Below are 72089 nucleotides of genomic sequence, written 5' to 3'. Positions count from 1 at the left end.
ACATTTTTTTCCAAAGAAGACATACCAATGACCAAAAGGAATATGAAAATACGCTCAACATCGCTAATCATCAGAGCAATACAGATTGAAACTGCCATGAGATATTAACTCACACCTATTAGAATGGCTAATATATTTTAGGATCAATAAAAGTATTTTAATATAACTGATATTATACAGTAGGAAAGTAAACTACCACCACACAGCTACAGGAATGAAGAGTTAAAAATACAACATTGAGCAATATAGAAATAGCATAAGTTACCGATTACTATTTGACTCAATTAAGGTAATATTAAAATTAGACAAAACTATACTCTAACATATAGAGATGCATACCTAGGTCATTAAATATGTTAGGTAAAAGGAAGCATTTGAAGAAAAAATATCCAGGCTAGTGGTTAATTATTGAGTAAACGTAAGCATCGTACTTTATTAAGAGGCAGGAGGGTACTTGGAAATAGTCTATGCTTTTAACTTAGGGTATTACAGAGGTGTGCTATTAATAATTCATAAAAATTTACACTTCATATTGTATTCACTAATTTGCATTATATATACAGTATATATATTTATTTCAACATAAATATATATATGTATTTCAATATAAATATATATGTTTATTTCAATATAAATATATATATTTATTTCAATATAAATATATATGTTTATTTCAATATAAATATATATATTTATTTCAATATAAATATAATATTTATTGCAATATAAATATATATATTTATTGCAATATAAATATATATATTTATTGCAATATAAATATATATATTTATTGCAATATGAATATATATATTATTGCTATAAATATATATATTTCAATATAAATATATATATTTATTGCAATAAATATATATATTTATTGCAATATAAATATATGTTTATTTCAATATAAATATATATGTTTATTTCAATATAAATATATAGATTTATTTCAACAGCTTTTGGGGTACAAGTGGTTTCTGGTTATATGGATGAATTGTATAGTGCTGAAATCTGAGATTTTATTGCACCCATCACCTGAGTAGTGGACACTGCACCCCAAATTTAGTTTTTTATCCCTTACCCCCTTTCTTTCTCCCCCATTCTGAGTCCTCAAAGTCCATTACACTACTCTGTATGCCTTTGTGTACCCATAGCTTAGCTTCCACCTATAATTAAGAATATGTTGTATTTCGTTTTCCATTCCTGAGTTATTTCATTTAGAATAATGCCCTCAAGTTCCATCCAGGTGGCTGCAAAATACATTATTTCATTATTTTTATGGCTGAGTAGTATTTTATGGTGTATATACATCACATTTTCTTTATCCACTCATTAGTCAATGGCAGTTAGGTTGATTCCACATCTTTGCAATTGTGCGTTGTGCTGAAATAAACATACACAGGCAGGTACATACGGGCATGTATATATCAAAATTTGGTATAATGACTTGTCCTTCCTTTGGGTAGATACCCAGTAATAAAATTGATGAATCAAATGGTAGATCTACCTTTAGTTCTTTGAGAAATCTCCATACTGTTTTCCACAGAGGTTGTACTAATTTACTTAGAATGGCTATCATTGAAAAAAAAAAAGAAACAAGAGATAACAAGTGTTGGCAAGGGTATGGAGAAAAAGGAACCCTGTACACTGTTGGGAGAATGTAAATTGGTTCAATCGTTATGGAAATCATGGTTGTTTCTCAAAAAATTTAAAATAAAACTACTGTATGATCCACCAATCCCACTTCTGGGTATATATCCAGAGAAAATGAAATCAGCATTTCAAAGAGCTTTCAGTTCAATGTTCACAGCATTATTCTCTATAGTCAAGTTATAGGAAAAACATAAGTGTCCATCAACAGATGACTAGATGAAGAAAAAGTGATATGCATGCACATATGCACACACACACAAAGTGGAATATAATTTACCCGTAAAAAGGAAATCCTGCCATCTGTGATAACATTGACGAATCTGGAGGATATTATACTAAGTGAAATAACCCAGACACAGAAAGATGAATACCGCATGATTGTTCTTATACGTAGAATCTAAAAAAGAGAACTCATAAAAGCAGAGGATAAAATGACGGTCGCCTGGGGCTGGGGGCGGTGGGGGTAGAAGGATTGAGGAAATGTAGTTTAAAGGGTATAAGCTTTCAGCTATAAGGTGAATAAATTCTGAGTATCTAATGTACAACATGGTGGCTATAGTTAACGATACTGTATTGTTTACTTGAAATCTGATAAGAAAACAGATTTTAGGTGTTCTCACCACAGAGACACACACATACGCACTCACAAATGGTAACTATGAGTGGTGATGGGTATATTAATTTGACTACAGTTATCAGTAAAAAATGTATAGGTGTATCAAACCAATCATCATGTTGTATACCTTCAATATACATAATTTATATTTGTAAATTAAATATTTTAAAATGAAAACTAAAGATGTAAGCTCCTAAATAAACTGTAAGCTATTCTCTCATTCATTGAGAAAAACTATTCAGGTGGTCTCTACTGGACAAAGCATTAGTTTTGTGAAGGCTTACTTGCCCTCTAGGGTCTGATTCTGTTATTGGCTAACATGTGAATTCAAGTCAAAGGGCATTACTTACATGAACCAATAATCAACCTTATATTTGAAGATTAATGAAACAAATGTTCAAGAATGTTCTAGTTGTTCCTTCAAATACACATTCTCAAGTACGTATAATGTGTGGCAACACTATGGAATTTTAATAAGGTTGCTGTAATAAATATACCAAAATGTATATATATGAATACCATGTCATACTGAACATAGTCATTATAATAGACTTTAAATTTGCATAATATAGTATATGAGAGAGAAGTTTCTCTGTTATATCATGCCTATGAAACATTGTATCTGTATTATATAGGCATCATGTATTCACAAGTGTCAGACAAAGAGAATAATAAAAAAGACAGATGATCCAGATAATAAGAATTGTGCATACATAAATGTTGCTCCAGGCTAAGGAGTGAAGATTCTCTGTCACCCAATCCTTCTTCACATGCAAACAAGAAAAACTAAACTTTTAAAGAAGAGATTTGCAAATGACCTAATCTAAAATTATAACCCTCCATTCTTCGAGAGAAAATAAACACACACACACACACACACACACACACACACACACACAGAGACACATATCCGTTTATAAAATTCCTTTCCATCCTGCCTTCTCAGCATCAATCTCCTAATCTTTTCCATTTCTACTGTTGAAATCTAACCATCCTCAAAGATAAAACCTTTTGTTTAAAAAATGCACCACTAAACATAACCTCTTGCATCTTATTTCCACTTGAATTTTATTTCCTCTGTGCTCCTGCACCACCTTCATTATAGTTATTATGACAGCACTTATATGTATTTAAATCAAACTACCATAGAAAAGTTCTCAATGAAAATCCATCTTAAACAATGTGAAACTGAAGCTGATCATTTTCAGTGAAAGCTGACAAAAAGAGGAGGAAGTTCATGGTTCTTTTAGCCACTGAATTCAACACATAATTGTTTTCTCCTTTTCGAAGTATATGATTTCTCTTCTAGGTGTCAGGACTCTTGGATGATACTTGGCTTGCTTTTATTACTTTGTGAGGTTAAAGTGCCAATTGCAGTTCTGCGGTCTAGTCTGTTGATTTGAATAAAAGAAAAAAACATGTAGTAAAAGGAAGAAATCCCATGTGTATCTGGTGACTGCTAAGTGGGGTGGAACAAATATTAAATCATTCCTAACTTGGGTCCCAAATGGTAGCTTTCAAATGGCAAATATGGAAACTCTTCATTTCCTGAAGAGGAAATGAAGGTTGGGCAATTGGAATGGGGTCTTTATTTCCAACCAGCCTCCTCTCAAGGACACAGAAGACCCATAGATCAGGGTTTAATTATTTAGGCTGTCTTAACTTCAGTGATTACGACTTAGAAGGCCACAAAAATGAACAAATGGGATAAAATAGTCCAGATTCAGTCCAGTGTTTCTTTGCTGATTTCTTTTTGTGTAGAAGATCTGTCCAACGCTGAATGTGGATATGCTATTCTAGGGTAAATTGGTAAATTTTTTTCTGCCTTTAGCACTTTAAATATGTAATGCCACTTTTTCCTGGCCTGTATTGTTTCCACTGAAAAGTCTGCTGCTAGACATGTTGGAGCTCCATTGTATGATCATTGTTTCTTCTTTCTTGCAGGTTTTAGAGCCCTTTCTATATCCTTCATCTTTGGAAATTTGATTATTAAATGCCTTTGGGTTAAATCTGCTTGGTGTTCTATCACCTTCTTTAATTTACACATTAATATCCTTCCCTGGGTTTGAGAAGTTCTCTGTTATTATCTTTTTTATAATTTTTTTTCCTTCTCTTTCTCTACTTCCTCTTAAATGCCAGTAACTTAGATTTACCCTTTTGAGGCTATTTTCAAGATCTGGTAGGCATGCTTTATTGTTTTTCTTTTCTTTTTTTTTGTCACCTTTGACTGTGTACTTTTAAATACCCTGCCTTAAAGATTAAAAGTTCTTCATTCTGTTAGATCAACTCTGCTATTGCAAGACTGATATATTCTTCAGTATGTAAATTGCATTTTCAACTCCAGAATTTCTGCTTAATTTTTAAAAATTATTTCTATCCCTTTGTTAAATTTTTCTGATAGAATTCTGAATTAATTCTCTGTATTATCTTAAATTTCTTTGAGTTTCCTCAAAACAGCTACTTTTGAATTATTTGTCTGAAAAGTCACGTATTTTCATTTCTCCAGAGTTGGTCCCTGGTATCTTATTTAGTTTCTTTGGTGAGGTAGGGTTTTCCTGAATGGTCTTGGTGTTTGTGGATGTTTGTCAGTGTCTGGGCGTTGAAAAATTAGGCATTTATTGTAGTCTTCACAGTGTGGGCTTGTTCGTACCCATCCTTCTTGGAAAGGCTTTCCAGAGATTTTAAAGGACTTGTGTTTTGTGATCTAAGCCATATCTGAATTAAGGACCACCACAAGCCCGGTAATTCTGCGATTCTTGTAGACTTTTAGAGCTACCACCTTGGTGGTCTTGGATAAGATCTGGGAGAATTCTCTGGATTACCAGGAGGAGAGTCATCTGAGCCCCATGAGCTGGGGGTAGAGTAACACAAGCACCCCTGTGGCTACCACTGCTGGGACTGCACTGAGTCAGACCTGAATTTAGAACAGCACTGGGTCTCCCCAAAGTCCTGTTGTAATCACTCCCTGAGTACCACCCCTACCCCCTTGTTCTCTCGAGACCCTAGGGCTCTTCGATCTTCAGTGGGCAAAGCCAGCCAGACTTGTATCCTTCCCTTTATGTGGTGAATTCACTCAGGCTCAAGTGGGTACAGAGATGCCATACGGGAACCAGGGCTTGAAATCAAAAACCTTAGAAATCTACCCGGTTTCCTGTTGTACTTTGGCTAATCTGGCACTCTAACCAAAAGACATAGTCCTTCTCACTCTTCCCTCTCCTTTCCATAGGCAGAGCACTCTCACTTCATGGCCACCACCACCAGATCCCCACAGATAGTACTGCCAGGCTACTGCCAATGTTCCCTTAAAGCCCAAGGCCTCTTCAGTCAGCTTGTGGTGAATAATGCCAGGAGGGCAGTGGGCTCCTCTGTGCCCCATGGCAAGTCCAAAAATGTTGTCCAAGAGCCATGGCCTGGAATCAGGGACCCCAAGAGCCCACCTCGGTCTCTAGCCCCTGTGGCTGGCTGGCACCTAAGGTGCAAAACAAAATCCCCTTTTTCTTCTGCTTTTCTCAAGCAGAATGAGTCCTTCACCATAGCTGCCACAGCTAGGAATGTGATGGGCTTCATCTGAAGCCAGCATGCCTCTGAGTCTCCCCCAGGATCCACCGCATACTACCTAGATATTGTTAATGGTTATTCAGGGTATAAACACTGTTTCGTCAACAGGTGATGGTTCCTGCCAGGACTTGGTCCTTCCCATCAAGGCAACAGGTTCCCTTCTTCTCCAGGGTGTGTCTAGAAATTTCATCCAGGAGATAGCGTCTCATGATTCTGACTGGTACTCTATCCTACTGTGGATGAGCTGGTATCTAATATGTAAGGCAAAGTTCTCCTTACTCTTTCCCCTCCTCTCCCCAAGAGGACTAAAAGGTCTGTTTTGGAGCTGTTACCTGTGCTGCCTGAAGTCGGGGTAGGTGTGGTCCAAGCACTCCCTTAGCCACTCTGGCTGGTGTTTTAGTAGGTCGAATATCCCCCAGTTACACTGGCTCTGAGCCCAACTCAACACTAGGACTCAGCTAGGTTTGCAGCCCTTGTGCCTTAGACTGCTTTTCAAGTGTGTTTGGAACCTCAGAACACTTTAGCCCATGGTGGTGAGGCTGGCTGAATCTCAAGTCCCAACCACTGGGATGGGCCATTGTCCTCTGGCTAGGGCTCCTCTAAATGCTCCTTCCATGAATGGGTGTCAGCTGAGATCAGCCCAGTTTTGCTTTCTGCTGTGACAGGGCAGTACTGAGTTCAATGCAAAATCTCACAATTGGGGCACTCTCCCTCTCCGAAGAGCACAAATTCTCTCTGTGCCACATGGCTGCTGCCGGCGGATTTGTGTGTTGGAGGGTGTTGGTGAATCGTGACTGTCTTACCTATTCTCTTCAGTGCCTCTTCCAGTGATATGAGGTTAAAGTGAGGTACTGTGACTGCTCACCTGATTTTTGGTGAGGTCGTGATTTTTGGCTCTAATGAATGTACTCTTTTTGTAGATTGTTGCTAAATTTGGTATTCCTGCAGGGGGTAGGGGGAAATTGGTAGAGCCTTCTATTTCGCTATTTTGCTCTGTTACACCTACACTTTATTTTTTAAAGGTGAAGTAATTTTATCATATTTCTTCATGTTTTAAAAACATTAAGAAATGATGCTTTATCTTCAAACATTTACCGTCAACCTTCTGCTTCTCCCCATGGAATTACTGGGTTATAAAAATACCACTTCGCTTTTTTTACATATTTGTTTTCATGAAATTTCTTGAGTTTTTCTGTATAAGCATTTTTATTGCCCTCATATTTTGTTAATGTAATGTTTTGTAAATTTTTATGATACTTGATTGCTTTTAGAGGTGTTATACATCACTGCTATAAATGTTACAAAGATCTTCACTGAGACTATACATTTTTACTTTTATTTTAAATTCAAGGTGTACATGTGTTGGTTTGATTCCTGGGTATATTGCATGATCCTGAAGATTGATTATGATTGATCCCATTGCCAAGGTACTAAGCATAGTACCTAATAGTCTTTCAACCCTTGTCCCCCTTCCTCTGTCCCTCTTTCAGTAGTCCCCAGTTTCCATTGTTACCATCTTTATGTCCATGTGTATCCAATGATTAGCTCCCACTTAGAAGCAAGAACGTGCAGTATTTGGTGTTCTGTTCCTGAGTTAATTAGCTTAGGACTATGGCCTTCAGCTGCATCTGAGTTGCTACAAAGGACATGATTTCATTATTTTTATGGTTGTCTAGTATTCCGTGGTGTATATGTATCACATTTTCTTTATCCAATCCACTATTGATGCACACCTAGGTTGATTCCATGTCTTTGCTATTGTGAATAGTGTTGTGATGAACATGTAAGTGCACGTGAGTTTTTGGTGGAAATATTTGTTTTCTTTTGGATATGTTCCCAGTAATGGAATTGCTGGGTTGCATGATAGTTGTGTTTTAAGTTCCTTGAAAAATCTCCAAACTGCTTTCCACAGAGGCTGAACTACTTTACATTCCCACAAACAATGTATAAGCATTCCCTTTTCCCTGCAACCTTGCCAGCATCTGCTGTTTTTGACCTTTTTAATGATAGCCATTCTGACTGGTGTGAGATGGTATCTCAATGTAGTTTTGATTCGCATTTCTCTGATGATTACTGATGTTAAGCATTTTTCCATATGTTTGTTGGTCACTCATATGTCTTCTTTTGAGAAGTGTGTATTTATAACTTTTGCTTATTCTTTTTTTTTTTTTTTTTTTTTTTTTGAGACGGAGTCTCGCTCCGTCACCAGGCTGGAGTGCAGTGGCACGATCTTGGCTCACTGCAACCTCCGCTTCCCAGGTTCAAGCAATTCTCCTGCCTCAGCCACCGGAGTAGCTGGGATTACAGGCATGTGCCACCATTCCCAGCTAATTTTTCTATTTTTAGTAGAGATGGAGTTTCACCATGTTGGTCAGGCTGGTCTCGATCTCCTGACCTCGTGATCCACCTGCCTCGGCCTCCCAAAGTGCTGGGATTACAGGCATGAGCCACCGTGCCCGCCCTGCTCATTTTTAATGGGCTTGTTAGATTTTTGCTTGTTCGATTGTTTAAGTTCCTTATAGATTCTTGGTATTAGACCTTTGCCAGATGCATAGTTTGCAAATATTTTCTCCCATTCTGCAGGTTGTCTGTTTACCCTGTTGATAGTTTCTCTTGCTGTTCAGATGCTCTTTAGTTTAATTAGGTCTCACTTGTCAATTTTGGGGTTTGATGCAATTGCTTTTGAGGACTTGAGACTATACATTTCTAATACTCTTCCACTTAGATTTTTTAAGACCTATAAAAATTAGCATTTTAGCACCATTTTAGTATCAGTTTCCTATGAACTACTTGAATATAGTTTCACCATTTCTGCCATCTAGTATGTTTTGTAGTTACATTTGTCCAACCTTCCCTGTGAATGCAGCTTGAGTTTAGCATAGTTGCTACATGAATTTATCTCTTTTAAACATTCAACCTTTTCATCACATATTACTTGCAACTACTATAAAAGTTATAAAATTATAAAAGCTCTTAATAATAGAGAGTAAAAAATCATATATTTTAATATGATACAGGAGTCTTCACGAACTAGAAACTTAATATACTCAGCAAGCATTTTCATTTTTGGCCAGATGTGTAATTTTTTAAAATTTTATTGACTAAATTGATAAATTAAGACAAAATCTTCCATCTTTATACTCTTTGTTCAAGCAAACCTATATATAAAGCACTGGTTTAGAAGTTGTGAGTGACCATCACTGATATTTACTTCATTATATAAAAAATATATATATATTTTATATATATATATATATATCAGGCAATATATGCTATATTATGCTATAAGAACAATAATCACAAATTTTCAGTGGCTTAAAACAACCAAAGGTTTACTTTTGCTTATGCTGCATATTCATTTCTAATTGGAAGGGGCTTCTGATCATTACGTTTATTCAGGGACCCACACTGAGAGAGCAATCAGCATCCCAAGTGTTCTTGGTGTCTTTTCCTTTGGGCATAGTCTCATTGAGAGATTCGCTTTGGAAATTAAATTCCCCAGCTGGAAAAAAAAATAGCAATGAATGGGGCTGGAGAAAGTTTTGGGAGGTGATGAATATGTCTATGGCCTAGGCATACTCATTCTCAAATTCATTGACTTGTATACATTAAACGTATATAGCTTTTTACATGTAAGCCACAGGTCAGTAAGGAGGTTAAAAAAATCCTCCAGTTAGGAGTGATTATACATGAATTCTACTTATAATTTGTTGATCAAGCTTCATAAAGCCTAACTCGTCAGGCACAAATTTAATCCTACCACATGCCTAGCAGATAGAGACCTGGACATATTTGGTGAAGAACATTAATTGTTATATTATATATATATTTACACTATATGATCAATTACAGAAATCTGCTACTCAACCACAAGTTTATTCGTCTCATGTACCCAGAAGACAGAGATCTGGGCATATTTGGTAAAGAGGATTAATGGTTATTCCACACTATATAGTTTTCACACTATGTGATCAACTAAAAAAAAATCTTGATTAAATGCATAGGCCCAAATTTTAAAAATAGAAACCTGTGTAACTGATTAACATGTTTTATCTTCAAGTTGGATGACTCATATTCAAATTAAATGCCTCATGTTCAAGTTAGATGTTCTCTTAAAAACAGGAATTTCCTGGTCAAGTTAAGCTATCTCAAAACACAACCCAAACCAAAAATTATAGTAGAGCATTTACATAGTATATGAGATAGCTGCAGAAATTGTGACATTCGTATTTTAGATCAAAATTCCTCTACGTTAAAAATAATGTTTATATTCATAATTGAAAAAGGTCAATGTGAATTTTTATATTGGCTACACAGAACCTAATTACATGATGCGAATTGAATTTTCCCTCAAAATTATCTTTTGTCATAGTTATGAATATAAAGATCTTGTCCTTGTGTTTATTAATTTCTTAACTGAAAAATATCAAAGGAACATTACTCTTTTTCCATTTTGGACTACAACATGGGACTCTTTAAAAATAAACGGACACATTTCCCATATATCAGTTTATTTTTAAAGAGTCCCGTATCGTAGTCCAAAATGGAAAAAGAGTTGCTTTTGGTCATTTTTAGCAGAGGTTAGGATAAACCATATTAAATAGGGAAGAAGGAAGATTTTGCTGTCTTACTCTTAGCTCCTGTTTATTCTCTGCCACTCTTTTCCTGCAGTCTCTCTGAAAGGCCTTCCTAGTTTGCTGGAAAGAGTACTAAAACAAGGCATCATCTTTTAGGTTATACACACACACACATATGTATATATACATATGTATATATAAGAATACATACGTGTATTCTAAAACATATATGTAATATATATTCTAAAACAAAAGTATTAGGAAATAATAGTTATTCTTAGTATGTGACTTGTTTTCTAATATAGTGTGCTATTGTATTTTATTAAATTGCATTAAAAATAAGTGTTTCTTATGACCCAGTAAATTGAACTAAAGTTTGAAATAAGTTTTAGAGAACTTAATAATTTGATTATAAATGCCCTCCATGAATATGTAGAGTGCAATATATAAACACTGGAAATGAAATTTTAATATTAAAATTTATATTAATAATTGATCAAGGAGGACAGAGAACAGGTCTGATTTATCAGTATATCTCTTGTGCCTAGTACAGGATCTGAATAGCGTAAATGCTCACTCACTGCGGAAGGAAGAAAGAAAGGAAGGGAGGAGGAAGGGCTGGGGAGGGGAGGGGGAAGGGAAGAGAAGGGTAACGAAAGGAAGGAAAGGAAAGCAGGGAGGGAGAGAGAGAAAGGAATATTTCTTCATCATAGAATCTTATTTTTTGCATAATTCTGGGGAGATAAAAATAGAAATCATTGGTGGTTCTTCAAAATATCAAACATAGAATTATTATATGCTCCAGAAATTTTACTTCTATAAAGTGAAATATGATATATATAGTGGTATATACCTAAAAAAATTAAATCAGGGACTTGAACAGTTATTTGTATACCCATTTTCTTTTCTTTCCTTTTTTTTTTTTTTTTTTAGATGGAGCCTCCTTCTGTCGCCCAGGCTGGAGTGCAATGGCACCATCTCGGCTCACTGCAACCTCCACCTCCCGGGTTCAAGGGATTCTCCTGCCTCACCCTCCCAAGTAGCTGGGATTACAGGTGCACGCCACCACGCCCAGCTAATTTTTGTATTTTTAGTAGAGACAGGGTTTCAGCATGTTGGCCAGGCTGATCTCAAACTCCTGACCTCTGGGGATCTGCCCGCCTCAGCCCTGCAAAGTGCTGGGATTACAGGCGTGAGCCACCGCGCCCAGCCTGTATATCCATTTCCTTAGTGGCATTATTCACAATAGCCAAAAGCTTGAAATAATCAAAATGTCCATCAATAGAGGAATGGTTTAAAAATTTGGTAAATGCATACTGCGGAGCAGCATTCTGCTTTAAAAAGAAATGAAATTCGGAGGCATGCTACAACATGGATAAACTTTGAAAACATGATGCTGAGTTAAGTATTCCAGACACACAAAAAAACAAATATTGTAAGATGGCACTTTTATTAGGTAGCCAGACTAGTCATATTTATAAAGACAGAAAGTAGAACAGAGGTTACTAGGCAGAAGGTAAGGAAGAATGGGGAGTGTTTGCTTAATGAGTACAGAGTTTAAGTTAGCGATGATGAAAAAGTTCTGGAGATGGGTAGTATAGATGGTTCTAAATCAAGTGAATGGACTTAATGGCACTGAATTATACACTCAAAAAGTTTAAAGTGATATGTTTTATGTTATGCATATTTTACTACAATACAATAGAATATAAATTACGATTTTATACATATTTTACAATGTCTTATAATACCTCATATTTGTTGTACTTCTTTAGAGATTCTAAAGTGATTTAGTATAGTTTAAGTGACTTGTCTAAGGATACACAGTTAAATAAGTAGAGATATAGAACCTTAAATTCATTCCAGGTCTTCTGACTTAGGTTTAAAGCTCTTCTCTAATTGCTACTCTCTTCAAGAAACTAATAGTAATCTCAAATCTCTGTAGTGATCTAGTCCTTAGTTATAGATTAAACCCTTATCATAATGCATTCAGCTAACCTGACCTTTACAGTTTAAACCCCAGATCAGATAAAAATACTTGGAAGAGCATAATGACTCAATCCTATCACAACATAGAGCTGGATTAGATAACACCAAGGCAACTTTACGACTAATAAATATATGATTTAACACAGAGACTAATCCAATAAAGTCCCCAAGTAAACCTATGTAGAAACAGCCAATGTCTTTTAGTGCCAACACTCCGTTCCTTATCTGGACACAGATGCTTGTTTTTTGGCTAATAGTATTTGCTTCAGGTGGTTTGTTTGTTTTTCCCACAATGCAGTTGGAAATGAGAGAAATTCAATGCATTCAAACTGCATGTGGGTGTCAGGAAGCTCATTTATATTTGCAAGTAAAACTCACAGCAAGAAAACAAGTACTAAGGAACGAGACAGGAATATGATCATACTGTCTCCTTTATTCATATTCAACATATATTAAGCCTCTCTCTCTCTCATTCTCTCTCTCGTTCTCTCTGTCTTGCTCCCAAATGCAACCCTTTCAGAAATATAAAGTCAGCTTTTCCAAACTTGTTGAAATGCTACAAATACATTTGAGAGATCCTTTTGAGTTAATTCTGAAACATATAATTCACTGCTCACCTATCAGTTCCTCGGGAACATAGTGCAGTAGTAACACGGGTGAACAGCAGAATGGCTGCTGAAATCTGTCAAAATGATATCATCTTGCTTTTACTCTCTGACAGATTTGACAGGTACAATTTCTTGGAGCTTCTTTCATTATTTTAGAACAGAGATGGGCTGGAATGAAATCTTCCACCTGCCTGGCTGCCTGTGGCACATTCCAAAAATATCTAACCCACCTCTGGGTTCACAGGGAATTGAAAAGAAGAGTGAAAGCTCCATTGGACTTTCATAAAGATAGATGTCTTCTTATAGATGTTGCCTTACAAACTGCACCTGTCAATTGGCATGACCCCTCGGTGGGAATCAAGATGTCAGTAAGCCTCTCTTTGAAGGATTCCTTCAATGAACAACCCTGTCCATTGTTCTCAGACCTTCCTAGAGGAGATCAGAAAGCCACATCTTGCCACTGACCTTATTTTTTTTTGTTATATAGGACCCGTGAATAATAAAGCAACTGAGATGACAGACCCTATACGTTTACCCACAAACCATTCTTCAATTTGCGACATGACAATTTCCATTGGTTCACACTCCTAAATTCATCTCTTGGGGCATTCATAACACACTATGCTCCTAATTACATTTACCAATATCTGACCAGTAGTATAATTTTCTTTGTAGTATTATGTAGCCTACGAGAATATAAGTTCATCTTTATATTCCCGGAGCTTGGCCCATAGTAGGTGCTTAGAAAATGTTGGTTGAGTCAGGTTAAATGAAGTAAAATATAGGGTCCTAATACATTAAGTAAAAGATGTTAATAATATTCTCACACATTACTTATCAGTGGTTAACTAATACATGCTTTTTAAGTAAAATAGATAAGTTTAAATTAAATAAAGGTTGAGGCATCCCAAGGTATTGTTGACCATGGGAAAATATGACATCCCATCATTACTAAAAACTCAGTTGCAGTTGCTTCATTTCTTATTGTTGCTCTTCCCCAAGCCCAAGACTCTTGAATCAGAATTTACTGAAGGTTCACAAGCAATTATGCTTGTTGTACTTCCTGGGGTGACCACAGGGTCAAACAAGGAGAAAGCAGTGGGATGATCTAAAGGATGAGAAAGATAAAAAAAAATTGAAGTGGGTGAAAACTTTATGGCCCAGCTAATCCCAGCAGATGATGATTAAGATACCTAAGGCATACCTCAGCCTCACATGACTTGAGGTGAGACACAAGAGACATCTAATACCTGCCCGCTAAGCTTAAATAAACATAAGAAATAAGCCTTTTTAGTACAAAACTAAATACCAACTGTTTATCATCTCAGAGTTTCATTCAAATTGAATCAATATACTTGGAATCAAGTGTGCTACATAAAATAACTAAAATCTGATTATATTCCTTATTCTTGAGTACAATCTGCTTTGAAATGTATGAGGGTATATATGATGGCATTGAATGCCTATAACTATCAGATTGTCAGTTTACCTTTCTAGATCATTTTTTTACCAAATACAAGTGAAATATCAGTTTGTTCCTCTTAAACAAACAAACAAGCATGCTTTAATTTCAAATGTGATTACTTCTTGTGTCCTCTTCAAACACACACACACACAATAATATATTATTTGGTGTAGTCTGGACACATCAATACTTTCTCAGCTCTCCAACCATGCTAATTCTGTATCTTTCATTAAAATGCTTTTACATCTCCCAAATTTTCTGCCTTCTCTTCTAAGTTTCACATCAAATACTAATTCCTCTCTGAACACCTCTCTAAATGACCTCAGTAGCTTAGAGTACTTCCCTACTCTGTACCCTCAAACACGTTTTGTGTTTATCATATGAATTACAGCATTTTGGCCTCTAATAATATTTATATTTTAGTATATGTATATACCCAACCCCACTTTAAGTTCCACTGAAGTAGGTGCACAGTTAAATTACTTTTGCATTTCAATGGCAACTAGGACTGTATGCCACAAATAGTCATTATTTCATACATATAGTTTGAATAGCATTCGATAACCATTGTTTGAATAATTCTAAGTTCGCATTTCCCAGTCCTATCAACTGTGACAAACAGGTTTCTTTTTCATCACATCCTTATCTCCTCCTCTACATCCTTTATACCCAAAGAGAACTAACTAGTTCAGAAAACTCAGAGACCCTGTTATATGGATACTGTCCTCAATTCCCAACATCTGTGATATAAGCAACTACCCTGGGAATGACGCAGAGACCATTTATAAGAGATGCATCTGATCTTTGACAAACCTGACAAAAACAAGAAATGGGGAAAGGATTCCCTATTTAATAAACGGTGCTGGGAAAACTGGCTAGCCATATGTAGAAAGCTGAATCTGGATCCCTTCCTTACACCGTATACAAAAATTAATTCAAGATGGATTAAAGACTTAAATGTTAGACCTAAAACCATAAAAACCCCAGAAGAAAACCTAGGCAATACCATTCAGGACATAGGCATGGGCAAGGACTTCATGTCTAAAACACCAAAAGCAATGGCAACAAAAGCCAAAATTGACAAATGAGATCTAATTAAACTAAAGAGCTTCTGCACAGCAAAAGAAACTACCATCAGAGTGAACAGGCAACCTACAGAATGGGAGAAAATTTTTGCAATCTACCCATCTGACAAAAGGCTAATATCCAGAATCTACAAAGAACTCAAACAAATTTACAAGAAAAAAACAAACAACACCATCAAAATTGGGCTAAGGATATGAACAGACACTTCTCAAAAGAAGACATTTATGCAGCCAAAAGACACATGAAAAAATGCTCATCATCACTGGCCATCAGAGAAATGCAAATCAAAACCACAATGAGATACCATCACACACCAGTTAGAATGGCAATCATTAAAAAGTCAGGAAACAACAGATGCTGTCGAGGATGTGGAGAAATAGGAACACTTTTACATTGTTGGTGGGACTGTAAACTAGTTCAACCATTGTGGAAGACAGTGTGGCGATTCCTCAAGTATCTAGAACTAGAAATACCATTTGACCCAGCCATCCCATTACTGGGTATATACCCAAAGGATTAGAAAGCATTCTGCTATAAAGACACATGCACACATACGTTTATTGCGGCACTATTCACAATAGCAAAGACTTGGAACCAACCCAAATGTCCATCAATGATAGACTGGATTAGGAAAATGTGGCACATATACACCGTGGAATACTATGCAGCCATAAAAAAGGATGAGTTCATGTCCTTTGTAGGGACATGGATGAAGCTGGAAACCATCATTCTCAGCAAACTATCGCAAGGACAACAAAGCAAACACTGCATGTTCTCACTCATAGGTGGGAATTGAACAATGAGAACACAAGGACACAGGAAGGCGAACATCACACACCGGGGCCTGTTGTGGGGTGGGGGTGGGGGGAGGGATAGCATTAGGAGATATACTTAATGTAAATGACGAGTTAATGGGTGCAGCACACCAACATAACACATGTATACATATGTAACAAACATGCACGTTGTGCACATGTACCCTAGAATTTAAAGTATCATTAAAAAAACATAATAATAAAGAGATGCATCTTAGTGGCCCTCTTGGTGCAGTGGACAGCAGTTCAATTTTATAATTTAAGACAGACATCTCCTACCAGAGTTGAGCCTCATATTTATATTGTGTAGAATTTAATGGATAGTATTTGCATACAAGGCTTGTGTAAACATTAAGGATTAAAATAATGTGATTGTCACAGAAAAATGTGCATTTCCTTACAAAGGAAAGCAAATGGATATTAAAAATGAAGGAGAACATTGCTGCTGTAATATTCTAATATCAAACTAATGGCAGCAGAAACTCACTAGAAGAGTCTATGCACTAGGGATGATTAGCAGATGTTAGTTTTAGATATGTGTTATGTTATAATATTATCATCAGTGGCATCAACAAATTACATTCCCTTATGGATTCTAAGAAAACATCTTGTAAAAGTCATGGTGGATGAGGTGAAAAAGTATTTTTTACAAGCAAATCATTGGGAGGCTGAGGTGGGCGGATCACCTGAGGTCAGGAGTTCGAGACCAGCCTGACCAACATGGAGAAACCCCGTCTCTGTTAAAAACACAAAATTAGCCAGCGTAGTGGTGGGTGCCTGTAATCCCAGCTATTCAGGAGGCTGAGGCAAGAGAATCACTTGAACCCACACGGCGGAGGTTGCGGTGAGCCAAGATCGCGCCATTGCATGCACTCTAGCCTGGGCAATAAGAGCAAAACTCCATCTCAAAAAAAAAAAAAAAAAAGCAAATCACTGTGGAATAATTAATAAGCATTTCCAAGCCCAGGCACTGAAATGTCTCTTATCTCTGAAATTTCCTCTTTATTTCCAAATTATTCAAGAGTCAAGAACAGTTAATAATACAAATAGAAAAACTCCAACACTTATAAAAACAGTATACTAATATATTAAATAAAATAAGAATATTGAACTGGGCTGGTATTTTGTAAAGATAGAACATTCATTACTTGTACTAAATTATTACTTTTTATGTATTCAATTCAATTTAATTTTATTGTTGCTAAAGTTATATAAGTCCATAATTTACAAGTTAAATTGTACTTCAAAGTACGTAACCAAAACAACAGTTCCAGTCCTTTGCCATATTCTTGCCCCCCCCAATTTTCATTCTCCAAAGCTAACCATTTCACTTGTTTTTTGTTTGTTTCTACATATATTTTCCTCCTTATTTAAAATAATGTTCTTATATTTTATTATTAGATTGTATGTGCATATATATATATATATCCACCTGGCTTCCTACTATCCACTAAGAAATCTTAACAATCTTTATACCACTACACTGACCCATCACCCACTCAACGTTCTTTTAATCACTACCATGTGAATATAGGTATGCCACTATTTCTGGTTAAATAAGCATTCAGTTTTTAAATAATTTTTACCAATATATACATATTTTTACAGCTGTGTCACTTTGATTTACTTTTATTGTAACAGATTTATTTCTTTACTCAGTGAGCTAATTCTTATTTATATTTCTTGTTTGTTTCATTGGTTAGTTATTAAAGTATCAGGAATGTTGCCTAACACTCACACAGCAGCTTATATCCCTTTTCCATATAAACATTGTAGGCAATTAATCAGTTTCGTTTATTGTCTTTCTTTTTCTGTAATGCTTATTCTATGTACATTTTCTGCCCCAATACAACCACAAACACACTTTAACGATCTTCCTTAATAGAAGATATTTTTAGTGCTATTTTACGTATTTGCTTGTTTATGTTTAGGCAACCAGCATCATACCCTTAGATCTGACTGCTGTTGCCAACGCAAAAGCTCATTAATAAGCAGGGTGACCAATTCTCCAGGGTATACCAGGAGATGAGTCCTTCGGTGCTAAGTCCAGGAAAGTTTTGGGCAAACGAAATACCTAGTCACTCTATGACAAAATGTAGTCAATTTATGTTCAATAACCAGCCTCCTTTTATGATTTCCATATGTTTTCTCTATTTTCTATTTATATTATTGTATACTTGGAAAAAAACTGTAATCTGTAATCTTTTCTAAACTCTATAGTGAATGGAGTTCAGAAAATTGAAATCAGATGAGTAGACTTCCATGAACTTCTCATTACACTATGAGCTCCATGAAGTCAGGGACCATGTCTGATTTGTTCACTGTCACATTCCAAGAATTCAGCAGAGATCTGGACACATATTATATTGCTGAATGAATTAATTCTAGAATTCTACCTTCCATCAAAACTTCACTGAGAGAAGGAGAAAATGATAAGCCCCAGTATCCCTTGCCCTAGAAACACCAATTCTATGCATGCCTACATATACACACCTGAATTTACTTTGGTATTTGACTTAGGTGTCTGTTAATTTTATGTGTCAACCTTATTTGGCCATGGAGTTCCGAGATTGCTGGTAAAACATTACTTCTTAGTGTGTCAGGAAAAGATTAACATTAAGAGTGTGTCAGGAAGAGATTAACATTTGAATTTGTAGACTGAGTAAAGAAGAACTTTCCTCACCAATGTGGGTGTGAACCATCCAATGTGTTGAGGTTCTAAGAAAACAAAAGACAGTGGAAGGGTGAATTATCTCTCTCTCACTGCCTGTCTCTATTTGAGATGGGACATCCATCTTCTCCTGCCCCTGGATGTCTGCATTCCTGGTTCTCTGGCCTTCCAAATCCAGGACTTTAACCAGTCCACCCCTGTGGTTCTCAGGCCTTTGGACTCAGACTGGGAATTACATCATCAACTACCCTAATTCTCAGGCATTTGGATTTGGACTGAGCTATCAGCTTTTCTGGTTCTCCAGTTTGCAGATGGCATATTGTGGGATGTCTTAGTCTCCATAATCACGTAAGCCAATTTCTACTATCTCTCAATCTCTCTCTTTCCTCCCTTTACACACACATACACACACATACATACATACACAAACACCACACACACACACACACACACACACATATCCTATTCTGTGTTTTTGGAGAACTCTAACACAATGTCCTTGGATGTATTTATTGTCTATCTGCCCTTCAGCACTCTAAACTCCATGAGGTCATAATAAACTCTATTGTAATGTACTTTTAACCCTCAGCATCTATCTCTGATCCTAGTACACAGTACGTGTTCAATATATATTTATGGGAAGAAGAAAAGTGGAAGTAAGGAAAGAATATTTTTAAATACACATATGATACAGCTGGTATTGAGTTAACAGATGTAAGTCTAGGGAAGGTTTGTTATATTAAGAAAGATGGAGTTTGTGGTATATAAATGGTCCTGCAGCATCTGGGAACTTTTGCGTTTTTAAAGTGCCCAAGATACTGTTCCCAAGGGAATGGTGAAATGAGAAAATCTCAAAATTGACGCCTCCACAAAAGCAATAAGAACATGAGCAAAAATTGTCAAAATTAATTTTTTTAGAACTCTGAAAATGAGCTAAAGTCTTACAAGAATCTGAGGAACTTTTATTTAAAAAAAGTCTCCATTTTTATAGGAATAGAGAGTTTTGTGACAATTTATCTTGATCTATTTTCATCTCCCTCTCTTCAACTCTGTGATAGTCTGGAATTCTGGAATTAGATATCAGTGATGGTTGCACAATTTTTAGTAATGTACTAAAAAAATCAAACTGCACACTTTAAATGAGTCAGTATGTTTTATGCAAATTATATCCCAATAAATCTACTATAAAAATTAGGAAGCAAATCAGTGTTTCCTACGGTCTTGGGGAAGGGGAATGGGGAGTGACTGCTAATAGAGTACAGGATGTCATTTTAGAGTGATGAAAATATTAGAATCAGATGTGGCGATGGTTGTATGGCTCCCCGTATGTGCTAAATGTCATTGGACTGTACACTTTAAAAGGATTAATATTTAAATGGGATTTATATCTCAATCAAGCCGTTATAAAAAAGAAAGAGGCTATTTAATTACAGATGTTAAGCAAAATCATGAGTAAAAAGATGTATATTTGAAATGTTACATATTATTTTGGTGAGCCAAAGTTGGTCTTAACTAGAGAGATGATCCTGATACCACAAGAACTAAGTGAATTAATATCAATATAGCACTTTATATAGTACCTAGAATTTAAAAGGGACTCAATAAATTCACATGATATGGTATTCATGTTTATGTCTCCTATACTACCTAAACTTTGTACTTCTACAGGGTGGTGACCTAACCTGATTCATTGTAAGAAAATAGTGAGCATCATGATGAATCCTGTGCATGCTAGACCTCATTTCTTGGTTTTAAGTTTTGACTGTTCCATTTCTCATCTATGAGATCATTTACAAATCAGTCTCTATACCTCATTATCTTCATGGGCAAGTAGAGATTATAACAGTCTATAATTTTCAGGTTGATTATTAAGATTTATGAGTTAATCCATGTAAAACAGCTAGTGCCTGGCACATGTCAGCAAGTAATATATGTTAGTTGTTATTCCCAATACCTAGCACAATGTCTGGCATATGGCAGACACTCAATTGAATTTTATGTGAGTGAGATCCATGCCTTGTTTATTTTAGGGACTTCAATGGGAGAAGTTGAATACGGTGCGTGATTTTTGGAAACTTGAGCACTGAGAGGCATCCGGAGTCAGCTCAAGCAACCTGAGTGGGGTGGGGGAAATGTGTCGTTTGCTTCCATTGCATTTGATTCCTCTTCCTCCCTGATGGTCCTGCTGCTTGCAAGAACACCGTATCCTATTTACAAAGTTTTCTTAGTCCTCACGTCTAATCCCCTAAGTTGGTCAGCTGTGACAGTCAGTTTCTTCTGGGTAACAAGGCAAGAATAGTTGACATTATTGAAGCATGAAGAACTTAAGATGAAACTGACTGATCATTTTCTAAAGTAATTAAAGCCAAGCAAACAGAAACAACTCTTGTTAGGCAAAGAGGCTGTTTGTGCTAAGAGATATGTACAGCAGTATTATGTGTCACCTCCAATTCATCTTAAAATGTCATGGTACATTTCCTTTACGATAGGCTGCAAAGGGAACTTGGTAAAGTTTCCCAATGTTTGCTTTCAGAGACTGTGTATGTGGACACTATTCAAATGTGAAAATTTTAATTATTTTTTTTAGTAAAGGAATCTAGGGCCTCTATTGGTACAGAAGATATTTCAAACCTAGAATTGAGTGCCTTCCAAAAAATGGCTCAATGCCATGTGCATTGACATTGACTCCCCAGCCACCATAATTTATGGAAATCAATTAGATAATGGGCTGCTTGGCTGTTTTTATGAAAATGCCCATTTGAAACCTTGGCAGTGATGGCAAAGACTTTCTCTGCTGTGTATGGAAGGCAGCTAGCCAAATGGTCTGCATGGAATTCCTTCATTAATTTGGAATGGCAGGATTAAATGATTTCCTTTGACAACTATAGTCAACTCATAAGGGCCTCACCAGGGAGGTGTGTAGCTATTTGTTCACACCTTTTCAGCCAAGCAGAAAACCTGAAGATGAATCATTATGTCCAGACATGAAACCCAGAGGGTAAGAAACATTAGTTGACCCTAGCGGTCATTCTACATGCTGACCATACAATCACTGTCCCTACCAACAACCAAAACCTGATCAGTATATCACACTCACTATGACTATATCTTTCTTACGTGAGATTTTATCTTAAGCAGCTTCTCAGTCAGAACTTCCACCATCCCCCAAATAATTCTATTGAGCTCATTCCTCAATTTCTCCAAGCTTTCACAGACTGCATGAGTCCTAGCAGTGGATGTAACTTAGGTTCAGAATCTAAGCTTACCACCTAATAAACTCCTTAAGCTAGTAGGCACCTTCTGACCATCTCTTCAACTCTACTGAATTACTTGCAGTTCACACAGAATGTCACATTTTCTCATGAGGTTGCTCCTGTTTGGGATATTCTCACTGCTCCTCATGTTGTCTGTCTGAAAATCTACTCATTCTTCAACATTTCTCAAGAATCAATTATACTTCCAAATTCTCTTGACTACTTGCATTCCACAATCACCTTATGCTCACTCCCAGGCACACATGTGTACACAGATGCAGATACATAGACTTCATGTTTTGTTCCCATGTGCTTCAAAAGACCCTATCAAGTGTTGCACACTGTTCTAAGTGCTTTATATCTGTCAACTCACGTAATCCTCATGACCACCCTAAGAAGAAGGTACTATTATAGACTTTGTTTTACAGATGAGTAAAATGGGGCACAGAGAGCTTAATTAACTTGAATATAGTCACTCACAGTTAGATGTTTTGGAGTCAGGATTAGCACCCTGGCAGGGAAGTCTATAGACTTAATCACCGCACTATATACAGAAACTCTATTAGGCATGTATACTCATTTGGAACATGTGTCCTAGACTTGTGCAGCTCTTGTGGGCAAACGGGTCAGCCTTTCTATCAAGCTAACAAAAGAGAGATAATAAAATGGCATTGGAGTGGCCAGTGTGACTATCCCATGGCAGAATGTGCCCTGTGGGTTTCAAGTCATTAACCTGGTTTGTTCCATTCCACAGACCTGGCTGCAGCAAAAACATCTTGCTTTTATAGTAACCTGTTATGAAACAGCAAATGTCAACCACCATAAAATTCACAAGACATAATTCTCATAAGAAGCACCATCTACTGTGTACATTTTCTCACTGAAGTATGAGAAGGTCAAACTCTGCTTAATGACTTGAATTTAGAAGAAAACAAAACCAAACAAATACACACACGCACACACAACACAAAAACAGGGCTTCAGTACAAAGCAATATTGACATTCTTTTCTGCTGATCAATTGTGTTCTTATTGCTAGCATCTCTGTGTGAAAGAGGGTGGAATTTTAAAACTAACTGCCTTAACCCTTTGGGTTCCCTCTGCTGAATACTCTTGTGTAGGAAAAATATTTTAATGGGTTCTTCAAAGAATATGTTTTGGGAAAATGCTTTGTTCTTCTTTGCAAATTCTTATTATTGACCACACCCTTAAAGTAGGCCAGTTGGATATGTCGAAATCACCCGCCTTCTGCATTGGTCTCGCTGGGAGCTGCAGACTGGAGCTGTTCCTATTCGACCATCTTGCCTGACTTACTTCAATTTGTTTATTTTTTACTATAAATTATGAAATATTGCAGATAACATGATAGTTTTATTTTATATTGAAATAATTTCAAACTTACAGAAAAGTTAAAGAAACAATATCAACAAATTCCAACTGAGGTACCCAGTTCATCTCACTGGGACTGATTAGACAGTGGGTGCAGCCCACTGAGGGCTAGCAGAAGCAGGGTGGGGCATTGCCTAACCAGGGAAGCACAAGGGGTCAGGGAACTTCGTCCCCTAGCCAAGGGAAGCCCATAGGGACTGTGCCCTGAGGGACAGTACTATCTGGCCCAGATACTACACTTTTCCCATGGTTTTTGCAATCCGCAGACCAGGACATTCCCTCGGGTGCCTACACCAACAGGGCCCTGGGTTTCAAGCACAAAACTGGGTGGCCTTTAGGCAGACACTGAGCTAGCTGCAGGAGTTTTTATTTCCATACCCCAGTGGCACCTGGAATGCCAGCAAGAAAGAACCATTCACTCCCTTGAAAGGGGGCTGAAGCCAGGGAGCCATGTGATCTTGCTCAGTGGATCCCACCCCCATTGAGCCCAGCAAGCTAAGATCCACTGGCTTGAAATTCTCACTTCCAGCACAGCAGTCTGAAGTCAACCTGGGATGCTCAAGCTTGGTGTGGGAATGGGCATCCACCATTACTGAAACTTGAGTTGGTGGTTTTCCACTCACAATGTAAACAAAGCTGCCTGGAAGTTCAAACTGGGCGGATCCCACCACAGCATAGCTGTCGCCTGACTGCCTCTCTAGATTCCTCCTCTCTGGGCAGGGCATCTCTGAAAGAAAGGCAGCAGCCCCAGTCAGGGGCTTATAGATAAAACTGCCATCTCCCTGGGACAGAGCACCTGGGGGAAGGGGCAGCTGTAAGTGCAGCTTCAGCAGACTTAAAAGTTCCTGCCTCCCGGCTCTGAAGAGAGCAGTGGATCTCCCAGAATAGCACTCGAGCTCTGGTAAAGGACAGACTGCCTCCTCAAGTGGGTTCCTGACCCCCATGCCTCCTGACTGGGAGACACCTCCCAGCAGGGGTCGGCAGATACCTCATGCAGGAGAGCTCTGGCTAGCATCTGGTGGGTGCCCCTGTGGGATGAAGCTTCCATAGAAAGGACCAGGCAGAAGTCTTTGCTGTTCTGCAGCCTCCACTGGTGACACCCAGGCAAATAGTGTCTGGAGTAGACCTCCAGCAAACTCCAGCAGACCTGCAGAAGAGGGGCCTGATGGTTAGAACAGAAAGCATTCCCTTTGAAAACTGGGACAAGTCAAGGATGCCTTCTCTCACCACTCCTAATCAACATAGTATCGGAAGTTCTGGCCAGGGCAATCAGACAAGTGAAAAAAATAAAGGGTATTCAAATAGGAAGAGAGGAAGTCAAATTGTCTCTGTTTGCAGGTGACATGATTGTATTTCTAGAAAACCCCATTGTCTCAGCCCGGCCTAGTGTGGTGGCTCATGCCTGTAATCCCAGCACTTTGGGAGGCTGAGGTGGGCAGATCACGAGGTCAGGAGAGCGAGACCATCCTGGCTAACAAGGTAAAACCCTGTCTCTACTAAAAATACAAAAAAAAATTAGCCGAGCATGCTGGCGGGTGCCTGTAGTCCCAGCTACTCAGGAAGCTGAGGCAGGAGAATGGCGTGAACCCGGGAGGCGGAGCTTGCAGTGAACCAAGATCACTCTACTGAACTCCAGTCTGGGCGACAGTGAGAGACTCCGTCTCAAACAAACAAACAAACAAATAAATAAAAAACCCATCATCTTAGCCCAAAAACTCCTTAAGCTGATAAGCAACTTCAGCAAAGTCTTGGGATACATAATGAATGTGCAAAAGTCACAAGCATTTTTATACACCAAAAGTAAACAAACAGAGAACCAAATCATGAGAGAACTCCCATTCACAACTGCTACAAAGAGAATAAAATACCTAGGAATACAACTTACAAGGGATGTGAAGGACCTCTTCAAGGACAACTACAAACCACTGCTCAAGGAAATAAGAGAGGACACAGATAAATACAAAAAGATTCCATGATCATAGCTAGGAAGAATGAATATCGTAAAAAATGTCATACTGCCCAAATTAATTTATAGATGTTATTCCCATCAAGCTACCATTGACTTTCTTCACAGAATTAGAAAAACTACTTTAAATTTCATATGGAACCAAGAAAGAGGCACTATAGCCAAGACAATCCTAAGCAAAAAGAACAAAGCTGGGGGCATCACACTACCTGACTTCAAATTATACTACAAAGCTACAGTAATCAAAACAACATGGTACCTATACCAAAACAGATATATAGACCAATGGAAGAGAACAGAGGCCTCAGAAATAACACCACACATCTACAACCAGCTGACCTTTGACAAACCTGAGAAGAACAAGCAATATGGAAAAAATTCTCTACTTAATAAGTGGTTTTGGGAACACTGGCTAGCCATATGCAGAAAAGTGAAACTGGACCCCTTTCTTACACCTTATACAAAAATTAACTCAAGATGGATTAAAGACTTAAATGTAAGACCTAAATCCATAAAACCCTTGAAGAAAACCTAGACAGGCCAGGTGCGGTGGCTCACTCCTGTAATCCCAGCACTTTGGAAGGCCAAGGCAGGGGGATCACCTGAGGTCAGGAATTCGTGACCAGCCTGGCCAATGTGGTAAAACCCCAATTATACTAAAAAACACAAAAACAAAAACCAAAAAACAGCCAGGCATGGTGGTGGGCACCTGTAATTCCAGCTACTCAGGAGGCTGAGGCAGGAGAATAGCTTGAGCCTGAGAGGTGGAGGTTGCAGTGAAACGAGATCATGCCATTGCACTCCAATCTGAATGACAAGAGCAAGACTCTGTCTAAAAAAAAAAAAAAAAAAAAAAAAAAGCAAAAGGAAACCTAGGCAATACCATTCAGGACATAGGCATGGGCAAGGACTTCATGACTAAAACACCAAAAGCAATGGTAACGAAAGCCAAAATTGACAAATGGGATCTAATTAAACCAAAGAGCTTCTGCACAGCAAAAGACACTATCATCTGAGTGAACAGACAACCCACAGAATGGGAGAAAATTTTGTCAATCTACCGATCTGACAAAGGGCTAACATCCAGAATCTACAATGAACACCAACACATTTACAAGAAAAAAACAAACAACCCCACCAAAAGTGGGCAAAGGATATGAACAGACACTTCTCAAAAGAAGACATTTATGTGGCCAACAAACATATGAAAGAAAGCTCATCATCACTGGTCATTAGAGAAATGCAAATCAAAACCACAATGGGATATCATCTCACGCCCATTAGAAAGCTGATCATTAAAAAATCAGGAAACAACAGATGCTGGAGAGGTTGTGGAGAAATAGGAACACTTTTACACTGTTGGTGGCAGTGTAAATTAGTTCAACCATTGTGGAAGACAGTGTGGTGATTCCTCAAGGATCTAGAACCAGAAATAGCATTTGACCCAGCAATCCCATTACTGGGTATATACTCGAAGGATTATAAACCATGCTACTATAAAGAAACACTCACAATAGCAAAGACTTGGAACCAACCCAAATGCCCATCAATGATAGACTGGATAAAGAAAATGTGGCAATATACACCATGGAATACTATGCAGCCATAAAAAAGAATGAGTTCATGTCCTTTGCAGGGACATGAATGGAGCTGGAAACCATCATTCTCAGCAAACTAACAAAGGAACAGAAAGCCAAACACCGCGTGTTCTCACTTATAATTGGGAGTTGAACAATGAGAACACATGGACACAGGGAGGGAAACATCACACACTGGGGCTTGTCAGGGGCTGGGGAGCAAGGGGAGGGATAGCATTAGGAGAAATACCTAATGTAGATGATGGGTTGATGGGTGCAGCAAACCACCATGGCACATATATACCTATGTAACAAACCTGCACATTCTGCACATGTATTCAAGAACTTAATGTATAATAAAAATAAAATAAAATAAACAACTTATCTAAAATATGTGTAAAATATCTACTATGTGCCAGACACTATGCTTGGCCCTGAGAGCAGCAACATAGTGAAGACACATAACTCATTTGAAGGACAGAGGTGGGTTTGAGAAGGAGATGAAGCTGGGGAATTATGAGGGAAGCTGTATGGTAGAGTGACGAAAAAACCTCATCTCTAAATGCCAAAAACTATAGCTTTTAAACCTCCCCTTCTGAACACTACAATTGGCTCGCTGTCATCCAGGGTAATTACTTGATATTTTTCTATTTGTTTGTTCATCATATAATCGAGATGATAATAAGACCTTCCAAATTTGTTGCAAAGATCAGATACAATGCTTATGTAAAGTGACAAGTGGAAGTTCCAGATTTAAGAAGGCAGTCAATAAACAAGAGTTACTGATAACAAGATTAAGACATCAGTGGTGACAGGAGACATGAAACTTGAATATAATATAAAACACACTAAAAGGTAAAGATCAAAGTTTTAATACGAACATAAAGGAAAGAGTTACTGATTCTGTTCTAAGGGAATTTAAAAGAATTAAACCAAATTCCACATGACTGCATACTTTGTACTCTTCCACATAATTTACTGTTCTCATTACAGATCTCAGGGGGAGCTCTGGGCATCCACCCAATCATGGATCCCTCCCTCTTCCTTGTGGTGTTGGCGTAGACTTTACAAGTAAGCTTTAGTCTGGATTCACAGACTAACACTATAGTCTTTGCACTGAGTCTGGTGCTTTCCCTAAACCCCACCCAGATTGACTAGAGCATTTATGTGATACTTGACTCTTGTTAGCCCTCTCCTCTTAAAGCACAGATTCTACTTCCTTTGGCCCCAGAGCTAGGAGCTAAGATGAACACACTGAGGGATACTTATGTCCATATACTTCCCCAAGAACTACGGAGTTATTGTCATTCCCTATTTTTTTCCTGCTTTCAGCACACATATATTTACCAGTTTCCCCTTTGACCTTGTACACGTAACTCCAGACATAAAATTGTCTATAAGCACATGTGTTCAGCTGGTTGGCTCGGTTAAGAAAATGGTGTGCTGTGGGTGCAGGGGAGGGCATGAATAGATAGAACTGCATAGATGGTCCTGGATGAGGTCATCTCAATATTATTCCCTGAATAGGTAAGAAATTGGCATGGGCCTGAGCCTGTCTGGGTGCATCAGGGTGTTCTCCATGTAGTTCTGCCTGGATATGCACAGCTGGTAGGACTTTCCAGGTATAAGTTTGAGTTAGACACGTTTAATGTGCTTGTCTGGGTGGTTGTGTTCAAATCTTGTACACCATATATAAATATATATATATATATATATATATCTTGTATACATATATAGTACATATATATCTTGTACATATATATCTTGTATATATATATATATAGTGTACAAGATTTGAACGTAGGCACATTTGAGCTTGTGTATAAATTAAAGAACGTTTAAAGGTGTGTGCTTTGACATTCCAAAGAGGTGAAAACCTTGTGAAAACATACACTCTCTTGGCAAGCCTGGGTGTTGTTATGGCCATTCCTTGCACGTGGTTATAGATGTAGGCACTGTTTGCTGAGCATGACTCTGAAGATGTGTATTAGTTTTCTCTGCAAAATAACAAATTACTACAAAGATAGTTGTTTTAAAATATATAAATGTATTATCTCATAGTTTCCATGGTTTTGGAGGCAAGTTATGGCTTAGCGGGTTCTCTGCTCTACTTTGTCCTCTGTTCAAGGTCTCACAAAGCTACAATCCGGGTATCAGAGGGGTTGTACTCCTTCCTGGAGCTCAAGGCCCTTTTCCAAACTCATGTGGTTGTAGCAGAATTCAGTTTTTTGAGGTTGAAGAAATGAGGTCTCATTTTCTTACTGGCTATTTGCTGGGGTTCATGATCATCTCCTAGAGGATGTCACAGGTCCTAGCCAAGTGGGACTTACACAACAAGGCAACTTAATTATTCAAAACAAACAGAAAAATTTCTTATTCCAGTCTGCTAAGACAGATTCATACATAATAAAATGCAATCGTGAGACTGGCTATCCCATCACGTCCGACATATTTTGTTGGCTGGAAGTAAGTGACGATGTCTGCCTACATTCAAGGCAAAAAGATTATACAAGCGTGTTTAACTCAATTGAGCATCATCTGAAGTTCTGCCTACCACAGTATGTACTATCATTGTACCAGAAAAAGTAATGAATTTGAGTATGGTTTTATATTTTGACCACAGGAGACGCTATAGAACATAGGCATGAAAATTAGTGAGGTTAGGAGAATAGATATGGGTTATGGGCCTAGATATGGTCATAATAATTTTTGGTGCACAATTCTTAGCATGTCTTATCACATGGCAGTAGGTAAGAAGATAAGTTTCTTATTTTATGTATGAAAGTCAGCATGAAAGTGAGTACGTGTGACACATATTATGGGTTCAGGTATTTGCTAATGGCTATGGCAATGGCTGAAGGTAGGCCCATTCTTGGTGAGCACACCATAATAGTTATATGCTTGGGGGTTTGGACCTAAATGTATAGGTATTGCTGTAAGGTTTAGCTTTGGGAAATTTAAAAAGCTACTCATTGGCTTCTTTAACTATTTACCACAAAGAAACATCTAAGCATGACAAAAACTAAGAAGAAACTTAAAATAATCACTAGGAAAAGAATAATATGTGAATAAAAAAAATTACATGATGAATTTAACCATGCTTGCTCCCTAAAGTACAGGGTTCTAAATGATGTAAGGTCTGAGTCTGCAAAAGGCAAAGGTGATTGCAACACAAGCTACTCACACTTGTATTGCTACATTTGGTTTCTATTGCAGACTCTAACATTGGCTATAAACCAATATGTGTTTTTTTCCCTAATCGAATATGCTATGGCCCAACATGGTACTATGACTTCCTTTTACAAGATAGTATCTGTTGCAAAATGTGATCTCTCCATAAACACTGGGTTGGAGGGTGATCATGCTGTCTGTGTCATTTTCAGAGGACTGACAATTGATTTTAAATTACCTTCTGTTAAACTTTCAAGTGTTACCAGAGATTGTTTACTTATGCACACATATTTTTAATGAATCAATATTTTAATAAAGGTTACTTGAGATCCAAAAAAGCAATAATTATTTTCAACAACTCTGCTATCTTTTACTGTCTACATAGACATGGTGAACCAATAAGAAAAGGATTCCTTCAAAACTGAATAAGTTTGGAATACTGACTTTTCCTAAATGTGAAAAACGCATTACTGTACATATAAATATGTCACTTATTTGCATATTTATTGAATTTTTTATCAAAAGGCTCCATTTAAAATGTAGATGCCTTGTAGTAAATTTTTATCCCCATGGAAAATTTATTCATATGGAAATACCATCAAAATAAATTTATTGAAATGATAGTGGCATTTATTACAAAAAGTAAAACAGATGAAAAAGAGTAAAGAAACTCTACAGGACTCATGAGGCCCTTCAAGCAAAACAATATATCCAAAATAAGAACTCACAGATAGAAAAGTGAGAGACAAAGAGCAAGAAGACTACTTAAAGAAATAATGCATGAAAACTTTTCAAATCTAGGAAGAGAATTAAGCATGCAGGTTTATGAAGGCCCAAATAGGAGGAACTTAAAGAGATTTACAGAAGACACATAATTAAATTGTGAAAAGTCAAAGATAAAGAGAGAATATTGAAAGCAGCAAGAGAAGTGACTCATCACATACAAAAGATCCTCTGTGAGACTATCAACAGATTTCTCAGCAGAAACCTTGCAGGCCAGGAGGAAGTAGATGATACATTCAAAATAGTGAAAGAATAAAACTGCCAACCAGGGGTACAATACCTGGCAAAGCTGTCTTTCAGAAATGAAGGAGCAGTGAAAATTACCTCAAACAAATAAAAGCTGAAAGATTTCATCACCAACTAGAACCACTTTATAAAAAATGGTAAAGGGATTTATTCATGCTGAAATGAAAGGATGCTAATTAACAATGCAAAAACAGACAAATGTATCAAACTCACTAATAAAGGTGAATATGTAGTCAAATTTAGAATTCTCTAAAATTGTAATGGTGGTGTGTAAATCCCTTTCAAAAATAATGATAACTGTTAAAAGGCAAATGTATTAAAATAACTGTAGCTACAATAATTTGATAATGGATACTCAATATTTTCATAAAATATGTAAATAATAAAATCAATAACCTAAAAATGTGAGGGGAAAGTAAAATTATAGGCTTTTTAACGATATTATTAGCTTAAATAAGATGTTATAAGATATTGTATGTGAGCCTCATGACAACCACAAAAGATAAATGTGTAGTGGATTCAAACAACATTTTAAAAAATGAATCAGAACTTACTACCAAAAAAGTTATCAAATCACAAAGAAAGACAGCAAGAGAGGAAGAAAAAAAGGACTAAAAAACAGTTAAGAAACAATTAACAAAATGATCATAGTAATTTTTTACCTATCAATAATTACTTTAAACATAAATGAATTAAATTCTCCAATCAAAAAAGAGTGGTATCACAGATTTAAAAATAGCTCCAACTATGTGTTGCACGTAAGTGACTAACTTTATTTTTAAGGACACACATAAGCTGAAAGAATAGGGATAAAAAATGTATTTTATACAATTGATTGTCAAAAGACAGCAGCTGTGGCTGTATTATATCAAACAAATAGACTTTAAGTCAAAAACTGTCACAAGAGACAAAATCTGCTGGTCGCGGTGGCTCATGCCTGTAATCCCAGCACTTTGGGAGGCTGAGGCGGGTGGATCACGAGGTCAGGAGATTGAGACCACGGTGAAACCCCGTCTCTACTAAAAATACAAAAAAAATTAGCCGGGTGCAGTGGCGGGCACCTGTAGTCCCAGCTACTCGGGAGGCTGAGGCAGGACAATGGTGTGAACCCGGGAGGCGGAGCTTGCAGTGAGCCAAGATCATGCCACTGCACTCCAGCCTGGGTGACAGAGCAAGACTCCATCTCAAAAAAAAAAAAGAGACAAAATCATAATAAAATAATAACTGTTCAATTCATCAAGAAGCTGGAGCAATTGTAAATATTTATGCACCCATGTCAGAGCACTTAAATATATAAAGCAAATAGTAGCAGAAATGAAAGAAGAAGTAAACAGCAACATGAAAATAGTCAAATACATTAGTATCCCACTTTCAACAGTGAATAGATCATTTGGACAGAAACTCAATAAGAAAACAGCAGTAGAACAACACCGTACACCAAATTGATCTAACAGACATATACAGAACATTACATCTAACAGCAGCATAATGCATTCTTCTCAAGGGTACACAAAACATTCTCAAGAATAGATAATATGTTAGGCCATAAAACAAGTCTTAACACATTTAGAAAGAATTAAGTCATACTAACGATCTTTCTGGTAAGGATGGTATGAAACTAAACTCAATAACAGGAAGAAAATTAGAAAACTCACAAATATGTGGAAATTTAGCAGCACCCTCCTGAAAAAACAATGGTTCAAAGAAGAATTTTTTTTAATCAAATAATATCTTGAGACAAATAAAAATGGAAACACAAAATACTAAAATGTATGGGATGCAGTTAAGGCAATTAAAGAGGAAAATTTACAGTAATATATGTTTACATTAAGAAAAGAGATCCCTAATAAACAAGCTAACTTTATGCCACAAGCAAAACAAATATGAAAAATATAACCCAAAATTTAGCAAAAGGAAGGATAGAATAAACAGTAGAGAAGAAAGGAAACATATAATAAACAGCAGAAGAGAAACAAATTAGAGGATAGATAAATAGAAAAGATAAACAAAACTAAGAATGAATTTTGAAAAGTTAAACAAAATTGATAAACCTTTAGCTAGGCTAACCAGGAATAAAAAGATCTGACTCAATAAAGAAAATTATAAATTAAAACGAACACATTACAACCGATGCTGCACAAATACAAATGAACGTAAGAGACTACTATGTGCGATTATATGCAAACAAGTTTGATAACCTTGAAAACATGAATACAACCTAGCAAGACCAAATTATGAATAATAAAACATCTTTACAGGCTAATAAAGAGAATAGAGACCCCAGAAATAAATTAATTCATATACAGTCAACTAATCTTTGACAAGAATGCTGAGAATACACCATGGGGAAATAATATTTTCTACAATTAATGCTGTTGGGCAAATTGGATACCCACATTTAAAAGAATGAAATTGGAGCACTATCTTACATGAATCACAAAAAGTAACTAAAAATAGATTATAGATTTTATCGTGAAACATGAAACCATAAAACTCTCTGTAGAAAAGAGGAAAAAAGATCAAAAAGATCTTTGTAATGATTTTTATGGATATGACACAAAAATTATAGGCAACAAAAGCAGAAGTAAACATGTTAGTCTACAGCAACATAAAAAGCATCTGCAATGCAAAGGAAAAAACCAACAAAATAAAAAGGCAACTTATGGGACAAGACAATATATTCGTAAATATATTTTTGATAATGAGTTAATATCAAAATATATTAAACTCAATATAAACTCAACCAATCCAACAACAAAACAATATGATCCTAAAATGGGCAAATAACTCAAATAGATATTTTTCAAAAGAAGATACACAAAAGGCCAGCAGGGATATGAGAAGGTGCTCAACATCAGTAATTATCAGGGAAATACAGGTCAAAACCACAATGAGATATCATCTCATACTGTTTAGGGTGTCTATTATCAAAAAGAAAAGAGACAAGTTGGCCACGATGAGGAGAAAAGGGAACCCTTGTTCACTCTTGGTGAGAATGTAAATTAGTACAGCCATTATGTAAAACAAAGTATAGGTTCCTCAAAAAATTAAAAATAGAGGTCTAGCAATCCCACTTTTGGGCATATATTTGAAGATAACGAAATCAGTATTTTGCAGAGCTATCCACACTCTCATATTCATTGCAGCATTATTCACAATAGCCAAGACATAGACACAACCTAAGTGTCCACTGTTGGATGAATGGATAAAGAAAATGTGAGATATATAGATATATATATATGTGTGTGTGTGTGTGTGTGTGTATTCACACACACACATACATTGAAATATTATTCAGACTTAAAAAATCAGAAAATCTTGCATTTTTGACAAGATGGATGAATCTGTAGGACATTATGCTAAGTGAAATAAGGGAGACAGAGAAAGACAAATACTGGAAGATCTCACATGTGAAAATTTAGAAAAAAAATGAACTCACAGATACAGAGAGTAGAATGGGGTTGCCATTCTACATTCAATAGTAACTATATTAATTTTCTTGATTGTAATAATCATTTCACAATAAACATGTTAACTAATCACATTGTACAGGTTTAATATATAGAATACAATGTTTTTTGTCAATAATCCATAAATTAAGCTGAAATAAGAAAGTATGAAAGGAAAAAATATAAGTGTTTTGGAACTAGTATATAGTTATATATGTAAGGATGACAATAATTAACTCAATGAATCTAATGACTATTTCTTGTCTTACTTTGCTTGTAAATGACATGCAGTAAAATACGTACACATATATGTAGTCACTTTTACACTATTGATTTCCATTTTTCTTGAAAAAACAAGGTGTTGATTTGCCTTTGTGTTGTTTCATAGGTTTGTTTTTGAAATTGTTTTGATGCTCCTATTTTTAAAATACTAACATTATTAAAAGGAAAGCCATGACCAGCAAATATAGACATAACATTTGGAAAAAGAGGAGTGGCAATACTGTGAAGTATAAAAATATATTGTATTAGTCTGTTCTCATGCTGCTAATAAAAACACACCCAAGACTGGGTAATTCATAAAGGAAAGGACGTTTAATGGACTCACATTTCCCCCTGGCTGGGAGGGCCTCACAATTATAGCAGAAGGCTAAGGAGGAACAAAGTCATGTCTGCCATGGCAGCAGGCCAAAGAGCCTGTGCAGGGGAACTCCCCTTATACAGAACAATCAGATCTCATGAGACTTATTCACTATCAAGAGAACAGCATGAGAAAGACCTGCTCTCATGATTCAATTACCTCCCACTGGGTCCCTCACATGACACATGGGAATTATGGGAGCTACATTTCAAATGAAATTTGGGTGGGGACACTGATAACCCATATCTTTCCACCCCTGGCCACTCCCAAATCTCATGTCCTCACATTTCAAAACCAATCATGCATTCATAATAGTTCCCCAAAGTCTTAACACAATTCAGCATTAACTCAAAAGTCCACAGTCCAAAGTCTCATTTGAGACAAGGCAAGTCCCTTCCACCTATGAGCCTAAAATCAAAGCAAGTTAATTATTTCCTAGATGCAGTGGGGGTACAGACACTGGGTAAATACACCCATTCCAAATGGGAGAAATTGGCCAACACAAAAGGGCCTACAGGCCCCATGCAAGTCCAAAATCCAATAGGGCAGTAATTAAATCTTTAGCACTGAAATAATCTCCTTTGACTGTATGTATCACATCCAGGTCACATTGGTGCAAGACATGGGTTCCCACCTTGGGCAGCTCAGCCCCTGTGGCTTTGCAGTGTACGGCCCCACTCCTGGATGCTTTCACAGCTGCTGTTGAGTATCTGTGGCTTCTCCAGGTGTCCAGTGCAAGCTGTCAGTGGATCTACCATTCTGGGGTCTGGAGGATGATGATCTTTTTCTTAGAGCTCTACTAGGCAGTGTCCCAGTGGAGAGTGTATGGGGGCTCCAACCCCTCATTTCCCTTCTGCACTGCCCTAGCAGAGTTTCTCCATGAGGGTGTGGCCCCTGTAGCAAACCTCTGCCTGGACATCAGGCATTTCCATGTATCCTCTGAAATCTAGGCAGAGGTTTTCAAACCTCAATTCTTGACTTTTGTACACTTACAGGAACAACACCACATGAAAGCCACCAAGGCTTGGGGCTTGCACACTCTGAAGCAACAGACTGAGCTGTACATTGGTCTCTTTTAGCCACAGCTGGAGCTGAAGCAGCTGGGATGCAGGGCACCATGTCCTGAAGGTGCACAGAGCAGGGGAGCCCTGGGCCCCACCCATGAAACTATTTTTTTCTCCTAGGCCTCCAGTCCTGTGATGGAAGGGGCTGCCCTGGAGACATCTTCTCCATTGTCTTGGCAATTAACATTTGGCTCCTCGTGACTTACGCAAATTTCTGCGGCCAGCTTGAATTTCTCCTCAGAAAATGGATTTTTCCTTTTTATTGCATTGTCAGGCTGCAAATTTTTCAAGCTTTTATGCTCTGCTTCCCTTTTAAACATAAGTTCAAATTCCAAACCATATATTTGTGAATGCATAAAACTGAATAATTTTATTAGCATCCGACTCACATCTTCAATACTTTGCTGCTTAGAAATTTTTTCTGCCAGGTGCCTTAAATCATCTCCGTCAAGTTCAAAGTTCCACAAATCTCTAGGGCAGGGGCAAAAATGCTGCCAGTCTCTTTGCTAAAGTATGACGAGAGTCACTTTTGTTCCAGTTCCCAACAAGTTTCTCATCTCCATCTGAGACCACCTGAGCATTTTAGTCAACGCCATTCAACAAGTCTCCAGAAAGTTCCAAACTTTCCTACATCTTCCTGTCTTCTCAGCCCTTCAAACTGTTCCATCCTCTGCCTGTTACCTAGTTCCAAAGTCGCTTCCACATTTTCGGGTGTCTTTACAACAGTGCCCCACTTCCTTTACCAGTTTATTATTCTGTTATCATGCTGATAGTGAAGATATACACGAGACAGGGTAATTTATAAAAGTAAGGAGGTTTAATGGACTCACAGTTCTACACAGCTAAAGAGACCTCACAATCATGGTGGAAGGTGAAGGAGGAGCTAAGTCACATGTTACAGCATAGCACGCGCGAGAGAGTGTGCAGGGGAACTGCCCTTTATAAAACCATCAGATCTTATAAGACTTACTCGCTATAATGATAACAGCATGGGAAAGACACACCGCCATGACTCAGTAACCTCTCACCAGGTCCCTCCCACAACACATGGGTATTATAGGAGCTACAATTCAAGATGAGATTTGGGTAGGCACACAGCCAAACCATATTATGTATTATAAAACTATTATAAAATTTTGATAGTGTTATAAAAATTGACTTAAAGATTTCTCAAAAGGAGAAGGCTGATCTTCATAGGACTTTAATATAAAATAATATAAAAATGAAAGATATATATTCATCAATGAAGTTAAATTAATTAACTGAAAAAATAATAGACTTTTCTTCATATCATATATTAAAATAAGCTTTAGATGGCAATACTCAGTGCTGATGAGGGTGTACTAACAGAAATGTATGTTTCCAAAACCATTCTGAAAACCTGGGGAAGAGAAAAAGAGAGAGAGTGAGAGTAAGAGCAAGAAAGAGAGAGAGAGAAACTGACCATAAGCTTTGACTCGGTAGTTCTACTTGTAAGAACAGCTCATAGTAAAATAATACACAGGAACAAGGATGACTTTTTTCAAAGACATTCATTATAAAATCAACACGATCATGCTAATTTGAAGAGTGAAAGTTATGCAAACCAACTGGTGCCTAATTATTTGGTAACAAGTTAACATTGGTATACATTAATATTTTCCTCATTTAATAATATTTGCAGAGATTGTGATGCATTGCTGACAAGATAGTATTGACTGAAAATGTGGAAAAATACAAATTTGTATATAAAGTAGACTAAGAAGTATATTTAAGTTTTGTGAAGCCTGGAACTTTTACAGTATTTAGGAAAGAGATAAAAAAATGGATACAAAATTAAGTAAACATATCTGTATTTATTTTGAATAAAAAGGGAAATCACAAATATTACAAAATTTACTGAGATGATAAATAATACAAAAATCATGGAATCTAGAAATGTAAAATTTACAAAAATTAATTAACTTCTTAACCGACCTATGTATTTTTCTCTTACATATTTGGCTGTGTAGTATTTGATTGTTCTTCACATGACCATAATTTTGTAATATCTTTTTTTATAAATATGATAGAAAAATTATTTAGCCTTTTCCCTAGCACATTTGGTCAAATTCAAATATATTTATACTTTAGAAAAGTTTTTCTAAGCATCACAATTTGTTATTGATAATGCCTTATAATTTTCTAGAAGTGTTGTTCAATTTGGAACAATCTATGTTTCCTTTCTTTCCTCTATGAGTTATTACAAACATACCCATTGTTTTTAGTGCTGCTACGGGTTCATGTCCTAAAAATACAGAAATTCTCATAAATTCTATTTTACTTGATTCTCCTTTTTAAAAACGCATATTTTCTTAGAATGATTATATTACATTTCTGCCTTTTAATATAGCGCATGTGTTCTACAATCAATATTTATGTGTTTTATAAAGTATAATGTACGTGATATAAGTATTAAAGTAAATCGGAAGATGGGTTATAAAATACCTGTCTATCAAGAAAAATAGGCTACTTAAAAGACTTTGAGTTTCTTCACTCTCTATAACCATCGTCTCCAAGAGGAAGGAAAACAAAGTGATTGAATCTGATGTTCACATGCAAGTAGGCGCCCACTCTTGTGGATTATAAACAGGTATTTCCTAATAATTGCAAATACAAAAAAAAAAAGACTGTTCAGTGTCAGTTTGTATTGGTGTCTGGAAAATGTGATGCATCTATATGGTATGTCCAGATAATAAAAAGTGCTATATCACAGCTGGAATCACTGCTTATTTTATAAAACTTAAATGAACATTTTCTCTGGTTTCCTTTGGAAAGCATTGGGATGGCTATTAGGAGGCTAAACCTAAATACATATTCACTGCTTGCCTTTATACATTGTGTCACCACAAGAATTACTGTATCAGTGACATATTATTTCAGCTTGCCATATGCCTGGCATAGAGGATGGCACTTTTAAGATCATTGGAAGCACTATAGATTGAACTTGGGAGTGTTTGTTTGTTTGTTTGTTTGTTTGTTTGTTTTAGACAGGATCTCACTCTTTCACCCAGGCTGGAGTGCAGTGGCGAGTGCTCAGCTCACTGCAGCCTCTACCTCCTGGGCTTGGGTTATCCTCCCACCTCAGCTTCCCAAGTAGCTGGGACTACTGGCGCACACCACCGTGCCTGGCTAGTTTTGTTTTTTTTTTTTAAATTATAGAGACAGGGTCTCACTATGTTGTCCAGGCAGGAACTAGAGAGCATGGATTCCAGCTTCCAAAATTTCTGTCTTCAATTAGACATAGTTGAATCCATATGAAATGTAGACGAAGTGTATGAAATATTTAACTGGTCTCTATTATGACCAACTATGTTTCCAGGTAAAGTAAACCTGAAAATGTTTGCTGGGCCTGATCATATACCTGTCCATTGACTGACATTCTCTACTTTGCCTGATTTAGTTTAGAGTTTAGAATTTCTCTATACTATTATACTTATATCTGACCTGCCTCTAGCTCTGTTTTATCTTTTCAAGATTTTTGATATCCTCCCTGCCCTCTTAGCAACCACTCTCTTCCTCCACTCTTGCATTTGTCTATCTCTATTTGTATCTTAGGGTTCACAAATTAGGACAACCTTACACTTCCAGACAGACTGAAAATATATCCTTGCTGAGCTGACACATAATTTCCTTCTTATAGAAACATGCTTCACTTTTCTAGACAAAATAATTAATTACATGAATAAGCAACTGTAATGTCAAGTAAGAAGTCATTGCCACATTTTCAGAGGTTTTTTTTTTTTGTAAATGGATAATTTTAGTATTCTGGGACTACCTAAAAAAAGTATACTTCTTCAAATAAAATATTCTAACAAAAGTGATTAGAAGATTGTTCTAGTAATTATAGAACCAGACATATTAAGACCATGTGCATCTTTCATTCAACTAATAAGAATTCAGCAGAAAGAGCTTATTATGGTACAATTTGCAATGGGGTTCTCTACTGCAAGGCACCTTCTAATAACTTGTATGTGATTATACTAAAATGTTAAATATTGGCGTAGAATAATAAAAAGCAGTTAAAATTTACTGAAGGCTTATTGGATCCCAAGAAAGTGTTCTATGTGCTTAACATTCATCAACTCAATCCTTGCAATAACCTTATAGCTATTATCATCACCATTTTACAGGTGAGGAAACACACACAGAGCAGTCACTCAACTTTCTCACAGTCACAGAAGTAATGAGTGGTAGAACCAAAATTCAAATCCCGGCAGGTGGGCTCCATAACCTATACTATTAACACTGACTATGCTATTCTTACTAATGTTTATGAAGTGTGATTTTGAAAGTTCTCATTGATATGTGTCACGTTAATAGATACATAAGAGTAACGTTACTCCTTAGGAGACTACAGTAAAAGTCCATTCCATTTTGGTATTTTAATTCTGGCCAATGTTAAGAGTTTTTTAAGCACATGGCGTTACAGTGGTTAAAAATCAGGAATAAGGAGTCTACTGGGCTTTATAATTGCCTTAACCTTCTGAGTATAAGAAATAATGTTTCAAGATGGTATTGTTTTATTCCCTTTCAGCATCATGAAAAATTGTCAGATGCTGTTGAAACCTAGCCCACTATCCTAACCTAAGTTCATAGGCAGAAAACTATTACTTAACTTTGTTGTCATATGCAAAGCAATGACCCTCATGGAAAAAACTCTGTGAGCTTCTTTTTTATATAAACCCGTTTATTTCTCAAATTCAGATTTTTCTTTTTCGTATTCCAGATGGATAAATTAGCTTTACTGATGGATAGTAGCATTGCTTTTGGAATGTATCAGCAGAATGCTCTCATTCTGGCCTTCTTCAGGTTTGTATTAAAATTAAAGCTATTCCTCATATTAATGCTCTACTGTCATTTACAGTTAAGAAGTAAAATGTGTTTCATCTTATTGGAAGAGACAACAAGGTAAAATAAATACTAGTACTGAGATAAGGCATCAGCCAGTGTTACCAAATAGGGGTAATTCTAGTGATAGTGCAAATGGTATACAGAAGAATCCCTGCTTAAAATTTTGCACTAAAATATGCTGTATTTCAGAATCAACATTACCCATTACCATCTCATTATATTATCATTGTGCAATATAGAAGTGAATTAGAAAGAACATTAAATTCGACATTTTCATAAATTCTCTATTTCAGTATCATTTAATGCCACCCCACCAATTTTTCCAATCACAATGGTGTTCTGAAAATTTCTGGAACATGCCAGCCTCTCTCTTGCTTTAATATATTTTTATTTATTTATTATTTATTTATTATTATTCTTATTTTTACTTTCAGTTCTGGGATACATGTGCAGAATGTGCAGGTTTGTTATATAGGTATACACGTGCCATGGTGGTTTGTTGCACCCATCAACCCATCACCGAGGTTTTAAGCCCCACATGCATTAGCTGTTTGTCCTGATGCACTCTTTCCCTTTTGCATCTCCCACAGGCCCGGTGTGTGTTTTTCCCCTCCTGGAGTCCACGTGTTCTCCTTGTTCAACTCCCACTTATGAGTGAGAATATGCAGTGTTTGGTTTTCTGTTCCTGCGTTAGTTTGCTGGTGATGATGGCTTCCAGCTTCATCCATGTCCCTGCAAAGGACATGATCTCATTCCTTTTTGTGGCTGCACAGTATTCCATGGTGTATATGTACCACATTTTCTTTATCCAGTATATCATTGGTGGGTATTTGGGTTGGTTCCATGTCTTTGCTGTTGTGAATAGTGCTGCAATAAACATACATGTGCATGTATCTTTATAACAGAAGAATTTATATCCCTTTGGATATATACCCAGTAATGGGATTACTGGGTCAAATGGTATTTCTGGTTCTAGATCCTTGAGGAATCGCCACACTGTCTTCTGCAGTGGTTGAACTAATTTCTCTTCCCACCAACAATGTAAAAGTGTTTCTATCTCTCCACAGCCTCACCAACATCTGTTGTTTCTTGACTTTTTAATAATCACCATTCTGATTGGTGTGAGATGGTATCTCATTGTGGTTTTGATTTGCATTTCTCTAATGATCAGTGATGTTGAGCTTTTTTCCTTATGTTTCTTGGCCGCATAAATCTTCTTTGAGAAGTGTTTGTTCATATCCTTTCCCCACTTTTTGATGGGGTTGTTGTAAATTTAAGTTCCTTGTAAATTCTGGATATTAGACCTTTGTCAGATGGGTAGATTGCAAAAACGTCCTCCCATTCTGTAGGTTGTCTGTTTGCTTTGATGATAGTTTCTTTTGCTGTACAGAAACTCTTTAGTTTAATTAGATCTCATTTGTCAATTATAGCTTTTGTTGCAATTGCTTTTGGAGATTTCATCAGAAAATCTTTGCCTATGCCTATGTCTTGAATGGTATTGCCCAGCTTTTCTTCTAGAGTTTTTATGGTTTGGGGTTTTACATTTAAGTCTTTAGTCCATCTTGAGTTAATTTTTGTATAAGGTGCAAGGAAGGGGTCCAGTTTCTGTTTTCTGCATATGGCTAGCCAGTTTTCCTAGCACCATTTATTAAATAGGGAATCCTTTACCCATTGCTCATTTTTATCAGGTTTGTCAAAGATCAGATGGTTGTAGATGGGTGGTCTTATTTCTGAGGTCTCTATTCTGTTCCATTGGTCTATATGTCTGTGGAGTCAGTGGTGATATGCCCTTTATCATTTTTTTGTCTATTTGCTTCTTCTCTCTTTTATTGTTTGTTTCAAAAAACCAGCTTCTGCATTCAATGATTTTTTAAAGGGTTTTTCGTGTCTCTATCTTCGTCAGTTCCACTCTGATCTTAGTTATTTCTTGTCTTGTGCTAGCTTTTGGATTTGTTTGCTCTTTTGTTAAGTCTGGAATTTTCTTCCTTTTTCCTTTAACCAGGGTTGTTCTCATCTTCAACATCACCCCTCAGAGAGATCTTCTATGACCATCCTACAGAAAAGTAATTCCAATTTCATTTTCTTCTCTATAGCATAACCCTGTTTAATTTTTTCCTTTAAAATACTTATTGCAGGCTTTTTTTGTTTTTCCTGTACACTTTTTAGCTCTACTACTAGAATGTAATTTCCACAAGAAAGGAGACCTTGGAAATCTTGTTCACTGCACTGTTTCCAGTGCCTGCCATTCAGAAAATACTCTACTGAGTTTTCATTTACATTTACATTGATTTACATTCATTTACATAATAAATAAATACATTTCCACCAACATCCACTATCCAAATGACTAGGCACGTTGCTTAAACTCTCAGTACTGAAATGCTCAGTTCTAGCTGAATATCTGAGACAGCGCTGCTTCGTAATCATCAGAAAGAGGGAACTTACTGTCAAAGCACTGAAAAAACATGTAGATTTTACTGAAAAATTTGTAGAAGGCAAAGAAGATGGTTTTGATATTTGACATTTTTTTCTTTATGATCTCTCCAATCACCCTGCCTAGCTGGGGAGCACGGTCTCCACCCTTTTCTTATGTAGCACTTGATCTCTTAGTCTCTCTACTCTCTTCCAAATGATTTCAGTCTTATGCCTGAATCTGTATGAAAACTAATAAAAGCCTTAAATATAACACGGCCCAACCACTGTACAAGGAAATTTGATGACTAGCTATTGTTAATCAACCATGCTTCTAGAAAACCCACCAAGTATCCCCCAAAAAGGTGTTCGAATAAATTCAGTTTTCTCCATTTGTTCCATCTCTAAGTGATTTTGTTTTCCGCTTTTTGATCTAGAAAATGCCAGACCTGACAGACGGGGCTGTGATGTGAATAAAACAAAGTAATATATGTAAAACATTAATTTAGTTATTCAAAATTTACTAGAATAATCTAACACCGTGCTAGGTATTAAGCGCAAAACAATGGTTCCTACCCATGAGAAACCTACAGTACACATTGGAAACTACAGAGCATGATGAAAAATTTAACTATGTGTGTCAAACGGTAACACATTCGCATTATCACAATGATAGTGATTGTTAATGTTATTAGTAATTCCAAATTCTGAAAGCAGCAAATAATAAACTCTTAATATATTTGATGCGTTATTTCAGAAAGGTTATGACTAGGGAACATAATATTTTTGTTAAATAAAACTAACTCTTATTTTCCATTGGTCGGTTTGATTCAAATTTGGAGTGAACATTTTAAAGCAGGAATTGCATGAGTTCTTGTCTAATTGTTACTCATCTACTGTTACTCATACTTTTCAAGTACTGCAGATATAAGTCAAGCATAACCTGGCTTAGAATGGAAGTCAGGTCCACAGCATTTTTTATGCTGTGTGAGCAAGGCTGATGCTCAAGTCCTCCCACTAGCTCTCATAGCAGTGCTCTAGCCATACATTCTCCAGTTCCCCAAGGAGCCATAAAGAACTGTGTCACCTGGTCCTGCTCATCTGAATACAGCCACAGCCTGGTAGGAAATACAATACGACAATTGAACTGTAGTATGATTAATGTTATAAGAATTAGCATGAGGGGCTATTGCCCCATAGATAAAGGGACCCGCTGGTGAACTTGAGCATCAGGGAAGTCTTCTAGAAAGAGATGGTATATCCTCAGAGGCCTAAAGAATGAGTGGATGTGAATCAGACGGAAAGGAGGCTGGGGAAGGAGGTAAATGTCTATAAAGCCAGAGAGAACATTATGTTAAACAGTCCAGGAATAAAAGAGCTATTGCAATTACTTTCACCATGAGGATGGAGTGGTAGTAAATGATAAAATATGGGAAGAATTGAATGAAATGAGGCTGGCAGGAGTCTTGGGTACCAAGCTAAGGAGTTATGGAGCCATGTCGGGGTTTCAAAGAGGTGAGCGATTAGTATTATTCAAGTTTTTATAATGACCAGGTTAGAGGGAAAGACTGGAAGCAGAGAGACAAACAGTTGGAGGCGTCTGCATAAATTCATGATGGTCTGGAAATAGCCTGAAGAAATGTTCAGTTGGTATAGCAGGGAGAAAGACAGATGTTGAGAATGACTTCCCAAGTAACAGCTTGAATCACTACGTGGGTGGATTACTCCAAAGGCAACATGGACAGGGAATGGAGGCCCAGATACTAGTCTCAACTCTAGTACTTACAAGCTGTGTAACCTTGTCCTGTTACTCACTCTCTTCTGGCCTTAATTTATGCATCTGTCCAGTGGAAATGACCTATCCTATTCAACTCACAGGGCAGTGCAAGGGCAAAATGTATATAAAACCTCCAGGTAGATAAATATAAGGAATTATTGATGAGGTCTCCAAACCATGGCATTTGTTGAATAGTCATATAATGCCTGATCACTCTTCACTGTCCCAACTATGTCAGTTGTTTCCCTTCATTCTAATGGAAGCCCTGACACTTTAAATCTTTGCTAGAGGTCGGGCGCGGTGGCTCACGCCTGTAATCCCAGCACTTTGGGAGGCTGAGGTGGGCAGATCACGAGGTCAGGAGATCGAGACCATCCTGGCTAACACGGTGAAACCCCGTCTCTACTAAAAAATACAGAAATTAGCCTGGCATGGTGGCGGGCACCTGTATTCCCAGCTACTCAGGAGGCTGAGGCAGGAGTATCACTTGAACCCAGGAGGCAGAGGTTGCAATGAGCCGAGAACACGCCACTGCACTCCAGCATGAGCTGAGATCACACCACTGCACTCCAGCCTGAGCGACAGAATGAGACTCTGTCTCAAAAAAAAAAAAAAAAAAAATCTTTGCTAGAAAAAAAAAACAGAAACAGAAACCTTAGACATCCATTCGATATTAGGTTCAGGATATTAATTTATTCAATGGAATAGAAAGCTTACAGAAAAATAACTGCCAAAAGAATGCAATTCCTAAGTATTTATTGGGAAAATGTACAAACGCTTGGTGTTTGATATTGGTAAAATATGTTTAAATATAGACATCTCCTGAACACATATTTGACTTATTCAAATAATAAAGTATTCCAGGCCCCATGGTCAGCACTATAAAGAATAGAGAAATAAAAGGATCTGCCATTTACCCTCAAGGAGACAAAACTCAGTGGAAAGAGAATACATAAACATATATCATTATTATAACATAAGGTGAAAATAAAATGTGCTCAGTGAAAGAGATAAGCCAAGGGTTACTGGAATCCCAAGAAGAGCAATATCATGGGAGACTAAAAGACCTTAAGAAAGGAAACATCAGAAAGCCCTGGCTTAGACTCCCAGATTCACCCGTTGTTGACTGAGTGATCTTGGAAAAATCACTTAACTTCTCTCATCCTCAGTTTTCTTATCAGTAAAATGGGGATGATAATATCATCTGTATCTCTTAGAACTTCATGAGAATTAAATCACATGACATGACAAATTAGGGCTGAATAAGTTTGTGGTAAGCAGAAACTTCAGCAGATGGTTCTTCTAGGCAAAAATATTATCAAGAAAGTAAATATGTGCTCCCTTCCCCTTTTTGTGAGAGAGTAACGGATAATCATAATCCCTGTGTCATTAAAAAGAATCGTCTAGGCTGAATGAGAACTGACTGCAAAAGTCTTCCACGATCACTCCTAACTCGTGAGTTGTATTCATTACAAAACTTTTGCCCTGGGCCTGCAACCAGCTTTGATGGCTAGCTGAGCTGACAGCATCTTGGAGATAATTTCATACACATGACGTTGGGGGTAACACAGTACAGTGCTAGCTCCTCAGTATATTCTCACAAACATTTTCAAAGGATCATAGGATTGCAACAGCCTAATCTGGGTAAAGAACTCTAAAAAGATTGCTTGGGCCAGCATCGCTTCAAATGTCATAACAAGCAATTGATAGGCAGTGAGTCATAACGACAAGAAAGTCAGAATGCTTCTTTTCTACAATACAATACTTGTTGTATTAAAATAAAAATCACTTATTTCCAGCTGTTAAAAATATGATATGATATTTCCCCTTTTCCAATAATGTATTAGTTGTGATGAAGTGTTATGAGGCTTTAGTAACTGCTGCTGGAAGTAGTACATGATTAAACCTCCTGCAACTTTTCATTTCTGTCACCATCGGAAAGCATAATCAGTATTTTCAAGATAGTCAAAATGACGAGTTATTTAGAAATTCTTTTTTTTAAAAAAGTAATATACATGATTGTACAAATAAACCCAGGCAGCTAACTTTTAGTAATAAAATTAATGGAAGCTGCAAAATGGCAAGCAACATTTCTGTCTTCTAAGGAGCATCATCCAGATTAGCTATGAGATAAAAAAAAAAATCACAATGCAAAATTTTTAAATGGCACATTTCTGCTATTATGGTAATATCAGGGAGTGATTAAATAGACTGAACCTGGTGCTGTATAGTCTTAGGATCCAGTCTGAGCTCTGTGACTTACTAGCTTTATGACTTCGGGCAAACTAACCTCTAGAAACCTCAGTTTTTATTTCTTTAAAATGTGAATTTGAAATGGGCCAATATATGTAAAGCAGCTCGCATAATGCCTACAAATATGTAACTAAAGCACGCTAGTTGCTTTTGCCTTTAAAGGTCAGTGTTATTATTTACATTACCGTCAGCAGTATTACCAGTACTATTTATTGAGACCCTATTATGCTCCAGGAATTTGATAGTGGTTACCTCATTTCATGTCTCTATCTATCCTGAGAGTTGTGCATTCTTATCCTAGGGTAAATAAACCAAGGTTTACAAGTGATTGGATGTGTATTCTAACTGAGGTGGGACAGGAAAGTCTGCATCGATCCCACTGCCAGACCTTCTCTTGAGGAAGGAGACAGAAAGATCCCGTATTATTCAACTGTGCTGTCAGCAGTCAGGCATTGGCAGAGTGTCAGGGTTAAACTCACGACTTGGTGTCCAGAGGAAGGATACTTATGAAGCCTGACAGACAATTCAAGTTTTTTCACTTATGGCAACAAAGGACATCAGGAGCTGTAGCAAATGTGTTTATTCTGCTGCTTTCTGAACAGTGTTCGTTTTGTCATGAAGAAGAAATGTGTATGAAATAACTGAACATTCCCTGGGTTTTATGTTCATCCTTCTTTCCCACCCTCTATTTCTGACTCCAAGTAACTGCCATCAAGGTCCCACAGGGGCCAATTATATCCAGCTCAGAGTGACAGAAACTCCACCTACCTCAGGCTTGCTCCAGGCACAGAGCACACCTGCAGATTCAAAACCCAGTAAGCACTCCCAGGATTGGCGGGTCAGAGGGGGTCCCGAGGTCTATAGCAATATGAGTTGTTGACTGATGAAGCAGAGGTAGATGGTAAGCAAATATGCAGCCAGCTATGCAATGTCCTTGTCTTCTAGAGCCATTCCATTTTTCACATTCCTACCAGAGTTATCACTCTCCAAACCCTGATCTGGCCATGTGAGTTTCTGCTTATGAATGTTGTGTGGCTCCCTACTGTTTGCAGGGTAAAGGAAATTCTGATCTAATGTGCCTTTCCATATGCATTTCCCATGATTCTTTCCACTCATCACATAATAGTATAGCCTCTATTATAGCAAATAATAAATCATGACTAAGACATGATTTCAGATTTCTTCTTCTTGCACATGATATTTCCTCTGCTTGCAGTGCCCTCCATCTCTTTGTGTCTAATGATTTCCTACACTTTCTTTTAGCTCATACTTACTACGCATCTCTTCTGAGGAGTCTTCCTCAGCCTATTTGTTACTCATCCTTTTAAGAATTACAAAGTGGCACCTAGTATTGCATTTTAAAATTATTGCACTTTACTTGTTCTTCTCTTCAATTACCTTATAAGCTTCCTATTTATTTAAAATGTATATTTCGTACTTTTGCTGATTAAAAAAGTAATATAAATCATTGTTCAAACGTTGAAAAATACATAAAGAACACGGCAAGAAAGAGTTCCCTGCAACTCCATCCCTCAGAAATAGTCATTGTTAATGTTTGGATACGGGTATGCTCACACATGCACAAACACAAGCGGGATTAAATAACTCATACGCAAAGAGCCTGGCAGAAACAGAATGTGTGGACATTTGAGGGAATAAATGAAGTTCAAAAAGCTGGGCAATGCAGGCAAGAAGAGCAGCATGGGATGATAGTATAGAGTAAGAGCTCTCAAAATCTATGCACTTCGACCTACAGCAAGAAATGCAATACATGTATAATTGAAACAAATATTTAATAAAAAACTCTTACTATGAGCAATGAACTGCAATATTATCTATTGTATTCTATTCTACTCTTTTTTCATTTAAAAGAAGATGCTGGTCACGACCAACTAAATTGACTTCCTGACCCTACTAATGAGGTTCAGCCATAGTTCGATAAAAGTCTGCTATAGAAATAGTCAAGGGACATATTGAAGAGAAGTTTGTATGTCATACTAATGAGTATGGACTTTATTCCGATGGTAAATGTAGGACACTAAATGGTTTTGACACAGTGACCTGACATGTATATGTCATGATCAGTCCTGGACTGTGGGAAGAACACCTGCTTTCTCAGAGGTAATTGTTTAGAAGGGCTAAGAACTGATGCTGAGAGGAAAGTAGGTGACAGTAAAAGATTCAAGATTTGCTCTAGGTCGATGGTAGAGACAGAAGTAAAGGGATTATAGAAATTTCAGAAGATCACATCTTATTACATGAGTGTATATATAATCACTGACAGAGGAGCAATAAAAAGTTCAAGCAAATCATAGCATTTATGGAGAGGGAGGAGTCAAGACTGATTTCCAGGTTTCTTGACTGAAAGGATGGTGACATAATTTATGGAACCATGAAGGAAGAATGAGTCTTTTTTTTTTCTTTTGAGACATAAATTGCATATTCTTTTTTTTTTATTATACTTTAAGTTTTAGGGTACATGCGCACAATGTGCAGGTTTGTTACATATGTATACATGTGCCATGTTGGTGTGCTGCACCCATTAACTCGTCATTTAGCATTCGGTATATCTCCTAATGCTATCCCTCCCCCCTCCCCCAACCCCACAACAGGCCCCAGTGTGTGATGTTCCCCTTCCTGTATCCATGTGTTCTCATTGTTCAATTCGCACCTATGAGTGAGAACATGCAGTGTTTGGTTTTTTGTCCTTGTGATAGTTTGCTGAGAATGATGGTTTCCAGTTTTATCCATGGCCCTACAAAGGACATGAACTCATCATTTTTTATGGCTGCATAGTATTCTATGGTGTATATGTGCCACATTTTCTTAATCCAGTCTATCGTTGTTGGACATTTGGGTTGGTTCCAAGTCTTTGCTATTCTGAATAGTGCCGCAATAAACATACGTGTGCATGTGTCTTTATAGCAGCATGATTTATAATCCTTCGGGTATATACCCAGTAATGGGATGGCTGGGTCAAATGGTATTTCTAGTTCTAGATCCCTGAGGAATCGCCACACTGTCTTCCACAATGGTTGAACTAGTTTACAGTCCAACCAACAGTGTAAAAGTGTTCCTATTTCTCCACATCCTCTCCAGCACCTGTTGTTTCCTGACTTTTTAATGATCGCCATTCTAACTGGTGTGAGATGGTATCTCATTGTGGTTTTGATTTGCATTTCTCTGATGGCCAGTGGTGATGAGCATTTTGTGATGGAGATTATGTTTAACTCAGTTGAAGTAAGGTGCTTGTGAAATATTTAAATGCTGACAGCCACTGCATGAATAGAAGCAGGCAGATATTGGGGTCAGGTACTAAAGGGAGATGACTCAATTAGATGATGTTATACATGGAAAATGGATTCAGCTTCTGTAACAGAAGTTCCAAATAACAGTGGCTTAAGCAAGAGATAAATCATTTCTCTTTCATGTTGAAGGACGGAGGTAAGCATTCAAATGCTGAGGTAGGGGCCTTACAGTTATCTGGGATTTATAGAGCACTTAGCTTTCTCTTCCACCTATCCTTTGGTGTGGACCTCATTTTACATCTGAAATGGGTTCATTCAGCCATTTATTTTTTAATTAGCAGAAGAACGGACAATGTTCTCTCCCTTTAAAGACATGCCTTGGGCAGCACACACATCACTACTCCTTATAGTTTATTGGCCAGATGGTGGAAATGCAAATTCGCATAGTCACTTTGGAAGACAGTTGACAATTTCTTACAAAACTAAACATACTGTCACCATCTAATAAAACATCTCAATAGATGAAAGCCAGAACACCTACACCAAAGGCAACAACTACCACCACTATCGCAACCCTTATTATTCTTGAATAAATAATAAATTATTACGTTATACTATGTTTCACGCATATAATCTAAAATAATTTATATTAGTATGTTAATTTTCTATTGCTGTATAACAAATTATGACTAACTTAATGTTTTAAACAACACCAATTAACTATTTCACTATTCTCTAGATGACAAATCTAAGGGGGCTCTAATGGGTCCTCTGTTACAGATCTCATACTTAAGGTGTTGCCCTAGCAAGACTCTTATCAATAGATTTTGGGGATGAATCGTCTTCCAAGCTCATTCATGTTATTGAAAGAATCCAGTTATTTGTGGTTGTAGGACCAAGGTCCCCATTTCCTTGCTGGCTGTTGAACTGGACTTGTTTTCAGCATCTGGATGCTTCCTGCAGTTCCTTGCCATGTGCTCTCTCACACACTGAATCCCCTGACTTAAACTATTCAGTGTTTGAATAACTGGGAGAAGATGTGTGTACAGCAGGGAGAAGGAAAAATTGGGGGCCAACTTAGAATTCTGCCTACGACATGATCTAAAGCAGTTTCTATCCAGCCCTGAAATGCAACTTGCCTTTTTGCTTTTCTGTAGTGCAGTTAGATATATATACACTTGAATCTTTTGCCCATAATATGTCCCATCATTTCTCAGGCTATCAGCACTCAACTTATATATCCTGAGGGGCACAGAGTGTAGGCCAAAGATAAGTCAAGACAATTATCTGTAGCTTTTAGTGTAGGCTTGCACAGTATGGGCTTCTAGAATATTCAAATTTTCCACATGAATTTTTTTGTAAATGTCCCAGGTGTTGCTTAGTTTTAGGTATATTGGAACACATACACCCTGAAATACATTGCCATCTTTTTTATGATCTGAGCTTAATGATGATATTTGACTAATCTTCCCCCTTTCCTCTTCAACTTAAAGTTGTCATCTAAAGTCTCATTAAGGTTAGGGGATGGGTAGGACTGACCCAAAAACAAAGGAAGTCTAGGGCCAGGTCAGTGCTCAGAAACCAATTCTGATGAATTTAGAGTCATACAGTTCCTAATAGCTAGAAGGGAAGTTGGATGGTATCTATTCGCTAGAAGTGGATCTTAGAAGCAACCTTCCTTTCTCCACTGCTCAAAAGTTTAAAATATACCACTTCCTTCTGTATTTCTTCAAGCAGTTAAGACTTGATACAAATATTCTCATAATTAGGTCATATCCATTTTTAACATTTCAGTCGCTGAAAATTCATCACTACTTTGTTTTTCCAGATGTAAAACTTAACTCGTTGAACTGTGGTTTGCTTCTGCTCTAATTAAAACATAAAGAAATTACAAGGATACATTTTCACTAGATCAAGTATGTAAACTGATTTAAGAATGTTTTAATTGTAATAATAGTTCATAAGGACAACATCATTTTAATTTAATGAACATGAAAAACATCTTCTCAAAGGATTCTGGAAGCATATGGTAAAAAGGCATTTTTAACAAAATGCAAAGGTTAGAAAAAATTCTTGTTAGGATGAACAGGCTACAAAGAAGTATTTCATGGGAACTATCATACATTTTGACACTTAGAGAAGTGAAATTGATAATAAGGTCTACATTATGTCTATCATGCTATATTATCATGAATTATATCACTACAGCTGATATCTGTGTAACACTGGATTGGCAGTGACTGAGATGATTTGCAGATATGTTTGGGCACAGTAACAAAGATGAACTAATTAACAGTGTTCCTGAAACATACATGCTATCTCTACAAATTTCCTGTATCTAAAAGTTTGTGGTGTCTTGCAAATGCATGAAGGCCAAGATGTATTACAGAGCAGTTGCCATGTAGTCTCTTATGTTAGAGAAGATAACTGCCTTTTTTGAAGGGTATAAAGAAAAATGAACAAATTTTAATCATCTACTAGATATTAACACTTCTGCATTTATACCTTAAAGATGTCATTAGCATAATCCATTAAAAAAATCTTTTCAAGCAGACTGTAAAAGTCAAAGAGAATTCCATACATGTCCGTTTGAAGCTTAAAAAGTAGCAAATCTAACACATAAAACATTAAAAATGCACATAAGTAGGTTAATACATATATTAGGCAGCCGTCTTCATAAATTATGTTTTGTTGTTTCATTTTAATCACATTTCTCTTCAAAATACCACTGTATTTCACAGATGTAAAAACTGAGGCAGAGACATTCTGCACAATGCCAAAAATTGTAGGCATAAAAGGCAATTATGCAGCTCAAATGTCTGCTTTCTGTTCTAATTCTATTTTTTCTATACTATTTAAACATCGTTCAAGGTGAGGATATTTATACAAATAGGAGACCTGGAGAAAATATTTGGTGGGTGGTTAGCAAAGGTAATTGAATTTAATTTTTGGATATGTTGAGAACCTGGGTTTGGATCAAAATTTTTATCTGATATTTCTTTCTTCTAAAGTACTAGACTTCAGGATTATTTTGACCCATATAAAAATATTAAATTTATTCAGAAAAAAAGAATGAGAAAAGCACACTGGAGCTAGAAAAATTCACAATAAAATGTATTAAGGATCTAGAAATTATTAGCTTTTTCAAAGATTAAATACATGAGATTCTTAATCAAAGAAGAGAAGAGGGGTTTAATAACAGTTCTCCCACACAGGCTGAATTGTAAGGAAGAAAAAAAGTATTTTATTCTGTTATATCAATAGTAAAATGAGAAGAAGTAAGAGAGATTTAGGCTAATGAATTGATGAACTTTCTGAATGAAATAGATTTATCATGGGAGATTCCTTCACTAGAGATCCTTTATCTAAGTTGAAATGATTTCAAAATTTTTCTACTTATCTTCTAAGGAATTCCATTACAAAACTCCTCAAGGTAATAAATACGATTAAATCTAGTCATACATAGACAGAATCCAGAAAAAAAATAGATTCATATAACCTGGTCATATACTGTACAGGTATATGAACATTATAAAAATTATCAAGATGGTTTATGATGGAATTGCTCTAATGTGTGTAAATTTCACTTGGTTGAATTGATCAAGCCCTGATAAACAGATAACCAAGGGATCAGCCAAAGTGGTAGATGATATTCAGTAGGTCAGAGGGTATAATAATAGAATCATTTATGTTCTGGTTACTACACTCAAGCTGTAGGAACCAGATATTGTGGCAGTAAGATATGCGTAATTGAATAAAAATAGAATGAACATTGAAGGGAAGTGTCTAAACTTTTTACCATTTTGTAATTAAAATCTCCAAACCAACAGAAATGTTATAAGACTAGTAGAGTAAACATTCATACGCCCATCACCTAGACAACTACTATCAGTTTGCTATATCTGCACTATAAGTGTTTGTGTGCATTATATGAATACATATATACTATGGATTTTGATCCATTTTAAAATAAATTGCATATTTATTTATGACACTTAGGCCCTGTATATTTCAGCACACATACCTAAAATTAAAGACATCTTCCTATATAACCAAACACCATGAAATCACCTGATAAAATTAATAATAATTCCCTAATATCATTTAATGCCTATGCTATATTCTGATCTCTCCTTGGTTCTTTTTAATTGTGTTACTATTTTATAGGTCCTGTGTGATTGAAACAGTTATAGAAGCAAAATTGCCAATAAAAAAGTCCAGGAACAGAGGGATTCACAGCTTAATTCTATCAGGCATTCATAGAAGAATTGATATTAATACTACTGAAACTATTCCAAAAGACAGAGGAAGTGAGAATCCTCCTTAAATCATTCTGTTAAGCCAATATCACCCTAATACCAAAACCAGGAAAGGACATCACAAAAAAAGAAAACTACAGACCAATATCCCTGATGAACATAGATGCAAAAATCTCAACCAAATACTAGCTAACTGAATCAAACAGCATATCAAAAAGATGATAAATCATGATCAAGTGGGTTTCATGCCAGGAATGCAGGGTTGGTTTAACTTATGCAAGTCAATAAATGTGATACACCACATAAGCAGAAGAAAAAGAAAAATCATATGATCATTTCAGTAGACGCAGAAAAAACATCGGACAAAATCCAGCATCAACTTATGATTAAAACCCTCAGCAAAATCAACATAGAAGGGACATACCTTAAAGTAATAAAAGCTATCTATGGCAAACCCACAGCCAACATTATACTGAATGGGGAAATGTTGAAAGCATTTCCCCTGAAAACTGGAAAAAGACAAGGATGCCCACTTTCACCACTTCTGTTCAACATAGTACTGGGAGTTCTAGGCAGAGCAATCGGACAAGAGAAAGAGATAAAGGGCATCCAAAGCAGTAAAGAATAAGTCAAACTGTTGTGGCTTACCAATGATATGATTGTATACCTAGAAAACCCTAAAGACTTCATCCAAAAAGTTCCTAGATCTGATAAATGAATTCAGTAAAGTTTCAGAACACAAAATCAATGTACACAAATCAGTAGCACTGCTATACACCAACAGCAATCAAGCTGAGAGTCAAATCAAGAACTCAACCCCTTTGAGGACAACTGCAAAAAAAAAATACTTAGGAATATACCTAACCAAAGAGGTGAAATATCTTTACAAGGAAAACTACAAAACAATGCTGAAAGAAATCATAGATGACACAAACAAATGGAAACACATCCCAGGCTCATGGATGGATAGAATCAATATTGTGGAAATGAGCATACTGCCAAAATCAATCTATAAATTCTATACAAATCGCATCAAAATACCATCATCATTCTTCACAGAACTAGAAAAAGCAAACCTAAAATTCATACGGAACAAAAAAAGAGCCTGCATAGCCAAAGGAAGATTAAGCAAAAGGAACAAACATATCTGGAGGCATCGCATTACCCGACTTCAAACTATACTATAAGGCTATAGTTACCAAAACAACATGGTACTGGTATAAAAACAGGTATGTATACCAATAGAAAAGAATAGAGAACCATGAAATAAAACTAAATACTTACAGCCCACTGATCTTTGACAAAGTAAACAAAAACAAAGTCAGGAAAGAACATATTCAACAAATGGTGCTGGGATAATTAGCAAGCCACATGTAGAAGAAGGAAAGTGGATCCTCATCTCTCACCTTATACAAAAATCAACTCAAGATCCATCAGAGACTTCTAAGACCTGAAAATATAAAAGTTCTAGAAGATAATATTTGGTTGTAACCAAACACTACCTGTTTCCCAAAAACTATTGTAGTAATAATAATAATTAATAAACATATAAATTTAAAAAGGAAAACCAGAAAATTAACATTGATAGGATATTCTACTGACCTTATTCAAATTTAATCAGCAATGAGGAAACTTAATGTAATCGCTACAGCAACATTATAAGTATCATTATCATTTCACAGATAATGGAACTGAAAAAAATGAAGCCTAAATTTATATCACAAGTTCATAAAGGCAGTGAATCACCATGATTCTTATAAGATTTTTGTTTGTATCGTAAATTCATACACTTCTCCCTACATTGCTGTTTCTTCATTATTGTCTACTATCTAATGGTGTCATTTATATTAAAAAGAAAAATTGCAATTACAATAACTAAAATAGTTTATTGTAGCTTATTATAATTTAGAAGTTCTAGATGCTTTTAAATATCATTTGTAAAATTTGCTAAGACTTTAGTATTTGAAGAGCTTATATATTATGAAAGTTTACACTTTTAAAAAATTAGTAAAACTTGGTCTGTTGTTTCTTCTTTTCTTTCTTTTGTGTTGGTGCAAAATTCCTTTCCGTTTGTACAGATATAAATGGCAGCAATTAACTCTGCTTGAAATACTCTAAATATATGCATATATATATATATATTTAAATCAGACAGTGAACATGGCACTGTCTTTTTTAAAAGCCAAAGCTTTTAAAGTGAAGAAACTAGGACACAGAAGAGAAATAATTTGTAAGTGTCACGTAGTCAGCAAGGAGTAAATATTTTTTGACTTTGGTAAAATACATTAACTATTTCATGATGCTTGGCAAATAGCAAATAGTAAATAAATGAGTGTAAATGAATAAAATCCCAGTTGCAAGCTAATTTCCTGAAAATAAAAGATATATTACAATAACCTCTTGGCATTCTTAAGAGTATATCCTGAGATATTTTTGAATCTCAAAACATAAATTCCAGTATGATATAATATCCCCCACAAAACACAGTAGCAAATAGATGAAAAATATAACTGATTCCTTCGGACTAAATTATTTAGTATATACAAAACTAAAGTCAATTTCTGCACTGAACTGAACATTTGATGAAAAATTTTCACAACTGCTTTTTTCTTTATTCTGTATAGAATATACTGTAGACACTATGTGACAAATGTGAGCCAAAAACAAGTTTGATATTTCATTCCTTAACTTAAAAATCATTCCTTCTTTTTAAGATTTCTAAGGCTTAAATGTTTGCCCCCTCCCAACTCATTTTGAAACTCAGTTTCCATTGTAACAGTATTAAGAGATGAGCACTTTAAAAAGTAATTGGGTCATGAGAACTCTGCTCTTCCCTCTTGAATGGATTAATCTATTCATGGAGTAATGAGTTATCACAAGAGTGAGCAACTTATCACAAGAATGAGTGTGATATAGAAAGGCACTTTGTCTCTCTCTTTCAAACCCTCTTACCATATGATGCCATGTGCCAATTTGGAACTCTCCAGAGAGTCCTCACTAGCAAGCAGGCCTTCACCAGATGTGGGCCATTGACCTCAGACTTCACAGCCTCCAGAACTGTAAGAAATAAATGTATTTTCTTTGTAAACTACCCAGTCTCAAATATTCAGTTACAGCAGCAAAAAATTAAATAGGAAACAGATTAAGAAACATAATTATTCAAAGTCTTTTTGCCTTTCTTCTCTAGCACTGGCATTTTGACTTTCTCCCAGAAATTTTTGTCATCCCTTATCCCCACTGTAAATGTGAAGGAAGAAAAAAACATAACTACTTAAAATTACTGCTACCTAATAGGGAGAGTAGATCCGGTTAAAGTAATGACTCTAAACTAAAGATATATTTTTTGTGTTCAGCTAAGAGTGTTGACACATTTTATACATTCAGGCAGGCCAAGAACTCAGTTTGGTTTTTGGATTATCAGAAAGCTGAATTTCACAGCTGTTATGGCCTGAATGTGTGTGCTCCCCTAAAATCCCTATGTTGAAACTTAATCAACAGTGAGATTGAATTAGGAGGTAAGGTCTTTGGGAGGTAATTAGGTTAGGAGGGTGGACCCCTCATGAATGGGATCTGTGCCCTTATAAAGAGGCCTAGAGTGTTGCCTTGCCTCTTCTGCCATATGAGAAAACAGCAAAAAGACACTATCTATGAACCAGCAAGTGAACCCTCACCAGACACTGAATCTCCATTGCTGTTAGACTTCCCAGCCTCCAGAATTGTGAGGCATAAATTTCTGTTTTTCATAAGCTACAAAGTTTATGGTTATTTTTTAATAGTAGCCTAATAGACTTCTCCAACTTTGTGAGAAAAAGAATTAAGGGGTGAGAGAAAAACCAATAAATTGATGAGAACTCAGAAGTAATGTGATCTGTCAGGAATACCCCATGGCTGAATGTCCAAAAAGTCTTTTAATAATCACAACATCTAATTTGAAATAGCAAGTTGTTTCTTGTTTGTTGAAACAATGTAACCCTTTCTTAGTTATATGCCAACAGTCATTAAATGTTCTGCATACAACAGTCCTGTGTCAGTGGTTAATTTGGAAGAGTATATCCGAGAGCTAATGTTTGAGTCAATTTCAATGGAGATAAAGGTTGAAAAATTCAGAATAGAAGACAAGTATTAAGTAGAAGCAGGAATCAGAGTCGAAAGACAACGAAATTATAACCTGTTACTGGAATTTGCAGAAAAACTTGTGGGTTTCGGCCTTTCCACAGGAATGGCAGCCATCCACTTTACACAAGGAAAGGATGTGTTTTTTCTTTTCTTTACTCACTGAAAGTGATTAATCATATGGATAATGGCATGAGAGCAGCAACACTAGCAACACTAGCAACACTAGTTAGGAATATATATGTTAGCTGGCCCACTAGGCTTGCTCACTAAGAGACTGGCTATTGTGTATAATTCCTACAGTACATACAAATCAGATGCCTTCCAAAAAAGATTTACAAAGCACTAATATATAGTTAAAATAAGGCCGGGCATGGTGGCTCATGCCTGTAATCCCAGCACTTTGGGAGGCTGAGGCAGGTGGATCACCTGAGGTCAGCAGTTCGAGACCAGCCTGGCCAACATGGCAAAACCCCGTCTTTACTAAAAATACAAAAAAATTAGACAGACATGGTGGCACGTGCCTGTAGTTCCACCTACTTGGGAGGCTGAGGCAAGAGAATTGCTTGAACCCGGGCAGCAGAGGTTGGCAGTGAGCCGAGATCACACCACCGCACTCCAGCCTGGGCGACAGAGCGAGACTCTGTTTCTCTCTGTATATAAAAATATTAATAATAATAATATTAAATATGGAGTTCACAGATTGAAGGTATCTACCACATAATTATTATTTTGATGTGTCATAACCAAACATATCAGTTTCATAAAATATTAAATCAATAAGTATTTATTATATGCCAATGTACTTATAACTGTGATAAGTATGATGGGCTTATAAAACAAGCTTATGCAGATTTTCCTTTAAAAACTCATAATCTAGTTAACCTAAGAAATGCTACAGAAAGAAAAAATTACTTAGGTTAGGTAATCTGTTTTATGGTCTCAGAGAACTTCACAGTACTTTGAGGCATTGCACTTGTATATGTATTTGTGTGATATTTGAGTATTGCATATTTAAACCACCAGATTGTGAAAAGCCTGTGTCACTCTTGTCCAAGATTATATATGGGGCTGTGTTTGTCTTGCTCTTGTTTGTATTGCCAGTGCCAGCACAATATCTGACACATACTAAGAGGCAAATAAAGTCTTGTTGAATAAATTAATGAACAAGAGTCTCTTATGAACAATAGTGCTATATCTTGATATAATCAAGCATTAAATTATCTGTGGGAGGCAGAAAAATAAGACAAAGCAATGCATTCATTTAATGTTTAGCTACTAAGTACTAAAGGAGTTTGAAAAGGAAATGATTAATAATGAGGGCCATGTAACGCTTTTTCTGGGTATTTTTTTTAAAGATGAGAAGCACCAAATATGTTTGAGGGTGAAAGGGAAGGGATCATGGAGTATAGGAAATTGATTTTACATAAGAAGTCCTATTTCTGTTTTTAGTTCCAAACATACAGTAGCTGGTAATCATTATTAAATATCGATGACCAAACTATGCTAAAAAGCAAAAATATGTGTCTCCTAAGTTTAAAAATGAATAATGTAAAATTATTCAGATAATATGGAAACTGAATAATCACCATAATAAACCATTCATCATATATTTGAAAAATATTAACTGCATCCTCCCTTAACAATCTCATCTTTAAAATCACACATCTTTTAGCGTGTCCCATCAGACCTATTTTCTGCTTTTTTTTTTTTAATTAATGTTATTCTGTTCTAGACCTTCTCTAGGGTTCTTATCTCCTTTGCAAAGGTCAATGACCCTAATCAATCTAATATGCTCATACTCTTCAGAATAAGGCAGGGCGTTTCTTCTTAGTCATTGTGTTTGCCTTTTGCTATTCTCAATGTCACATTGACTGTTGATTCAGACTAGAAATGTTTTTGATGAGCATTCAGTTCCAACCTGAATTTTTTTTTTTTTACTTCAGTTGCAGGCCACTTTGTACATACCCTAACCAAATTTTTATTTTATTTAGACTCATTTTAAAAACTTTATCATGATCATTTAAAATTGCATTTATGCCTTCTACGGTGTTAAAATCTCTGAATAACTTGCCGCTATCTTAAAACCTGAGCATAACCTCAAGTTCTTTATAGTGAGGGTCAATAAGGATGCTGATTGCTATATAGGGCCACTCCTCATGGTTACTATTACTATATTGCATATCCACCAAAATTAACTCCAAAACCCCAATAACCTATTCCTTGTTTTAACTCAAACTAGTTTTGTTATTATCATATATTTTTATTAATGAGAAAATCCCGTGAAACGTTATTGAAAGCCCTACTGAAATCAATATAGAGCACATCTTTCCAGGTGATAACATGAACCTAATCAGTCTGCTGTTACTTGGTGGGGTTGGGGGAGGGGGGCGTTAATCTTTTCCTTTGGGATATATCAGCTCCAAATTTGCCCTTACTAATGCTTTGCGATGCCACGGTCTCCTAAAAATAATAGCTTGTGGTTTTCCTGGGACATATGCCAATTACATAAGCAGCCTAGAGTGACAGTGCTTTCTGACACAAATTACTCAACTTCACATTTAAATTTTTTCATTCAGACACAGCATGCTACTGATGAGTAGTTCTCTTTTATATTTATTTGAATAATATTTGATCCTTTCTGACCAAATTAATATCATTATAAACAGTTGTTCCCATTCAATATAATGTACTGCATGGCACAAGTAAAATTCAAGTAAATGGCATATTCCTATTCCATTTTTGATTAAATAATCAGCCTCAGCCTGATGCCTTTCTAGGGCAATGTTATTGTGCAAATTTAATTAGCTCATTTTGGCTATAATTGCCTCAAATTGTGTTCAGAATTACCAAGCTTATGGATTTCATGTTGCAGATGTAAAGAAGTGACTGAAGGTCTAATTTGCAAAAACTGTATTTTAAGATGCACAATGGGGCAGAAAACCATGTCTGTCTCACCTCCATATAGAGGCCTGTCCTCTTCTTGTTTCAAAAGGATAATTCTTTAGCCATTTTTCTACTTCTGAATGCACTCATCTACTGTTACAATGAGTAAAATCCCCACAGAGTCTTATACGTGTTATTTTTCCTATTATATCCTTACTTCAAAGGGAAAATACATCACTTCACAACAAACCACTTGTCATGAAACACTTCCAGTGAGGGCACTTTAAAGGAATAATCCATGAGAAAAAAAAAAATACCAGAGGGGTTTTCTACCCAATTCTGAAGTGTAAAAACAGTAAGATAAAGTGCTAAATGTTTATCTGTAGATTAAGCCTGTGATATTCTTCTGAGGAAATAAGGGTGAGAATTGGACTGCAATGTCAGAAGTGACTTTTGGAAGGTTTCACTGCATAACCTATTCTACATTCGTAAGATAATATATCTTCTTTGGTATGGAGAAGTAGAAATGTAACCTGATACATCCCTTTAAATTGTAGTTTAAATTACGTGTGTAACATTCTGAAGCATTTTTTGTATGAGAAGAGATTTCTGATTAGATGCTGCATTACCCAGTCCTGTAATCATAATAATTGATGTGGTATGAAAATAATGAATATTTTTCCTTTCCCTAGCAAAGAGACCGTCAATACGTAAAAAAGAGATGTGAGGCCCTGGCTGGGTTTTTGGACTCTGAATCCCTCCTCTTCTCACAAATGAGGATGACTGTTATTGTCATGCTGGTCCTCACTGGTTGCAAGTTCAGGCCACTGTACCCTCAAAGCCCCTCAAATCTGCTCACCTACCTAAGTCCCCAAAGTAGGATGATTCCTTTACTTCTGGCCCTTCAGGGTGAGTCTCAGCTGGGCTTCTGAGACCAAAAGCCCCAACAGATGCTCAGGATCAGACATAGGTCCGAAACCAGAGCTCAGCCAAGGAGGCAACAGCTTCTAATCCCAGAAACCATCAGAAAGCCCAAGTGCTGATAATTAAAATTGGCATCTTAGTCCTTTGAACAGCCTGAGTGGTGACTGCTTAAACTAACTGTTCTTCATTCTGGGTACACATTGCAAACTTCTGGGGAGATTTTAAAAACACCAATACCTGTAACCTATACCATTTAAACTAAATTGGAATCTCTGGAGAGTGCTCCCCAGGCAGCTCTAATTTTAAAAGATTTGAATTTTAAATGATTTTCAGGTGTTTTTAATGAGAAGCCAGAGGCAAAAACCACTGGCCTAGAAGGACAAACACTGCCTGGCCTTCTGTCTTTTTTTTTTTTTTTTTTTTTTTTTTAGGATCCCAAGGATACTGTTATGTTTCCAAATATTTATTAGGAACTTACTGTGTTACAACAGTAGGTGCTGTTTTAGAAAAGGGGATGCAGCTATAAACAACAGCAAACTTTCCTACCCTTGTGGAGCTTGAATTCTGATAGGGAGCTTTTGTTTTCTTCTAGGTCTGATGGAAAACAACAGGACAAGAGTCAGTTATCTCAGAGCTCCCTGAACTATCCAGGAGAAAATGATGGTTCTGTTCAGGACTCGACACTCATCAGCTGTTTATTTCTGAATCCTGACATGAGCTAGAACCCCTAAGGATGAAATATATTCCCACCTACTCTTCTACAAGATCTCTACGGTTTGAGAACTGATATTCAGAGTCAAGTCCACCTGCTATAATGATTGAACTTATCCTAATGATGTTAATCTTCACTTCAATAGAGGCTTGTGATCAAACGATCTCTGTGTGATATTGCAAAACTGTCATATAGGGATTGAAATAAGTTCATATCAACCATATAGGGATTGAAATAAGTTCATATCAACCATAAGACCAAGCCGAGGTCACATTCTTACTTTTAACACTCTGAACTTGTTACAGAGAAGCATATATCCTTCACCCATTAAACTGTGCTGGAAATTTAGTGAGGTTACCTTAAAAGATGTCTGGGCCTCAAATGGCTCATTGTGAAAATAGGAAGAATAGTAACTACCTTGAATAACTGTTGTATTAAATGAGATCTTTCCTAAACTACCCAGCCTAGCATTTGAGATTTTGCATAATTTCCTCAGAACTACACCACTCCACATAGGCTATAGTCTCATCGCCCTGCATTCTTCTGGTTTTTGCCCTTTCAGTAATATGCAATAAACATTTACCCTGTCAATAAAACATGTCATTTTCTACACTTTAAATCATTGTGTTATATTCTATTAAGTGAATCTATGAGGATTTATTGCTGTTGGACTTTGCGATTGTTTCTTATTTTTCACTACTCTAAACATAGCAAGAAATAATGGAATTAAATGTTTGCATATACCTTGATTGGATCAAATGCACTTGTGAATATTCTATAACTACTCCTCATTCTTCTTAGCCATTCCTCCTTAGTTTGCTGATTTATTAACCATGAGGTTCAGTCCTCAAAACTTTCTCTTACCACTGTTGATGAAACCGTTGAATCACATGGATTTAAATATCATATCTACACTGAGAACTCCCAAATTTATATACTCAGCTTGGACCTTCTGCTGTACTCCAGAATTATATATTTTATTGCCTCCAGTTACACCTCACTACTTGGATGTTTAATAGCCAATTCAAAATTCACATGTCCAAACCCAAACTCTTGCTTTTTCAGTGAAATGTAACTACAGACATGTCTATATCTGCAAATGCCAACCTCATCTTTCTAGTTGCTTAAGCCCAAAACTTAAATTCATTCTTGCCTCCTCGGTATCACAATATAACAAATGCTGTTGGCTCCATCTTCAAACCATATTACTTAGTCTACCTGAACTGCCAAGTGCTATCACTCGAATACAAGTCACTATCATCCCCATCCTGGATTACTCCAATCATCTCCTAACAGGCCTGCCTGTTTTTTTTTTCTGCTTTTTTTAATTTTTTTTTCCTGCATTCCCCAGGCTCAGAATATTGTCAACACAGCAGCCAGAGTGATCCTAAAATAAGTCATGGCTCTCTGCTGAAAACTATCCAATGATCCAATGGCTTCCCTTCTCATTCAGAGCAAAATTAAATTACTACAGTAGTCTAGACACTCCACAATATCTGCCCCCCTTAAACTGTTAGCTGTCTGACCTCAAACTTTTATTATAATCTTGCGGTAAGCTCCCTCCTTCAGCTACACTGGCTTCTGTGAGGTTTTCCTAATTGGTCAGGCATGCTGCCTTCTCAGGCTTTTTTGCACTAACCCTTTCTTCTGCTTGAATGCTGAAGCACAGCCATCATGGCTAGCTGCTTCATGTTCTGTAGATCCTTGTTCCTCAGTAAAGCCTTCTCTAAGCATCCCATTTTAAATGAAGACCCATATCCTTTAATCCCCCTGTTTTTTGAAATAAAAATATAAGCATCATACCTACTATATATGGTATTAATTCATTTTTTACATCTCTGTTTCCCTACTAGGTTGTAATCTCACAATGGCAGAGGTTTTTACCTATTTTGATCTATCCCCAGCATCTATAACAAGTGATCATGCTCTAATAGCATCATGCTTTATTATAGCTCTTACCATATTTATAATTTTGATTTTTTTACTTAGGCTAATGTTTGGCTCTCTGACTAACACATGGGCCCATGTAAGCCTTCAGAGTATATTTGTTGGTTGACTGAGTGAATTAATAAATACCTAATTATTTCCATGTTTTAAAATACTAGAAATGAGATGCTATCAAAATGTAAATGTTAAGTTTCATTCCAAATGTAGCCTTAGTCTAGTGGCTTTTTTTTTTCTTCCTGCCTTTAGATAGTTTTTAAAAAATTTCATATTATTTAACTTTCATAAAGCCTTTATTTAGTTGTAATTAATATAAAGTAAATTTTGCCCATTTACATTATTCACTTCAATTTTTCTTGTATACTTACATAGTTGTGCAACCCTCACCACAATCAATTTCAAAAGATTTTGATTAACCCAATAAAAAACCCCATACCCTTTAAGATTCATCTCTCTACATCCAATTTCCTCTTAACATGCACACCCCCCCAGTCCTAAAAAATTACTCATAAGAAATTTATTTCTGTCCATTCTCTTGGGAGCACTAGCTGGCACAGATCCTGTGAGGCCACCCCACCCCACCCCACCCCACCCCACCTCCGCCAGTGTCCTGCCCCTGCATCTACACTGCCTGCAGAGTGAAATTATTCATGGAGAATAGCAAAGCAACCCTCACCCTGAGTGGCCGCCACTGCCTGTATGAATATGCATAGACAGCGCACACATGTCTGATGTTGTGCCTACCAGTGCCCTGCCCCCATGTTAATCCTCACCACTGGCAGGAAGGCATGCACAGTCATTGGCAAGGGGCCTTCCTGCACTCCTCCAACTGTGCTGCCACCACCACTGCTGCAAATGTCCGCACGGAGGTCGGTACCATGGCACCTGCTAGCACCATGCTGCAGCCAATGAATGTGCACCCTGTCGTGCTGCCACTGCCATTGCTGCTGGCAAATATAAATGAAGACGAATCTTGGTACCGCTGCTTTATGAAGTGCCTTAGCTGACACTACCCATTGGAATGTTGTGACCAGTGGTTCAGGAGGACGTTGGCCCCTCCAGCATAGCAGGTTCCTAACCTTGAGAAGCCAGAGAACAAAGCTGGGGTTCAATACCAGTTCCCTAGAGTTACAGAACGCAGCCCAGGAGTTGTGAGCTGAGCCTTGGCCCATGAAAATCTTCCAGAGCTGAAGCCAGTCGGCTGAACCCAACTTATACTACAATCAAACTTCCCAAGTTCATCAAATAGGGTAAGAGCAAAAAACCTATTCAAAGGACAGCAACTTCAAAGACTGAAAGAACATCAGCCCACAAAGATGTGAAAGCGCCTCTGCAAGAACTGTAACCAGAAAGCCAGAGTGTTGTTTTTCCTCTAGATGACTGCACTAGTGGAGTGTTGAAGTCTCCCAGTATTATTGTATGGGAGTCTATGTCTCTTTGTAGGGATCTAAGAACTTGCTTTATGAGTCTGGCTGTTCCTGTGTTGGGCGAATATATATTTAGAATAGTTAGGTCTTCTTGTTGAATTGAACCATTTACCATTATATAATACGCTTCTTTGTCTTTTTTAAATCTTTGTTGGTTCACTGTCTGCTTTGTCTGAAATTAGGATTGCAACCCTTGCTTTTTTTCTGTTTTCCAATTGCTTGGTAGATTTACCTCCATCCGTTTATTTTTAGCCTATGTGTGTCATTGCATCTTAGATGTGTCTGGGTCTGTTGAAGGCAGAATATCATTGTTTGTTTGTTTGTTTTCCCTCCTGCTTGGAAATCAGTGCCTCTCTCTCTCTCTCTCTCTCTCTCTCTATATATATATATATATATATATATATGTACATATGTGTATATACATACATGTATATATGTGTGTATATATATGTATATGTGTGTGTATCTATCTATCTATCTATCTATCTATCTCTCTATATATATACTTTAAGTTCAAGGGTGCATGTGCACAATGTGCAGGTTTGATACATAGGTATACATGTGCCATGTTGGTTTGCTGCACCCATCAACTCGTTGTTTACATTAGGTATTTCTCCTAATGCTATCCCTCCCCCAGCCCCCCAGCCCCCGACAGGCCCCACTGTGTGATGTTCCCTGCTCTGTGTCCAAGTGATCTCATCGTTCAATTCCCACCTATGAGTGAGAACATGCGGTGTTTGGTTTTCTGTCCTTGTGATAGCTTGCTGAAAATGACGGTTTCCAGCTTCATCCATGTCCCTGCAAAGGAACTCATTTTCTTAATCCAGTCTATCATTGATGGAAATTTGGGTTGGTTCCAAGTCTTTGCTATTGTGAATAGTGCCACAATAAACATATGTGTGCATGTGTCTTTATAGTAGCATGATTTATAATCCTTTGGGTATATACCCAGTAATGGGATTGCCGGGTCAAATGGTAATTCTAGTTCTAGATCCTTGAGGAATCACCACACTGTCTTCCACAATGGTTGAACTAATTTACACTCCCACCAGCAGTGTAAAAGTGTTCCTATTTCTCCACATCTTCTCCAGCATCTGTTGTTTCCTGACTTTTTAATGATTGCCATTCTAACTGGTGTGAGATGGTATGTCATTGTGGTTTTGATTTGCATTTCTCTAATGACCAGTGATGATGAGCATTTTTTCATGTGTCTGTTGTCTGCATAGATATCTTCTTTTGAGAAGTGTCTGTTCACATCCTTTGTCCACTTTTTGATGGGGGTAGTTGTTTATTTCTTGTAAAATTGTTTGGAAACTCGGTGCCTTTTAAGTGGGGAATTTAGCCCATTTACATTCAAGGCTAGTGTTGATATGTGTGGATTTGATCCTATCATTGTGTTGTATCAAAGACTACTATGAATACCTCTATACAAAGAAACTAGAAAATCTAGTAGAAATGGGTAAATTTCTGGACACATACACCCTACAAAGACTTGATTAAGAAGAAATTGAATCTCTGAACAGACCAACAAAGAGCTTAAAATTTTAATCAGTAATAAATACCCTATCAACCATAAAAAGACCAAGACCAGACAGATTCAGACCCAAATTCTACCAGATGTACAAAGAAAAGCTAGTAGCATTCCAGCTTGAACTATTCTAAAAAACTGAGGAGAAGGGACTCCACTCCAACTCATTCTGTGATGCCAACATCATCCTGATGCCAAAATATGGCAGAAACACAACACAAAAAGAAAAGTTCGGGTCAATATCCTTGATGTACATTGATACAAAAATTCTCAACAAAATACTAGGAAACCAAATCCAGCAGCACATCAAAGAGCTAATCCACCATCACCAAGTAGGCTTTATCCTTGGGGTGCAAGGTTGGTTCAATATATACAAAGCAATAAACATGATTCAGCACATAAACAGAACTAAAGACAGAAAACACTTGATTACCTTAATAGATGCAGAAAAGGCTTTTAATAAAATTCAACATCCCTTCGTGTTAAAAAAATCCCAACAAACTAGTTATTGGAGGCAGATATCTCAAAATAATAAGAGCCATCTATGACAAATTCACAGCCAACATTATGCTAAGTGGGCAAGAATTAGAAGCATTCCCCTCAAAAACCAGCACAAGACAAGAATGCCCTTTCTCAGCACTCCTATTCAACATAGTATTGGAAGTTCTGGCCAGAGCAATCAGCAAGAGAAAGAAATAACAGGCATCCATATAGTAAGAAAGACAGTCAAAATATCCCTACTTGCAGATGAAATTATTATGTATCTAGAAAACCCTATAGTCTTGGCCCAAAAGCTCTTTCAGCTTATAAGCAACTTCAGCAAAGTTTCCAGATACAAAATCAATGTACAAAAGTCACTAGCATTCCTGTAAACCAACAACAGCCAAGCTGAGAGACAAATCAGGAAGGCAATCACATTTACAATTGCCACAAAAAGAATAAAATACCTAGGAATACAGGTAACCAGGGAGGTGAAATATCTCTATAACGAGAATTACAAAACATTTCTCAAAGAAATCAGAGATGACACAAATAAATGAAAAACATTCCATCCACATGGACAGGAACAATCAATATTATTAAAATGTCTATACTGCCCAAAGCAATGTACATATTCAGTGCTATTCCTATCAAACTACCAATGATATTCTGCAAAGAAATAGAATAAACTATTTAAAAACTCACATGGAACCAAAAAGAGCTCAAATAGCCAAGGCAATTCTAAGCAAAATGAACAAAGCAGGAGCCATCATACTACCCAAATTCAGACCATACTACAGGGCTACAGTAACCAAACAGCATGGTACTTATACAAACACAAACACACAGACCAATAAAACAAAACAGAAAACTCGGTCTATATGCTGCACAACTAAAACCATCTGCTCTTCAATAAGGCTGACAAAAAAAAAAAAAAACAATGGGAAAAATGACTCCCTATTCAGTAAATGGTGCTGGGATAACTGGTTAGTTATATGCAGAAGACTGAAGCTGGACCCCTTCCTCACACCATACACAAAAACCAACCCAGGATGAATCAAAGACTTAGATGTAAAACCAAACAATGAAAACCATGGATGACAACTTAGGCAATACCATTCTGAACACAGGAACTGGCAAAGATTTCATCACGAAGATGCCAAAAGTAATTGCCACAAATGCCAAAATTGACAAATGAGATCTAATTAAACTAAAGAACTTCTGCACAGCAAAAGAAACTGTCAACAGAGCAAACAGACAACCTACAGAATGGGAGAAAATTTTTGCAAACTATGCAACTGACAAAGGTCTAATATTCAGCCTTTATAAAGAACTTAAGCAAATTTACAAGAAAGAAACAAACAACCCCATTAAAAAGTGGGCAAAGGGCATGAACAGACACTTTTCAAAAGAAGACATACATGTAGCCAATAAGCATATGAAAAAAAGCTCAACATCACTGATCATTAGAGAAATGTAAATCAAAGCCACAATGAAATAATGCCATCTCACACTAGTCAGAATGGCTATTATTAAAAAGTCAAAAAATAACAGATGCTGGCAAGGTTGCATAGAAAAGGGAACACTTACACAACGTTTGTGGGAAAATAAATTAGTCCAACCATTGTGGAAAGCAGTGGGGGAATTCCCCAAAGGGCTAAAAACAGAACTACAGTTCCACCCAGTGAGCCCAATACTGGGTATATTACCCAGAGAAATACAGAGGCCATTATCCTCAACAAACTAATGCAGGATCAGGAAACCAAATACCGCGTGTTCTCACTGGCGAGAGCTAAATTATGAGAACACATGGACACAAAACGGGGAACAATGGAAACTGGTGCCTACCTTAGGGTGGATAGCAGGAGGAGGGAGAGGAGCAGAAAAAGTAACTATTGGGTACTAGGCTTAATAACTAGGTGATGAAATAATCTGTCCAACAAACTCCCATAACGTATGTTTACCATATATTGTTACCTATAGGTCATATATAGGTTATATATAAAAAACCTGTACATGAACCCATTAACTAAAATAAGTTTTTTTTAATAAAAAGAAATCTATTTCTGTCTCTACAGATTCTCCTATAAGGGATACTGAATATAAATAGGATCATACAATATGTGGTTTTTTGTGACTGGCTTCTTTCTTAACATAGTAATTTCAGGAATCATTTGTGTTGTAGTATGTATAATTACTTCGTTCGTTTTTATTGCCAAATAATAAATATTCCTTTGTATGGACGCATTTTGTTTTATTTATACATTCATTAGTTGATATAAACATTAGATTGTTTCTACTTTTTGGACATTATAAATAATAGCAAAATAATGAATATGTGATTACAGATTTTGGTGTGGGCATCTTTTTCCATTTCTTTTTGACAATTTCATATTCAAAAATATTACTTCATTTTTTAAGTCTGCATTCATTGAATTTCTAGTGAATTATACATGGTTTCATATTTAAGCCATTTATTTAGATATTTTGTGAAATTATTCCCACATTCCTTGTCTTTTTTCCTCTTGTGTTATTGCTAATTAATCTTTTAAGTGGTTTTGTATAATAGATTAATTAACTATTTGCCAATCACATATATTATAAGTATTTCCCTCTACTGGGGGACATTATAAGTTTCTACTTTATAAATGATTTGAAATGTATACTACAATGATATT

The sequence above is a fragment of the Gorilla gorilla genome, chromosome X (assembly GCF_029281585.2).
Source record: "Gorilla gorilla gorilla isolate KB3781 chromosome X, NHGRI_mGorGor1-v2.1_pri, whole genome shotgun sequence".
Classification (NCBI taxonomy): domain Eukaryota; kingdom Metazoa; phylum Chordata; class Mammalia; order Primates; family Hominidae; genus Gorilla; species Gorilla gorilla.
The sequence above is the reverse complement of the archived record's forward strand: the minus strand, read 5'-3'. Positions refer to the sequence as shown.